The sequence below is a fragment of the Adiantum capillus-veneris genome, chromosome 8 (genome assembly GCF_014529385.1).
Source record: "Adiantum capillus-veneris isolate H3 chromosome 8, ASM1452938v2, whole genome shotgun sequence".
Lineage (NCBI taxonomy): Eukaryota > Viridiplantae > Streptophyta > Polypodiopsida > Polypodiales > Pteridaceae > Adiantum > Adiantum capillus-veneris.
In genome coordinates, this window is record NC_140938.1 from 129,690,803 (window position 1) to 129,762,891 (window position 72,089).

Here is a 72,089-nt window from a genome sequence, read left to right on the forward strand (position 1 = left end):
CATTGCCAAAATGGCTTCATTGATGCATTTTAGTGTTGTTGATTGTTTATGGTTGAGATTTTTTCAGATTTTACTCAATTTTCACGAAAAACTCTATTAAATTTCTCCCAAATTCTGGCCATACTTTATGCGAAGCATAGTTTTACTCTCTGATGGTTTAGTGGTCAAGTTTGACTCCCACTTTGACAAATTTTGTCATCTTGGACACAGTTTAATGTTCTTGTATCCACTCTCGTAGTAGTGAAGATTGTATATGCTCGTGTAGTTACAGCTTAGAGGAAGTCACCAGTTTCACATATTTTTTGCCTATCTTTGTAGGCACTCTTCTTGTGGGATACGTTTTGTGCTTGTTTGGTCACTACCTGTGTATATGGTTATGCACTTTACACTGAGTTGAGTTGTTTATCCCAATTGTGTGACTGCAGATAACAATTTTTGGACTTGGTTTTATGCATATATGAGCATCAGTTTTAATGCGTTTGATAATGGTTTTCATGATTGTGTAGTGGTCGAGTGATCTCCCACTTTGTTGCCAGTTTGATAGATTTTATGGTTGAGATTTTTTATTGAGGTTTTGCTCACGTACAGGGAGATTCTGCCAATTTTCTCCCAAGATTTCTTGCCATAGCTTTGGTTTCTTGGCATCCATATAGCAGACATGTGTGACATTTTAGAGTTGACAAATATGACTCGTAAGAAATGGCGGTCTTGTAGTTGCCGATACATGCGATGTTGGCATTGTGTTCACACAGGGCACATTAGGTGCCATTATTTCAGACGTATGAGATAGCAGCGGAGATGTATGCAAGATGCAGATGAGGTTTTGACACATGCAAAAGCGGTGGCTTCATATGCTAGTGATGGTGATGTCACCTTTATCTTTAGCATTCCTCTTACTTACATGTCTTTGAAAGGTGACACTTCTTCTCGTTGGTTGCTAGACGAGGATGCAGTTTTCCACATCACACCACATCGTGAGTGGTTCAACACATTCTCTAGCCAAAGACTTGGTTGTGTGCACTTGACCAATGATGGTTCGGTGTTTGACATTGCAGGTGCAAGAGATATTTTCTTGTCATCGCCTAGTGGTGCATCCTATATGCTACGACATGTGTGCTATGTTCTTCAACTGAAATAGAGCTTGATCTCAGTGAGACAATTAGCAGATTGTGGGTGTCAAAGATTTCTTAGAGAGTCGTCTTTCCAGATGCATTGTGGATCATTATTGATTTCTAGGGGAGCCCAGATTGGCTTGGTATATCCTATGCATGTATCTGAGGTACAAGATGGCATGGTCTCAATTTTGTTGCTAGCATGCATTGAGCGAGAGGTACGACGTGTCTCCTTGTCTAGTGATCTCTAGTATGCTCATAGGAGATAGAGCATCTAGATGTGCAAGACATGCCATTAGACTTTGTAGAGATAGAGGTAGAGTGACAGTGCTCTAGTGACACAACATGTGTTGTTAGAATCTGTGCACACAGAGGTAGAGCATCTATGCTCCCTAGAGACACACGCAGAGATGACGATTATGAAGTTCTTGGATATTCTTATGCTAGATGCTGACATGGTTATGCCAGGATGTAGAGCATGGTACGATGGATGCAGAGATAGTCGCAGTGTTGAGAACCCTTGATTCGTCACATCCATTTGTCTCTAGTCCTAATGGTACAAGGATTGCACATAGCGTAGAGAGGAGGCTAGGACAGCCTGGTTTGCACAGATTTTGTCAGCGTTCAGGCGTCTCATGTACAACCTACTAGTGTCAAGGCCCAACCTAGCAGCTATAGTGGGAGCATTTACAACAGAGATAGTCATTCGTATGATGATGACTGACACTAGCATGACACGTTATTGGAGCTTTGCATACCATACAGAGTTGTTTGCGGGATTCACATGCAAACTCTAGCATGGATATGCATGCTCACCTATCATTAGAGCCAATACGGCTCCATGTAGATCGAGAGAGCGGCATAAGTTGAGAGAGTCTCACCTAGTTTCTTGTACATACTAGTAGTTAGCTAGTAGCACCCACTTTTGGCACATTCACCTTTACATGAAAGGTTGTCAAGATAAAGGTGATGTACCTTTCTCCGAGGTCGGACATCCGGTGTCCAATTGCTCACTAACTCTACTAACTTACTCACTTATTCTTTATACATAAAAGAATAAGGAGTGAATGTTTCTTCTTGCCACTCTGCTCCACCCCACATCGTGCGCTCTCTCTCTCTCTCTCTCTCTCTCTCTCTCTCTCTCTCTCTCTCTCTCTCTCTCTCTCCGCGCACATGCACACGCACAACATGTGCGCACTTCAGTAAGCCACCCTACAAAAGAAAATTAAAGCTTTCAACTATTGTACCATTACTATTGTGTATCCCTGTGATTGGAAAAGGGTTACGTTTATTGTAATCCCCCACCTAGAAACTCTCAAATTTACCTCTAAATTCTAAATTTGAAGGAGAGATTATCTCCAAAGTTTAGAGAACCTAGAAAGTTTAGAGAATTTACAAAGTTCAAAGACGTTCAAAGCAAAAACTTCAAACATAGTATATTTGCCTCTCTAAACTTTTCATGTGCAGGTTTTCAAGTTTTTGAGAAAGTATGGCTCAATGCTCTATAAACAAAAATCTAGGCTTAGTGGAATCCTATAACAAAGTTGCCTTCAAATGTTCTCATATGTAGGTTTTCCAAGTTTTTGGAAGAAAGCATTACATCTCGAAGTATCTCTAAAAACCCAGATTTAGTGTAACGTCACCTATAATTTTTAGATTTGTCTCAAAAGCTGTAATTTGCCTTTAAACTTTGTTTATAACCTAGGTTGTATATTCTCACCAACAAATTTTAAGATTCACCTCTAAATTCCAATGCAAAAGCAAGAACACCTGCAAAAGGTATTTAGGGGTGTAAAAACCTTCAAAACCCACATTTTGGGAAACATTATTTGTATCGAAGTGCTAAAAAAAACGGTTTGGTGTAATCCCACATATCAAATTCTTAGATTTACCTCTAGAAATTTTAATTTTCAAGGTGAACACCTACAAAGATGAAGCAATTCCTAAGCTACATGTGCCTTGAGGGGGCCAAGATTTCAAAAAGGTTCATAGACATAGGTTGATGTTGTAAAGAGAAAGCTTTACAAAGATTTTATTTTGTAAGATGATGCTCGTTGGATTCTATCCATGGATCTATTTTTTAAAAGCAGAGTCAAAAAATGTCAATCATGATAGACCCAACCACAGCATTGACTGTAGGTGAGACCACTTCAATCACCACCAAATTGAAGGCCTTTGCTTCTCTTTTTGGTCCCAAGAGAAACTACACCCAACCAAAAGTCCATCACACACCACCAATGCTCGAAAAAGCCTAAGTTTAGCGTAATCCCACTTACAAACTTTGAGATTTACCTCTAAAATTTTACCTCGAGGTGATAGTACCCACAAAATTCAAAGCACCCACATTTTGAGAAAAAACATCCTAAGTTTAGTGCAATACTACCTATGAATTTTGAGATTTATCTCTAAATTTCACCTCAAGGTGATAACACTTAGGAAACTCAAAGGAATTTAATGCAAAATTCTTCAAATACGGCAATGGGCAAAGGTCTTCGTCGTGCCCTTTTTCGCCTGCATTCTGGAAAGCATTATCTATGAGAGCATTCTAAAAACCCGGTTTAGTGTAATCCCACCTAATAAATTTTGATTTTTTTCTCTAAAAATTCTAATTTTGAAATCCTCCTTTTGAAGGTAAAAATACCTCAAGGTTATTTAAGAATTGACCGAACGGGCGTCCACCTGGCAAGAACGTAGTCGGACACCACATTTGTAGTCTATTATTTTGCCAAGCTAGTATAGTGATACTCTATGTAAATCCTGATTTTAGAGTAGCAAGTCAATTCCCTGAGTTGTAATCATGTCATGACAATTGTAAAGGTCCATGTGAATCGGCCACTGACCATTTAGAATGCCTTAGGTATAAATGTCAATAACCTTAATATGAAAGGAGACTATACGTGCGCTCAAGCTATGAAGCTGCTCCAATTTTTTATCATTGCAACTAATGATTTGGTAATCCATTTTCAATTTTGAAACTTGCATTGTGTTCCTCTTTCCATGCTATTTCATTCAAGTGTAAGCATTGTCAGTTTTGGTGTGGTTTGTGACTACATGTCTGTGAGCCTTAATTACATATTTGAGTGCTTAAATCACTATTTTTTAGTCGTTTTGACCATAGGAGAGTGTCCCTAGACCTTAGAGCGACCTAGGATAGTTATGTTGCAGTTTTCAGGACCTTTTTCATGATGGATCATGATTTTGGTGCCTTGTCGGATTGCGACCAGACTTGATAGGATAGTGCCCCTAGGATCTGAGACCTCCTCCTAAAGTTTCATTGCATTTTCAATCCGTTCGAGTGCCAAAATGGTGTGATGACCTAGAGTTGTGAGAAAAGACATAAGCAGATTTTCCTGATCATTGAGTGTTGGTTTTCTTGTTGAGTTAATATGTTTGCTTGTTAAGGTTCACTTCTTGATATTGACGATCTCAAAGAGTCTCCGTGCCCCATCCGAGTCACTTCCTTGAGTATTAACATTATGTTAGTGCCAAATCGCTATGTTGCAGACGTCCGTGGCGGCGGCCACCCACTAACATTGGCGCCATTGTTCCCGGGGATATGATCCTTAGATGGTGAGTGACCTAGTGCGTATTTAGAGCGTTCTTTTTTTAATATTTGTCTCTCCATTTCATTTACACTTTAGCAGTGAAGCAGCTAGACACGGGGTATGGTGCTTGGTAGACTCTAGAAGTCGAGGACTTGCTAGATCTATGCTCGAGAGGTAAAGAGGGTTGTTAGTGAGATAGCCAAAATCATTTCATTCTTCGATTTTCTCTATGCTTTTAGAGTGCTGTCCAGTTTTTTGTTTTGAATTTATTTTGTACCTTTTTTTTCATGTTTCATTTCAGTACTTAGGACTAGGATAAGTAGAAACTACCACTATCAAATTTGGGCTAAAAGATTGAGGAAAAAAAAGGTAAAACCCATATTTTGGTCGAAATGACCATAACTCTAAAACTCTAAAAATTTGATGGTAGAGACCTCAAAAGTAATATAAATTCAAAAATTTGTGGATCAAGAGCATTAGCAGACTCTTTAGAAGCAATCTAGAAAGTTTGGTCTGAATTTATGGAGGAACATGGATCACGATCCATGTACCCCAAATACCATTTTGACAGAAAAGTGACTAGTGACACTATGCATCAATGGGACATTGCTCTCATCAAGTGTTCTTGAAAGAGAAACTCAAAATCACATCAAAATTGGTTGTTATGGCAAAAACAGCAAAACATGCATTTCAGACACAAAATTTGGGGTTTTCAACTTTTTGGGATCCAAATTCAAAAAGGGGTGAGATTTGGCTTCTACAAGGAACAGAGAACTTGCATAACAAAATTCATGAAAAAATGATGTTAAACATGGATCGCGATCCATGTACCTTTTGACATTTGGAGCTGATATTTGACAAGTACATCCCTGATAACTAGTGGAACAACTTTGCCAAAAGGGAGCATAGAAAAAAATTGAACAAAGTTGATCAAAACACCAAAATTTTTCCAGATAGCCAAAAACTGCAAGGCAGATAGAAAAAAGTGCTTTTGACTAAGAAAAAATTGTCGAAATTCAAAAAGATGTGGTGGAGTAGACTACTGACACTGCACGTAATCGTCAGACCTAATTTGGTGTTCAGATGTGATGGAACATGGATTGCAATCTATGTACCTCATAAAAAAAAATTGGCTGAGATTTGAGCAATAGGTGGCTAGTATCATTTGGAACAACTTTCCCAAAAGAACTATATTAAAAAAAGTTGCAAAAATTGGTCAAAAGAGCCAAAAACAGAACATTGTCAAAATTGTCACAGCAAAATTGTAAAAGTCAGTTTTGGTAGGGCAAAACTGATCCAAATCCAGAAATTATTTGTGGAGCAGGCTATAAGCATCACAAGTTATCAGCACACCAAAGCTCAAATCCAAAATTGATGGAACATGGATCACGATCCATGTACCCCCTAAGAAATTTTTGGATAGAAACTTTTATAGCCCTGTAGCAAAGACCATTGTGAACAAAAGTCCCCAAAGAAGCATTGTCAAAAAGGTCTAAGAAACTCGTGAAGTGCCAAAAACAGTTCAAGGTAAAAACCCTGAAATAGATCTGTTAATTAACTTTTGCTTGACCTAAAGTGATCCAAATCACATAAAAACCATATAGCTAGCATCAAGAGGCCAAGGGCAAGCTGCGAGTCAAGTTTCATTACCATCTAACACAGAGGTACATGTATCACGATCCATGTTTCTCTATCACCAGACTGATACCAAACTTGCATCATAGCTAGAGGACATCACAAGGAGTCTAGTGGTCTTTTCAAAAGTGAATTTGGATATCAAAACTAGATCAAAAGCCCAAAAGTGACAAGTACTTTGACAAAGTGCCAGAACTTATCTAACTTTTAATCCAGAGGTCCATTTTCAAAAAGAATGATAGCATAGGACCTCCTAATCATGTTGGTTCTTATGGTACCAAAAAAAGTTAATATGGGATATGGATCGCGATCCATGTACCCATTGTAACAGCTTGACCTAGAAATTTCCATATCAATAGTGCATACACAAGGAAACATATCCCCAATCCTAGTTGTGAGAAAATTTTAGCAAATTTGGGTCAAAAGGGAGCAAAACAAGTGACATACTAAAAACCGCACTGCAAACCTAGTGTTGGCTATTTGATCTATCAAACCAAGTTCAAATCCAAAAAGATTTGAGATTTAACTTGTGGACATAGTCAGGAACAAACTCCTAAGAGATCAAGTTCAGATGTGATTGAACATGGATCGTGATTCATGTACCTCAACCTCAAAATTTGATGAAAATTAGTACAGAGCATACATATGACCTTGTCTACATACAATCAAAATCTGGAAAAATTTGGAGAAAAAATTTTGACACGGGAACATGGATCGCGATCCATGTACCTCAGCATAGTGGGGGTATTGGACTTGATGATCTTGTAGACATACTTGAGTAATCTCAAAGCTTAAGTTTGAGCTAAAAATACCTTTTGGAGACCAATATACAAGCCAAAGTTCCTATATGTTGGTCCTAAGACTGTCTTGAGTGTTGTTTCAAGTGCAGTTCACTAAAATTTCTCTTTTTGATTGACAACTCCAAATTGAGTCAGGTATAGCCAGGAAGAGAGCTTGCAGGCAATAGGACACACCTAGACCTAATTTATGGTTTTAAAGCTGAATTTTTTTCAGGTTTCCCAAATCCAAAATTTTAGGGTATCCCAAGGCCAGTTTCCAGAGACCAAAAAGCCACAAAGACCTAAATTTTGAGAGACCTCACCCAGCGGCAAAAAGGGATAAGTTGCACTAAGGCAAAGTGGGCTTGTGAAGGACTGTCTTGAGAGTTTTGAGTGAGCCTTGACCGTGATAAAAGAAGCACCACCAGGGTTCTCTACTCCGCTCAGAGACATGAAAAGCAATGCCTAAATAGGGGGATTGGAAGAATACCTAGAGGAGAGGCATCCTCTAATCAACAAACCGAACGTGAGATTCATTACCAGAACCAACGAAGCCATGAGAGTGCTTACAGATTACACCCATGAGGGCATATATAGATTCACAAATGGGGATTCATAAATCTTCTACAAGTGTGTACAACTCTATGCTAGAGAGTTGACCACCCATAAGAACCTCTGTGCATTCACATATACAGGATTTGATGGTAGATAAGTATGGAAGAGAGTACAAACTTGTCGATCCAATTGACTTAGCACGATATAGATACAAGGGTACTCCGATCTTTACTTACTTTCATCCAATAACGATGCCAGAGCACACATCTGAGAGGATTCCACCAAGATTTTCTCCAAGACTAGAGGGGAAGATGAGAGACGTCTTTCTACGAGACCACAAATTAGTTAGATTGGTGACTGAACCACAACGGTTAAGACCATATCAAGTGGCTCAATGTGTCAAGACAAAGTACAGTGGTTCAGGGGATCCATATGCTAATGTCTCACTCTTCAAACAAGTGTTGAGAGCTGAACAGATTTCAAATTTTCATACTCGGTATGAGAGATTTGGGTTGACATTAGAAGGAATGGCTTTGAGTTGGTTCCAGCCTCTAAACAAAGATGATTTCCCCAAACATAGCACAACTCTTACAAGAATTCACATAGGAGTTCTCAAAAAGGGGAATCAAACACAACATAACATAGTATTCCAGATCTACTCTTTTAAATTAAAAAAGGATGAAAAAGTGAAGCAAGCTCTGCTTCGCTTCAAACAGTACATAGACAGATGTCTTGTGAGAAAGCTACCACACACAATGAGAGATTATGTATTCTCTTCGTAGAGGGCTTGAGTAATGAAACTCTCAAAAAGGACCTACATTTAAAAGGATGCACGATGTTCAAGCAAATCACTAGAGAAGATCTTTATCTAGTTGACAATTGCAAGGCCTACGGAGAGGTGACTGAAGATACAGACAACACGACTAGTAGTGCCTCCTCTCTGAAGAGCAAATCGACAACAAAGAGAGATATTCAAACTTCTTGGGAACCAATCATTCAATTGGTCGAGGGGTGATTAAAAGAATAAACCAAGGCTACAAATAGAACCTAAATGTGCAACAGCCTCAATTGAGGAGATGTAATACTTGTGGAGCGGATCATCCTACTCCATGAAAAACCAATACTCCATGGATATGAATACGCTCATGTTCTTAGCCAATCAAGAGTATGGTTCAAAGAACATTCTTACCAGGCAAGAACAACCATTGGTTGGATCACCAGCTATGAAACAAGAAGGTCCATGCTATGAATGTGGAGGTGACCATTGGGCATGAGGTTGTCCAAACAAGGGTCCACAAATAGAATTATTTATCTTCTGTGAACGTTGTGGAAAAGACCATCTACTCCAACATTGTGGTAAGAATTCAGACTACAAAGGGAAAGCAACAATGAATGTTGTAGGCGTGATGCCTTCTTCAAGCGGATCTGAGGTAGAACCCACCATTCCTTTAAATGTAATGAGTCGAGCTCAAGCTCAAGAAGCTGCCAAAAATGCAATCGTTGAAGAGGAACTCACATTGCCACCCCAAACAGAAATTGAAAAGTTATCGATGAGAACTGCAAGAAAATCATGGGAAGCCAAAAGGGATAAAATGAAATCAAAGAGGCTGGGATAAAATGAAATCAAAGAGGCTGAAGGAGAAAATAGCTTTAGAAATCTGAACTGAACCAAACCAAAGAGCAGTTTAAACGCGAGCAAGAAAGCAAGAAAAACGCAAAGGGACCTAAAGAGTCAAAGACTGACTCAGGTGGTTCAGTCTTGGTCGACAAAGTCTTTGAACCCTTAGATGCAATTCTGAAGGCCTATGAAGTTAAACTAAAACCCAATGAAACTCAAGAGCATAGATGGCTAACGTATCCTCATCTGGGGTATAAAAAAGAGAGGTTGCAAATGTGCAAGGAGCTCATCCAGGTGGCCCAAGCTCTTATGGAACCACATGTTCCAGATGCTCCAAAAACGAAGATGCTAATTGGCAAAAAGATCCAGAAAATGGAGAGCCATGGTATTGTAAACACAGACCAGGAAGAGCCGGGAGTTGAGGCACCTTTAGATACAAGGGAAGTAGCCAATACCACAGATGAGGTGAGCTCATAAGCAGTGATGCCTATTCCAGAGGTAGAAGAACCATGGCCACAATCCTTATGGGAATCGATTAGAAACCAAAAAGATGGTAGTGCCACCTTACAGTCATCACCTATCCCTGAAATAAACATGGATCACAAATTTTTTCCAAGGGATATAAGTTCTTTATATGGAAATGCCAAGTCTATCACATCTGAAGAGAGCAAACCACACTCTCTATAGACTTTTCCCTCTTTCATGGGAGAACTCGAAACAAAATCAGAGTTTAAAATGATACCCTCTCAGTGGAAAACCACAACAAAAATGATGGATACCAAGAGCTTGCATGAATTGATATCTTCTCCTATACAATGCACACTTTCTCTTTGAGATTTGCTAAAAATTAGAGCGCATGTAACGGGCCAAATGGAAAAACACCTGGAAAAGATGGGGTTGAAAATTCCTTCACATGACCAACTTGCATATGAAAACATGAATGACACCTCGCCTAAGAAACCACAAGCGAAACCACTACCAATAAATAAGGTGGGTGATTACTGCAAAGGTGATGAAGGAAACACCACCTTACCACTTGAGTACAGAGGAATAAAGACGATTGCAATATTAGATAGTGGGACATGAATTGCCATTGCAACCAAAGGAACGTGGGAAAATTTGGGAAAGCCTGCTCTTAGGAAAACTCAAATGAAACTGCAATTAGCAAATGAATATTGGAGAGACCGATAGGAATGTTAGAAAAAATCATTGTATCTTCGTGTAGCATTGAGTATGAGCACACCTTTGTCATAATGAATTTTGACAAGATCAGCAACTTTGATATTATATTGGGCAGACCATTCATGTGTCAGTTCAAAATGGTACAAGACTGAGGCTATAACTATATCTACTTGAGACACAAAGAGGTCACAACAAAAATCAATGTCAAGGATCATACTTATAGGGATGTAGAGAGAACCCCATGGGGAAGAATTACACTCCAGATGTGTGGAGCATCTGAATGCAAAAGTCTTAGAAAGGGAGATTGCATCCTAGAGCATTCAGTAGAAGATAAAGCTTATATTAAGGAACCATTTCCAGAGGATTTGTTTGAACCCTTTGGATGGGATCAAATACTAGTGACTCTTGATGTTTGCGTAAATGAAGTGACCAACACCAAATTTTTTGATGAATATGGCTATGATATAACTCCCTTATTTACAATAAAGTTGTTGAAAGAAGCTAACGAGGTTTGTGAGTGTGAAAGCAAAAAATGTCAGACAGATGGATATGTCATTGAGCATGAATCCAAAGTGCAAACAAAGGAAGCAAAGCCACGACGAGAATATGTCATCAATGACATACCTGAAGAATCAACAAAAGCTGTTTCAAAGAAGCCGATTCCAAAAAGAGCACAATTGTCAAATGTTCAAACACAAGATCAAGACAAGAACAAAGGTAAGGAAGAAGATCAACTGTCTCCTACAACGATCAAATTCATCATATGCGGAGAAACAAGACTCAAAATCACATGTTCAGCTGTGATAGATTCAGAAGCGGCAAAGAATCTAATGTTTTATGGAACATGGATAATGATAAGGAAGCCTCTAATCATCGAGCTAGAGGAGATAGTGTATACAAGTTCTAAAACGGTGATTCCTAGCTTTGGCATGGCAAAAGCCGTACTCAAGTTGAGTACTGGGGAGTACAAGGATACTTTCCACATAATTGAATCCCATCACATCAAGGAGAGTCTAGTCCTAACATAAAGTTGAACATCTTCTTTCGACAACAATCAAAAGCTTCAACAATGATAATTGTAAGACTCCATGAATCTTCTCAAATCCATGCGAGAAGAAATCACTGCCAACCCCACGGAAAAAGGTAAAGCAAAGGTAAACATTGAAGTATATCAGCCTCGCAAGAAAACTTTACCTCAACGAGCTTCCATCAAACTTCTCGTGGAACCTCTACATCAAGAGCCAAACCATCGACAATGTAAAGGAAACCGAAACAAAAAGTCTATCAACCAAAGTTTCCATCACAAAAAAGCATCCAAGAGAAGCCAAAGAGAATCAATCAAGTGCTAGTATCCAAAGATCACATCCAAATCAAAGACCCAGGTTGGATACATGAAGCACAAGTTCAACCACAACAACAAAATGTGATAGGGTGAGTAGCATCCAATGAGTCAATCATTGCTCAAGGCTACTTCCAAGGAAGCACCAGTGTTTGGGCCAAAAAGCCTAAAGTAATAGCCTAGACCTACCCACCTCAGCCAACAAGTTCTACAAAGATATTGACGATCTATCAACACAAGACAAACAACTCAAGCAGGAGAAAGAGCAACCACAATAGGCAAAAGAAAAGATCAAAGAAACAAGCAATGCAAAAAGTTTGGGTACCAAAGTCAGATGCTACTCAAGTTACCCAAGAAAAATGGGTAAAGAAGTGGATGATTCCAGTCAAGCTACTTGAAGCACAAGGATTTTATGCAGGTAATACTCAAATATGGTTACCAAAAGTTGTAGCTCAATCTGGAACAACCAAGAGAGATCATGCAGCACAAGCTTCTATCCAAAGGCGAGCAATAACAACCAAGAGACGACAAAATCCAATTGCAACCAAGGCTGCAACAACCTCCACATGGATACCTTGTCTTTAACTACAAAAGCAAGGCAAAATACCACACATGTGAATCTGCAACAACTGACATGCATGCATCATGGATAGCAGGATTATAGGTACACTCTGCACTAAAAGCCCATTCTGTATCAACATCATCATCACAGTCTCCTTTCACAGAAGACTCAACAATAGCTGCATTTGTAGTGGAACCAGCATTTGTAGTGGAACCACTCTCTTTCTTCTTTGCCTCTTTGACCTTCAACCTTAGGACACTGTTTGATCAAGTGATCATTAGCTTTACAATAATGGCAACGCATCTTCTTTTTTCTCTTATCACCAAAATTTCCAGAGGAATTGTTGCCAGCAAAAGCATTAGGAACAGTTGATTTTTCACTCACAGAAGAACCATAGGAAGTGGCTGCATTGTTGTTACCACTCTTTCTTTGAGAAGCAATAAAAGCTTGTTCAACTGCATGCTATCTAGCCCTTTTTTTTTTTTAAGTGACTCTTGCAATAGCAATGTGCACAATGCATCAAACTTGACAACTTCAGGATTTCCTTGGGTCATAAGTCTCCAAGTACTAGCAAAAGTCTGGTAAGAGTCTGGCAAGGCATCAAGAATAGTCTGCACAAGGGAACTGTCTGAAATGACTTCACCTGCAGAAATAATTTTCTCAGTAATATCCTTGACAAAAACAAGGAAAGTGTCCATATCATCTTTCTTATATATAATTTTCGACTCCAGCTCTTTAAGCAGCAATGCAATTTTGCCTCATTGCGGCTTGTATAAAGACCAACCAGAATATCCCAAGCCTGTTTTGTTGATTTCGTTGAACGAATGTGAGTAGTAATGGTGCACTTCACAGACAACGCAATCAATGCATAAGCGTGCGCATCCTTTACATCCCAACGAGCTTGTTCTGCCGTAGGCAAAACAACTCTAACAGCAGCAATCCTTGCAGCAAGACCTACAACATCGCCTACATCCTCAGAACCAGGACGTACATCAATGCCCTGCACAATATTCCAGACATCCTTTGACACAAGAACATGTTGCATCATGTAAGCCCACATAGGGTAATTGTCCCCATCCAATCTATCCTCAACAGCAAACATCTCGAACACATATGTATTGTTGTCAACCATGGTAAATGTTGCACCTTATGTGAAAACTGTCCAAAAAGAGGAGAAAGGAAGCGAGAACAACACTGTTATATAGCACAAACCGTAGAAGATTGTAAGGGACCTGCTCTGAAGAAAACGACATTGACAAAAAAATTAGAAAAAAAAAGACGAAATAGCATGTGTAGTACTAGTAGCCTGTAGTGGAGACGGAGGCCGAAACGAACCCGAATAAAAAATCTGAGCAGACTAAGCTCTACGAGTTCACCCGAAATTTTTGTGGACCTGCGAACGCTCGCCAAAGCTCACTAAAGTCAAAGAAAGTGAGCAGGCGTGTGTTGGAGCTGCTGGTGACTAAGCCCAAGAGGATGCAACCTGCTCTGATACCAATTGTTGGAATTAGGATTGCAGGAAAACACACACAGCTTAGAGAAGACAAAGGAAGCTCAAGGCACACAATAGAGAGTAGTTAGTGTGAAATGGAAAGAGATAGCCCTAGAGTGATGGACATATATATCAATGCACGGGAGAAAAAACCTCTTAAAGAGGGAAAAAATGCCCCGACATTCCCAAAAGTGTTCACACACATCACTACCACATGTATATGGTAACAAGAATGCATGAACGAAAAGGATGCATTGATCAAAGCACTTAAAGGAGGCCTTGCAGCTTGCAAAAATACCCCCGCAAATGAGGCAGAAAATCAACCCTCAATGATCAAGGAGCTCGAAAGCATTAAGGAGTAGGTGAAAACTTTACATGAAGAGGAAGAGCTAAAGGTTCGAACAACCTCTTCATGGACGGAGTACCTATTCAAAACACAAGATAAAGGTCGATAAAGCTGAAAAGTGGATCGAGGATGCAAAGAAAGGAAAAAATAAGATGCATGAAGCCACACCAACATCAACTATCAACAATATGACAATTGAGGAGGAGCAAAAGAGAAAGACTAGAGCCCTTCATGTGCGTGTTACAGATCTCAAAGACACTGGAAAAGTAGAAGAAGAACATGGGTATTTCTAATCCCACACACACAGGTGCTTGGAGAGTTGGCAAGAAGGGAAGTGATGTGAAAGGAAGGCCCAAGGAAAGAGCGCTCATTATATGTTCTTGAAGAAGAGACCAACACTCAAGCAAACTGAGATATTTTTGGGTGATGACCTCACTCTAACATAGGTAGCACACATGCAAGAGTTGATGCTAGAGATCAAGGCGGCAAGGGAGAAAGGGAAAGCTGCTTTCTGCAAGGGAGGGAGAGTAGTGGTGTTGGAAAAACGCACCACATGACAATGCAAGATCTATGGGACCAACCTTGAATTGGCAGCATATGGAATTGTAACGGATCAATGAAGCTAGATGTAGGCTCATTTGAGGTTAGCTTTAAGAGAAGAGACATTATTTTTTACTCGGTAACGCATCAGACTCCTGGCAAAAAATTACCTAAAGTGACAGGATACCACTGGGAAACTATATGTAGGTAGGAAGTGAGATCAACGCATAGAGGACGGGGGTTAGGAGGTGTGGCAGTCCTATTCGGGGAGGAGCTGCAACCCCTCATTCGTATTGTTGAGAGGGATGAGCAGGCCAGCTGTATGTGGGTCATAGTGAAAGCAGAGATAGGGAGGCCACTCTACATTGCAATATACTATTTTGCCCCCATCACATCTCATTATGCATTGCCCAAAGGGGAGTCACCCTACATGATCTTGGATGAGGACATATGGGAGTTCTCTAGGGATGGAGATGTCATTCTTTTGGGAGACTTTAATGCCAGGACGGGCCAGTCTCAGAAATCTTTCTACGATACCTCAGAGGAGATGTTGAGAGAATTGGATCAATGATATGGGATTGGCCAGGTGTTCGCAGGACGAAGAGCACACTAGATATGGTAGATATTTGACAGATTTGGCCACTACACATGGACTGGCCATCTTGAATCGCCTCCAAAGATTTCCATTGTTGATTTCCATTGTTGATTGGGTTCACTTGTTTTCCTCATAGACATGGGGCCAGCACTGTGGATTATGTTTTGGCTCAGCCTTGTTTTATACCCTCTATTCAGAACTTCACAATCGGGCCCATGCATATTGGGGTAGCAGTAGATCATGCTCTCCTCACATTTACCGTCTCATTTCAGTTCCGCACAACTCGACTGGCATAGACACCTACACATACCCAATACACTTTTACTTCAGAGACTGACTTTGTCTACATAGATGGTATTTAGAGACTCTTATGCACAGAGGATCCGAGGAGACCTTTAGGGGGGGTCACTTATATATTGACAGAGACACGACAGGATGTAGCAGCAGAAGCATACCCACACACTAAGTCTGGGCAGTGACGACGTTCTGGGAGCACACCCCAAAATAGCTGGTATGATGAGAAGTGCAGAGAGACTAGAGCTCAACTTGAGAGGGAGGTACTTCTAGTAGTCATTACTCACTGGTAGTCACAGATTGCTTCTCAACGTTTGGTACGATGGAAAAAGAGGGCATTTCTAGCTCGGCTAGATCAGGATTTATATCAGTTTTTTTTTAGACAGGGTTGGCGAGGCATCGCGACTCTTCCATGAGCACTCCCCCCCCACCGTTCATCACTTCTACGGAGGTATGGGGTCAGTATGCATCATCTCTCTACACAATCTCGGGGTAGCCACCTCTTCCAGATCCGCCAGAGCCATGCCCACACACATGTGCTTTCTTTACCCCTAAGATGGTAAAGAAATCCATTCACAGGATGAAGACTAGGAGAGCATATGATTTACGATGGCCTGGTAGCAGAGCATTTCATACATGCTAGAGATTTTCTTGCAGATTTTCTAACAGTGATGTTCAACCATGCCATGTGTGAGGGCCTACCTGATACTTGGAGTTTGTCCACGATCGTTCCTATCTTCAAGTCAGGGGACCCTATGGAGCCTGGGAACTTCCGCACTATCATGATTGGACACACATTGGCATGTCTGTACGCATCAATCCTTGAGCATCAGTTTGAGTAGATGGCAAGAGAGAGAGAGAGAGAGAGAGAGAGAGAGAGAGAGAGAGAGAGGGTGTATGGGCAACAGGACAGACGGGTTTCAGGAGAGGTTTCTCTACTCTTGATCATTTTCTGACACTCATAACCATTTTTGAGAAGGGGAGATCACGTGGGAGACGGCTTTATTGTTTCTCTATGGACTTTCGCAAAGCCTTCGATACAGTGCCTAAAGCTAGATTGATGCGCAGACTGTACGAGATGGGGGTACCCGAAGAGTTGATCTAGGGGACCATGGCTCTATACAAGTCAGTAATGGGGCATGTACACACTCCAGAGGGGATTTCTGATTTGGTTCACTCCACTATTGGGGTGAAATAGGGTTGCCTGCTATCCCCTACACTATTTGGCATGTATGTGGATGAGGTTACTGACTACATTGAGGGGGATGGTGATAGAGGAGCACAGTTGGCACGAGAGCTTATGCAGCCTTGAGAGGATTGGAGAAGATGTATTCGCAGGTTCACTTTCAGAAACCTCGAACAAAGCTGTGGCTTTTTGACACTCTAGTGGCTTCAGCTATGCTCTATGGGGTAGATATTTGGGGGCCCTCGGTGGACCACCAGGGCAGATCTAGTAGCCCTGGTGGATGGTATGGAGAGGCCTCTAGTCTCTATGATCTCTCGGATGATTCGGGGTAAGACCTCAGTGTCACATGAGATTATTCGAGCTGAGCTAGTTGTCCCCCCTCTCGTAGTTGAAGCCCTTACTAGATCAGCTTCCTTCATGCATAATTTATGGGACCTCCCAGAGATAAATATGCCCAGCTAGCCCTTGAGTCATCCTGACAACTAGCACTACAAGGGGATGTTGGTATGGGTCGATGACATCATGGTTTCAGCCACGTGGCTTCAACATGGATAAATTGCCTCCAGTCCAGTACTCCTTGGATGCACCTTCCCTTTCTTTCACATGGACAAAGATCACTAGAAGTATACGTCAGGATTTGAATCAACTAGATACCATAAGCACATGGATACAGTCGGTACAAGAGTTGGGCACAAAGGTGGCTTTCGGTAGAAAGCATCTCTTCCAACTAACAGAAGATGGATATGTGATCAAACCGGCCTATATGGACACTCATTTATCATATGGGATACGATGTGCTATTAGTCAGATGCGCACATCATTGCATCAGCTAGAGATTGAGACTGGAAGATTTAGGAGAGTACCATCAGAAGCAAGGATATGCCAATTGTGTCATATAGAGCCAGAGACAGAGTTACATCACATTTGTCATTGTCCAATATACTATGAGATACGAGGCCGCTTTCACTATCTATTCAAAGAGGGCTTTGGACCATTGGCTAGAGTCATGAGATATCAGGATCAGAGATGCCTCGGATTGTTTTTGCTAGAGCTGCGCACACATGGAGAGTCTCTTGAAGAGACCAGGCAATGGGAGACATTCACAGAGGGAGATCACTGACTTCTTTAGAGCAAGGACTCAGCAGCCAGATGAGCATGCTTCACAACAGACTTCAGAGCCCACTTCTACCAGAGGCATATTAGTGGACAGAGCCGCTAAGCTCGAGAGAGCTAGGCCCACATCTACGAGGGTGACCACCATATCGACAAAGGCTCCATCAGAGAATCGAGACTATCCTAGCACATGGGAGATGCCCAATACAACTATTTGCAAAGGCAGATATTGACGAAGCTCTTCAACGACCGATGCAATACTTTCTCGAACAATGCCCAATGCCGAGCATCCTCAGGCATGGTTGATGATGATGATGATGATGATTTCAGTTTGACGATTTGTCTTTTAGTTTAGTCTTTCACTCTACTTCATCTTATTTTATTTTATTTTTGTGACAAGACATTAAATTAGATCCACAAGGATTGTATCAGTTTGGTCTCATAGGTCATTTTGCCTTTTTGAAGACGTTTAATATAACATTTCATTTCTCTCTCTCTCTCTCTCTCTCTCTCTCTCTCTCTCTCTCTCTCTCTCTGTGAGTATAGGGTCATGACCTCTCTAGGGATAACGCTTAAAATTTTCTTCTTCTTCTTCTTCTTCTTCTTCTTCTTCTTTCTCTCTCTCTCTCTCTCTCTCTCTCTCTCTCTCTCTCTCACACACACACACACACACACACAAAGTATCGTAGTAAAAAGAACTTGACATGTAGTATCAGGGCAGGTTAAAGAAAAATTGGTAGTCCAGAAATGTTTCAAAGTATTGAATAAGCCATGGAAGCCCTACAGCAGCAGGGGAAGGGAGTGGATTGCTTTACAAGGGTGCCCATAGGTGAGGCACCGCCATTAGAAGACCGGAGACCTAGGGCCGCAAACAACTGCACACTCAAAACTCTACATCGCCAAGATTACAAAACCTTACTCCAGAGGTTAGAATGTTTCGAGATACAAAACCCAAAACAAGATGAGCATTACATTAGAGCTTCTTGTGCACAAAAAAATCGGAGGATTGGGAGGATCATTCATGTAAACAATAAAATCTCTCCATGGCCAAGACTACACACAAAATAAGCATACATGGCCAAGAATACATATCTCTGAATCAAGAGGTTGAAATGTCTTGAGATACAATCCCCCTAACCAAATAAGCATTACATTAGAGTTTTTTGTGTACAAAAATTAGAGAATTGGGAGGATCGTTTATGTAATGAATGTGGTGAAGCTAAAATATCAGTAATAGCTAAGTGGGCATTCCTAGAGTTGAGCTGCCAGTTGCTCCCTTTCGAACAATTGGCAAAAAGAGTAATCCATTGGTTAACTTGTACATCAGTGTTACACGAGGAATTTCTGAACTTTATCTACCAGATCCTCAAGCTCCTTTTCCTCACAACCTGCTGCACACACACAGACCAAACACCCTGGAGTAACTCTTCTTTCCCCTGCTGTTTACAATCCGTCGTATTGACTGGATCAAACCTCTCTAGGTAAGTAGCTGTCTCTTAACACTTACCTATATCACGGAGACATCGATGGAGCTTGAATAAATACTCCGCATTCGGCCCTGATGGACCCACAGCCCTTGCTATTTGCCTGAACCACCATTACCAGATGTGTCATTGAATAAGAAACAGAGTCCAACGGACGCTTTTATCCACAGAGCTCCTACCATGCCATATCTTTCAAGGGGGCTTCACCCAAGTAGTACTTATTTCTGTTTCTGTCTGTTGATGCAAGATACCTGTTGTTCCCGTATCATGTATAATTAGATAAGTATTGAAAGACAAAACTCCAAAACAAATATTAAAACTTACACTAGAACTCCGCAGATGGCTGGCTCACTTGAATGAAGGTCCTGTAAAATCTCAAAACCTTATAAACCTGTACAAATGCACTAGTCTAGCACTACGACAATCTTCTAGGAGTCCACCGTTAGGCTTGTAAATGCTTTTCATAAAGATTACAGGAATGATCAGATTGCCAAAAGCTTTTATGTGTGGAGGTGCCATTGCGTCAAATGCATGCATAAAAGACTTCCACTAACCGTATATAGGTCTAGATGAACTCGAAGATCATATTCCTTCTCTCTAAGCTCCAAGTACTACAATTTAACATCAGCAAACATATCAGAAGTCTTACAGTGAACACCCGTTCAGACAAGACATACCCTATCTTTTATGTACATTCTAGGTATGATAAGAAAGCACAATTCGTGCATCTCCCCACATATGCAAAATTATGTTAAAGTTCACCAGCATCACATACAGAGAAGAGAACTGTGGATACTGCTGTTGCCCTTGGACAACACTCACTCTTTTCACATCCCTTGGTAAAGGCATCAAAACAGAAAATTCCCCCCTCAAGCAAGGAACATCTGTGACTTTTCAAGAATGAACCATGTATACAGTTAGATGAATTGAATACTGTGTATTTTTTATGCTCGTGGTAATCATCTACAAGTTGGCTATTTCCGACTACCCATCCGTCTGTACTGTGAATGAAACGAGGCAGAAGCCATGTGCCTATATTCTCCCACATTGCTCTCCAAAACAAGCTCGCAAATTTGGGGTCTCTGTCTGACACTAACGATTTAGGCATGCCATATAATCTGAAGATATGCAAAACGAACAATTAAGCCAATGGTCGACCTTCACTGTCTTCTTTACTGGTACATAGTGAGCCTACTTGCTAAATCTATCAATTGTGGTCCACATACCATCATGCCCACTCTGAGTCCTCAAACGATCAAAAGATAAATCCATTGGTACACTTTCTCCGGAATAGCTAGAACGCTGCAATCTATGAAGGTCCCCAAGTGAATAGAACACCCTTCTGAGTCAAGGTATGCAAAGGCAAAGCAATCTCCACAAATTGCCGAATGAACCATCGGTAATATGAGCACAAACCCAAAAAGCTTCGCACACCATGAACGATCTTTAATTCTGGCCAATCCTAAATAGTAGCTATTTTCCATCTTCATTCCTTCGGCTGAGATGATGTGCCCCAAAAAGTGTATCTCTAGACTCTGGTAGAAAGAACTCACTCTTCTTCTCGTTGATGACCAAACTGTTTCCGCAAGCCTCCAAAACCTGTAAGAGATGTTTTATGTGTTCTTCATTCTTGGAGAATATGATGATGTCATAAAGAAGGTGCTCACAAACTCCCTATGCTCTCGAAAAATCCGGTACATCATTCTATTGAGCCTGTAGGAGCATTTGAATGGCATCACCAAATACTCCTAAATCCGAAAGATGTCCTTAACACAGTATTGTATACATCTCCATAAGCGAGCTTGATCTAATGATAACCACTTTTCATATTGATTCTGCTGAAACATGAAGAACCATGTATCTGTCAGTATATTATCGACCCTGGGTATTTGTCACAAACGGGGCGCATAGCAATATAAAATATACTTGGATAAATAGAATTTATCACTTAATACAGAAGCCAAAGTATATAGAGAGAAATAGAGATAGCGAGATAGCGATAGAGAGAGAGAGAGAGAGAGAGAGAGAGAGAGAGAGAGAGAGAGAGAGAGAGAGAGAGAATAAAAAGATTGACAAAGTATTGGGGACCAATAGATGGGCTGGTCCCCCCCCCCCGTAACAGTATCTTCATTACTAAGGAGAAATCTATACAAGCACTTGAACCGAACGTATCACCACTTTCGTTCTAGAACATGACTCGATGGTTCCTAGAAGCCTCAGCTTCCTATTCCTAGGGCAACACCCTATTCCAAGGAGCTTCCGTTCCTTATTCTGAATCCTCAAGAATCTAAGTTCGCCTCTATATCTCACCTTCCAGACTCGGGGCATGGAATCCCTGCAACTCTGTTCTAATTCTACTCCCAGAGTCCTCTTCCTGCAGAACAACTCTGCTTTCTCAGACACGAAGTCCTTCCTTGGGAATCTCAACTTCCGGATCCCAACTCGAGAGTCTACCTCTCTCCGATCCGTGGATATCTATACTACTATAATAGGGGGAGGGATTCCGGGTCCCCCTCCCTGCCACATGTCATGCTCTCTTGCATCCAACCACAATCAGAACGCAGGGAGGTCAGTGTGGATGCTGCAACACGCACAGTAGGAACGTCTCAGAGAGTGAGAGCCAGTGCGCCTACTTATACCAGAGGCATCGTCCGGCATGCTATCCGAGGCATTAATGAATAGTGGCCTGGCGCAAGCGTCAAGTAATTAATGGCCAATATAATTCAATACGGAGCATTTCTTCTTCAGTGTGCAACGGTCGAAGCCCCTCGATTGGAGCGAGTCTATCTCTTCAGCCCTCCAACGGCTCCAGGCTCCTATCAAGCGCTTGCTGGTTCTGCTCTGCTCTCGACTAGCTGCATTGCCCTTCGTCTTCACGTCCACCTGCGCTTCCTTGCACACAAACGAGGAGGTTATATGTTGCCGCCCATTATTCCTACCCCCACATCCGGTATTGTCTTCTCCCTAGACACCTTTCTCATCATCTCCACCTTGTCTTTCCCACACAACACCCCCACCGACTTCCCCGCTAGAAACGTGCAGAACCCTCGGCCCCTGCACTCACCTGCAGTTCAATGCTAAATACTTCATTCACACCCACATGCTCCTTAATTCAAGAAGTATTCCACCATCAGTACCCTTCGCTAGGAGGTCACCAATAGCAGTTTGTGTAATTCACCAATACCAGATAGCATTGGCTATCCATATCCTCCAAAAAGAGCTTCGGCAGAATTAGAGCCTTGCTCACACTACTCACATCGGGCAGTCGAAGCCTCACCACCTCGCCAATTGCGCCAGTGTCTCATTTGGACAGCCGAAGACATGCTCGACGCTCCAAAAGATAGGAGTCGTAACAAACAATGAAATGGCCCTGATCACGGGACTGCGAGCCTGCCTCCAGAGCAAGCAGCAAGAAGTAGGAGAAATACATTGCTTGCTATTTGCGCTTCGTATGACAATTACATCGGCTCTTCTGTTGTTTGACTAGGCTGCATGCACACATGTCTTTTCAACTCTCTCTCTCTCTCTCTCTCTCTCTCTCTCTCTCTCTCTCTCTCTCTCGTTAAACGACAAGCAGTAGTAAAACGCTGAGCCGCTGAAGCCTCTTTCATGCGGAGTGTCCATTGCTTGATAAAGCCTTCACCTCAAGGCCAGTTGCATCTGACTATCATTTTGGAGTTTTAGCAAGCTCGCGTAGTCCGCGCTCTCAGAAGACAAGGTACTCTCTGTAAGGTGCAGCGGAATGAATGTTGTATTTTCTCAAGATTAGTGATCTTTATTGCTCAAGGTTCCTTTTAGTTCTTAGGGAAAGAGAGAGCTTTTCGTCTTGTAGAGTGCTGTGGTCACGAACAAAGTGAGTGGATATTGTGTGTGCAAGAGAATGAGACTGAGAGAAGGAGAGAGAAGAGATACGACACCGAGAGGTTGTAAAACCCTCCCCCGAAAGCCCCACTCTCGTCGGGGAGAGTGGTCTACTTTGATTGCACGAAGGTGTACAATGCGTATGCAATGGACTGATGCAATGGGGCTATGTCGATGACGATGACTTCGTGGCTGGAAATTTGGATCTTCTATCTGCTGATTTTCATGGACTGTTTGGGGGCTGAAATGGGCTGTTTCTACTGCTGTCTTAAGGCTGAAAATGACTGTTTTGTCGAGTTGAATTGGTGACGACAAAACGCTGCTGTATCTGCTGATAAACTCCAGCAAATGGGCTGCCTTTTCCTTGCTAAAATCCCTGCTGTAAAACGCTGATAACCTGCTGTAAAACGCTGAATAGTGGAGGCCAAAAATGCTGCAGATCTCCAAGCAATTGCTAGCGTTAGTAACTTCTGGGGACTGATCAGCGGGAAGTGAAAACGCCAAGCCTGAGAGGTTGAGGGATGGCGATGGTTGGCTCTGGAAACGCAAAGGAAGGGGAAGTCTAAGGCGATGGCTGGAAACGCTGTGGAAGGGAGTGGCCTCGCCAAGGGGTTGGAGAGGGTCTTGCTGAGAGAGGGTTGGACACCTGTTGCTTGGGGAAGCCTGCTGTGCCTTTGCTCATTTGCCAATTTGTGCTAACTTGGGTTTGCTTAAATATTAACTTACTCAATTTTCCCTACTGAGTACCCAACAAAAGTCACTTAATAAATAAGTAAAAAATGTTAAAAATAGGGGAAAATGGGATAAAGTCATCTAAAAAACCCCCAAATTGACTCTGATGGAATCTGATGGAAATGCTTATGCTTATGCAGTGTGCAACCAGAGGATATGCATCTACACTGAGTGACTAGGCATGCACGGTCTACGAATAGACTCACAAAAGTGCCAGATCACTTCTAATCTAACTTGACTAGACTTGACGAAAACCCTGCTATGGTGTAGCTTGTCCACGGACACACAGAGTTGGGATGTGTCACGTGACATCCCCTCCTTATTAAAGTGAGGTACCGGTACCGAGCTGCATGGCTTCCTTGTAGTCTACCAACAACTCTAGATAATCCTTGAAGAACTCTTCGTCTACCCACACCGCTTCATGGGTTCCTCGATCTTTGAACTTCAAAAAATACTATCATACTTGTTTCTTTGAACCATGGCGAAACCAATGCAACAAGACTTGCTCCAGCTCCATGACTTCTGCTTCATCTATGATCTCCGGTTCTTCTTTTTCCGAAACGTCCTTTGGAGGTGTTCCCTGAAACACTTTCAACCAAGAAACATGGAAAACGTTGTGCATAGACCATGAGTTAGGCAATTGCAATTTCATTGAAACCTCATTAATCTTTTTGATGATTGGAAATGGACCATACATACGAAAAGATAACTTAGGACATTTCTTTCCAACTTGCTTAAGATGCTGTTTCATAATTCGTAGATACACCCAATCTCCTTCCTTGATCCAGACCTCCTGACGATGTTTGTTAGCCTGTCGAGAATAAGATTCCTGAGCCTTGCTTAGCCGAAGCTTCACACTCTCAGAAATCTCATCCAATGATTGACTCTCAGCATTGGCATCCGGCATTTGACTGACCAATCGAGTCAACAGTGACTGGAATCGGCGGCCAAAAGCTGCCTCATACGGAGTTCGACCAATAGCAGAAGAGAAGGAATCATTGAGAATAGCCTGTACCAATGGGAGATAGAGCTCCCATTGAGACTGTTGATCATGAACATAAGATTTCAACACATCAAAAGCCAACTGATTACAAATTTCCGTTTGACCATCTGACTGTGGATGAAAAGCAGATAAAAAATTCAACTTTGTGCCAAAATTTTCAAAGAGTGCACGCCAAAAGTTGGACGTAAACTTAACATCCCTATCTGAAACAATGGACTTTGGCAAACCACATAGGGGGTACCAAACTTTATGAACAATCGTGCATCATCTTGTGCAGTAATTGTGGCCTTACAAGGAATCAACATGCAAAATTTGCTGAAACGATCAACAATAGTTAAACATTGAGTGTTCCTTGAATGCTGACTTGGTGGTAAGTTAGTCACAAAATCCATAGAAATATCCTGAAAAGATTCCTCGAGAATAGGCAGCGGAAGCAAGAGGCCTTGCTGCTTACCCCGAGAAGCTTTTACTTTTTGACATATAGTGCAATGTGTGACATAACTAAACACATCTTTTCGCATTTTAGGCCAATAGAAAAATCGTTCAATCTTTTCCAATGTGGTGTTCATACCCCTGTGCCCACCCGTGAGAGAGTTATGTGCATCATGCAATATGGCTGGCCTGAGAGAGAGCAACACACATAGACGCTGACGAAAAAATAACAATCCATCACGAATGAGATAGTTGCTGAGCCCTTGGGAAGCAAGAGCCTGCAACCAATACTTACCAAACTCCAAATCTGCATACTGATTCTTCATGCTGTCAAAAGACTCACCCTGTATAGAAAATGTGGTTCTTGACTGAAGAGCCAAAATCTGTCCTTTGCGACACAACGCATCTGCAACAGGGTTAGCTTTTCCAGGCACATACACAATCAAACCGCCAAATTGCTCAAAAAATTGTGACCACCGCGCTTGGCGATCACTCCAATGTGCACTAGACATTTACTGTAGCCACTTGAGGGCTTCATGATCTGTGCGCACTGTAAACTCTCTACCATACAAAAAATGCTTCCAATGCTTAAGAGAGTGAATGACAAACAAAAGTTCTTTATCATAAACTCAATAATTCTTTTCCACACTATTGAGCTTCCTGCTAAGGAAAGCTACTGGGTGACCATGCTGCTGGAGCACAGCGCCTATGGCGACATTGCTCGCATCCGTCCATACCTCAAAGGGGTCATCCCAAGAGGCTAGGATAAGACACGGTGCTTCTGTCACCGCAACCTTGAGAGCTGCGAAAGCCTCAATGGCTGCCTAGGACAAGTCTACGCGCTGACGGCGAGTCTTTACCCCTTTCAAAACATCAGTCATAGGTGCACCAATGCGTGCAAAATTCTCTATGTGCGAACTATATGCTTGACATAAACCAAGAAAAGAACGCACATCATATGCAGTTTTGGGCAAATCCCAATTACGAACCTGTTCCACCTTCGCGGGGTCTAGCTTGACGCCTTCTGCAGAAATGATATAACCCAGATAAGTGACTTCAATAAGAAAAAATTCAGACTTCTTAGCTGCAATGTACAACTGACACTCATTCAAACGAGTTAGTACCCTTTCAACATCTAATTCATGTTGCTCCCACAATGCAGAAAAAATAAGAATATCATCTAAGAAGATGAACACACATACGCCTACCATATCGCCGAAACGACCTACCATGAGACGATTGAACATACCCACGGCTCTTGTCAATCCAAAAGGCAGAACAATATACTCCCATTGCCCTCGCTCGGTGTGAAAGGCGGTCTTGAAAATGTTGCCTTTGAATACCCATACCTGATGGTATCCACTTTTGAGATCGACCTTGCTGAAAACCTTTGCCCCATTGAGCCTATCCAAGATATACTCAATGCGAGGCATTGGAAAGTTGTTCTTGACGGTCATCTTATTTAATGCCCTATAATCAACACACAAACGAGACGAACCATCCTTCTTGCGAACGAACAAAATAGGAGTAGCAAAAGGACTTATACTAGGACGTATGAATCCTCTAGCCACCAACTCCGTGAGTTGTCGCTCTAACTCTTCCTCTTGTGACTTGTTTAAACGGTAGGGAGCCTTACTAACCGGCTGCGCTCCCTCCATAAGCTCCGGTGGGAGACGAGGTGGAAGATCATCCTGCAAAAAGAGATGTTTAAATTTCGTAAACAACTCCAAATACTTACCTGGAGTCTGAATGCTCTGGGAAACTGAGGCAGCATATATGAATGCCGCTTGTGCTCCTCGTCGTAATTCACGCTTTACCTGCACATGCGAGATGAGAGGCAAAGAATGCAAGCCCTCCTCAGCACGAATGATGAGGGGGGAATCTGTTTTGGTATGCAAAGTGAGAGTTAGAGCCTCCCAATCAACGAGAGGGTTCAATTCACGAAACCATTTCACGACTAATATCATATCACATCCTGAGAGAGGAGACACAAGAAATTTCCTACGAAAAGAAGCTTGCTGAACGGTAAATATCACATCAAGGCATTCCTTCGTGATGCGAGAGTCCATCCCAGGAGCGAAGCCAGAAACCTCGATAGGAGATTTCTGACTAACCTCTAGGCGGGCTCTCTCAACAAGAGGGGGACTAATCACATCATGCATACTGTCTGGATCAAACAATATGATAAAACGCTGTCTTTTTACATGACCATAACACTTCATAAGAGATTCATCAATGTGTGTGTTAGAGTCATGAGAAGATGCAGGTTGTGTTGTGACAGAGTTTGTGGTAGTTGTGGGTACCTTTGGTTCTTTAGGTGGGACTGTTTTAGGACAGGCCTTCTTAATGTGACCCTTGACATGACATTGAAAACATCTACCTTCTTTAGCATAAATCACTTGTTCTTCGGCCGTGATGTATCCTCCTATAATTCCTTGTGAAGCTTTTTCATCAGGGGTGAGCTTAGGTTTTGCAGGTGTTTTAGCTTTACCCTTAGATTCATTATTAGTGTTCTTTTCCGAGGAATTAGAGGAAGAAGGGCTAGAAGAATTATCATTCTTACCATTCTTTCCATTCTTACCATTCTGTGTGTTCTAAGAATTCTGCGAGGTTCCTTGAGAAGTCTTGTTTTCCTTAGGCTTTCCTTTGTTGTGCTTCATCTCGTGGGTGAGAGCAATTGCTACCGCTTTGTTGAGATCGATTGGATCGAGTACCTCGACATCATACTTGATATATTCGTCCAATCCGTAAAGAAATGCCTCCTTGCGCTTCTTATCCGATTTGCGTAATTGAGTGCCAAGCTGCAAAACACGATTAGAGAAAGATATAACCGGCATACCGTTTTGCTTGAGAGCTCGCCAATCGTCCTTCAATCGTGCAAGGTACTGAGGTGGCATAAACCGCGCCTTAAGCTTGTCTTGGAAATCATCCCAACTAAAAGAGAGGGGCGTGAAATCGTCGACTGCCTCTAGGTGCGCGGCTAGCTGTGCCTCTTGCCATGCCTGGTACCAATTTATGGCATCACCGGCAAGGTACATAGCTGCCGTCAAAACTTTGCTATTGCCTGTTTTCTTAGTTGTCGCAAAATAAGCATTAAATTGATGCAACCAAGAATGAATAATAGTAGCATCCATCTTACCGTCGTACTTACTGAAAGTCAACTTCTCTGTGACTGGATTGTGTGAATCTGCATCGTGGCTTGCGCCACTTGACGAACTCCCACGATCTTTGGGTGGTTCGGTCTTCGAGACTAGGATTTGGGCAATAAATTCTTGATTGCAAAGCTCCCTTTGAGCTTCACGCTCGGCCTCCTTTTCTGCTTTTCGTTCATTTCGTTCAGCGCGCTCGCGTTCGAGAGCAAGTCGATTTTCTTCTTGTTGGGCGGCAAATCTTGTGTTTCTTTCGTCGTGCTCGCGGTCCTTGGCTGCTTGATCTGCGGCCATTCTTGCAATTCTGTAGTCGCGCTCACGGTCCTGAGCAAGGCGATTTCCTTCTTGTTTTGCGGCAAGAGCAACGCGCTCGCGTTCTAAAGCAAGGCGCTTGTCTTCCTGTCTATCCATCATGGCCATCATCTGCTTGACCATTGCCTCCATAGGGTCTAACGTAGATGGCGAAGGGGGAGGGTTGGAAAAATCTCATGGTGGGGAGAATCCTTCGTCGCCTCTCTCATGCTCATCACATGAATGCGAAGTATCCATGCCACTTCGGGTGACGACCATGCACTATGATCTTGGGGTCTTAAGCTCGCGAGGAACTTGGGTTCTTGAGGGTCTTGGTTCTTGGGTTCTTGGGTTCTTGAGGATCTTGAGATTCTTGAGGATCTTGAGATTCTTGAGGATCTTGAGATTCTTGAGGTTTTCTTTCGCTTGCAAATCGCGTTGGGGAAGGATCTTCTCTTCACCCGAGTTCTACCCTTTTCTGTGGGCGCACCCCTTGGCGGCCTTGCGCTCACACCAAGGTTGCTTTTTCCCACCTCACGTCGATTGGCCGGCCGCTAAGTGCACGGTCCGCTCTTAATGAGTGAAAAGAGACACAAGGGGAGGCTAGACAAGCCCTTCTTTCTTGGGATTCCTGTCACTCTTCAACAAAACACGATTAGGAATCGACACGCCCAAGCGAACTTGGGTTCGTGCGACCGCAACAAGCAAAAAAAATTCTTGTGGTTCTTCCCTTGAGTAATGCAGAACACTTCCAAAGCTATGATACCAATGTAAAGTGCAGCGGAATGAATGTTGTATTTTCTCAAGATTAGTGATCTTTATTGCTCAAGGTTCCTTTTAGTTCTTAGGGAAAGAGAGAGCTTTCCGTCTTGTAGAGTGTTGTGGTCACGAACAAAGTGAGTGGATATTGTGCGTGCAAGAGAATGAGACTGAGAGAAGGAGAGAGAAGAGATACGACACCGAGAGGTTGTAAAACCCTCCTCCGAAAGCCCCACTCTCGTCGGGGAGAGTGGTCTACTTTGATTGCACGAAGGTGTACAATGCGTATGCAATGGACTGATGCAATGGGGCTATGTCGATGACGACGATGACGACGACTTCGTGGCTGAAAATTTGGATCTTCTATCTGCTGATTTTCATGGACTGTTTGGGGGCTGAAATGGGATGTTTCTACTGCTGTCTTAAGGCTGAAAATGACTGTTTTGTCGGGCTGAATTGGTGAGGACAAAACGCTGCTGTATCTGCTGATAAACTCCAGCAAATGGGCTGTGTTTTCCTTGCTAAAATCCCTGCTGTAAAACGCTGATAACCTGCTGTAAAACGCTGAATAGTGGAGGCCAAAAACGCTGCAGATCTCCAAGCAATTGCTAGCGTTAGTAACTTCTGGGGACTGCTGCCAGTGGGAAGTGAAAACGCCAGGCCTGAGAGGCTGAGGGATGGCGATGGTTGGCTTTGGAAACGCCAAGGAAGGGGAAGTCTAAGGCGATTGCTGAAAACGTTGTGGAAGGGAGTGGCCTCGCCAAGGGGTTGGAGAGGGTCTTGCTGAGAGAGGGTTGGACACCTGTTGCTTGAGGAAGCCTGTTGTGCCTTTGCTCATCTGCCAATTTGTGCTAACTTGGGTTTGCTTATATATTAACTTACCCAATTTTCCCTACTGAGTACCCAACAAAAGTCACTTAATAGTGAAAAATGTTAAAAATAGGGAAAAATGGGATAAAGTCATCTGAAAAATCCCCAAACTGAATCTGATGGAAATGCTTATGCCTATGCAGTGTGCAACCAGAGGATATGCATCTACACTGAGTGACTGGGCATGCACGGTCTACGAATAGACTCACAAAAGTGCCAGATCACTTCTAATCTAACTTGACTGGGCTTGACGGAAACCCTGCTATGGTGTAGCTTGTCCACGGACACATAGGGTTGGGATGTGTCACGTGACACTCTCTCTCTCTCTCTCTCTGCTCCTTCATTTTGTTTGTTTTTCACTGCGCAAGTTCACTGGATTCCCTCTCATCTTTCTCCCTCATTACATGCATGCACACAGTGACATGTCATACTCAGGCACAACCATTGCAGAATGCAAGGGAAGAGAGTTTTGAAGTGTTATGAATGGAAGTAGAGTTGGTGGAGGAGAGCTGCCAGAGAGTTCAATGCCAGGAATCTTAAACCGTGGGACCGATCCTGATGCACTCTCTACTCTCATAGTCAGTGTTTCTCCAAAATATGCAATATGTGTTATTTCTCCAGCTCCTTGCCTGCACCCATCCATCCACCACAAGTCTTTGGAAGGTTATTGGGCTAGGGAAAAGAAGCTTATTTCTGGTTGTAGCAGTACCACACCTATGGCAAGCAAACCCTTCACAACTTGCAACTTGGACAATCTCTTGCTTTCATCTTTTTTTTCTTAACAGTGTTTGTTTGTGTGTGTGTGTGTGTGTGTGTGTGTGTGTGTGTGTGTGTGTGTGTGTGTGAGAGAGAGAGAGAGAGAAGCAAAAGAGGAAGATTAGGAAAACCACATGACATGAGACTTCCGATAACATTTATGAGCTGTCTACTGAGAGCTGTAACTTTCGAAGGGGAGAGAGAGAGAGAGAGAGGTGCTGGGATCTCCTTGCTAAACCACATAATGAGGCAAAGCCGCTGTGCAGGTGGGCTTAAAGCCCAACGTGTTTTTTTGATATGTTGTAGTGTTTCCGCTCACAAGTTGCCCCATGCATGGCAAGCCTTGCATTGATAAGTCCATCGATGTTGCGTCGCTTCTTGCTTCTCACTCACAAGCTACCCATGCATGCTATAGATGATGATCAACCAGCTGGAGTGGGCCTGCTCCCTCCCTCCCCCTCTCTCTCTCTCTCTCTCTCTCTCTCTCTCTCTCTCTCTCTCTCTCTCTGTGTGGCCGAAGCAACTACCTCCTCCATGTGCAGGTGTGTGTGCGCGTGCACATGCCCACCGTGCTCATGGGTGTCTATGCCTACGCCCTGTGTATGGCGTTGCTCAGCACAGTTGTCCGGTAAATGTTGTTGTGCGATCGCTCTGAGCACCTCGCCACATGCCAGTTGGTCGCTCAACAAGAGCAGGGACGTGCCACCGGCTTGCAGCAGCTAGGGGGGAGGGGCTACAATAACTGTCAAGCACTCAAGCAACGGAGGGAGAGAGAAAGAGAGATTTTTTGTCATTTGTGGGTGGCGGCGACTCGGCAACGGACCTTGCAAGTGAATTTATTTATTTTTGCATTTAGAGTATTTTTTTAAAAAAAAATTATTTTCAATCATTTTATGATAGAGAACAACAAATTTTATTCATTTTCAATAAGTTTTTTAAAGAAAAGAAAGAGATAAAACATCTTCGAGAGAGAGACATAGCTCAGTGCCGGGGGATAAGAGCATATCAACAGACATGTGATCATCTACATAACAAAATCCGTCGATATAGCTTTCATCCCTTTGTCATCGTACTGCCAGACCTTAGATATAGAAAACTCACCCTCTTCAGCCATCACCAATAACTCTCTCATTTCTAAACCTTTTTCCAGATCCATGCAATCAATCTTAATGTCGCCATCTTCAGATGGAGCATGCACTCCTATCTCTGTTTTACCAGAAACAATTCTCTGGGGTGGAATTCCGCCACTCCGTGTCGCCTGTCGTCTCTCTTTCTCTCAGTTCAATTGTTATTGAAGTGCTAAAAGTCTGTTCAGTTTGTTCTTTTCTATTGGCACGTGGTGCCCGTCTTGTGACATATAGTGGTATCAATGCTTAGAAGATTCTCCTCCTATGGAGGATTCGATCTAACTTTTTACAGCACACATGCGTTTTTGCAGTGAGTCCGACAGATAGGAACACATCTGTCCCACTTCTGCTGGATTACAGTGGTATCAACGCTTAGAAGATTCTCCTCCTATAGAGGATTCGGTCTAACTTTTTACAGCGCACATGGGTTTTTGCAATGAATCCGACAGACAGGAACGCATCCGCCCTACTTCTGTCTTGCGAGAGGAAGAAGAGCATTCCAATCCTAGTGGGGACACGAGAGAATCAAGAGAGATTTTAATGAGGGCATTGGACAAGCTTTCTTCTGACGATTTAGGAGAAGACCAGGGAAGCCTACAGTGGAAGCCCTTGACAAATTGGAATACGAGCGGAAACTTCAAGAGACACTTGCGCTAGGTGGCTTGTCAAATATTCCAAGTATTTGAATATTTGAAGTATGCGTAGAATCATCCGATTCAGAGGTTTATGATAGCTAGCAAAAGCCGTCAAAACACTAATCAAGTCAGCAATGAAGACCAAGGCCAAGTGAAGTGCAGAAAGTCAGAAGCTTTATTCCAAGGAAGACTTTGATGAAGCTCTTGAGATTAAAGTCAATGAGTCGATGAAGTCTCACAAACATTTTGGGAAGGGTGACAAGTCAAAGGAACATGTCGGCTGCTTGGGTTGGAAATCTACCTTAGAGGATCTTACAGCAAGGGGATCAAAGAAATGCAGCAGACATGTTCACTTTGAGGATGATCATACTTGTTCCTCGTCTACTAGTTCTAGTTCCAGTTTCAGTGAGGTTGAGAAAAGATGGTCAAAGAGAACTTAAGAAGAAAGAATAAGAAAGCAAATCAAAGAAAAGCAAGTCTAGAAAGCACAAAAAGCATTTTGTCAATTTGGGAAACCTCTTCCACCTTTGACAATTCAGATAGTGACACCCACACTTTTGGTACGTTTTTTGGCAAGAAGAAGAATCGCCTACTATGAGCTACCCAATACAAAAACTTAGAAAAGAAGAAGGGGAGAATGGAGCTCAAGGATGGTGGCCAAGTGGTGAAGTTCGATACTTTTTCCGGTTGCATAGACACTTCCCGAGCTCTTTCCTTCATACAGCATTTTGACATCGCTTTCTCTAGAGGCAACTTTTCAGAAGCCCCTAAAGTACGAAAGGTAGCATCTTTTTTGAAGGGGACCACTCTCACGCGGTGGTCTACTCTTCTGCTTTACAACAAAGAAGTGGATTAAATTCTAGAAAATTGTTTTCTTCAGTGGTGGACTCAAAACAGTACGAGGCCAATGTGATTACAACTTGGAACTATCTAAGGAAGCGGGAAGATGATACTTTGGCGACCTATAGTCAATGTTTTTGGGATACCTTTTTGCCAGTTGTTTCTTTTGGAAGGTGTCTTGTATGGAGCAGATGGAGCCCTATTGTTGTGGATTACCTGAAGAGATCCGACGACATTGCTTAAAACATAAATCCAAGATTATCAACAGCTTATGGAGCATGCGATGGGTAGATTCGATGCATTCAGGCTCTTTGACTTATGCTACAGATAATGAGTGTCCAAGGCATTTGAGAAAGACTCTTCTAAGGAGAAGACAAGAAAAAGAAGAAAGCGACAAGGCCTAAATTGACAAAAGAGCAACGCGGAGAGTACTACAAGGAGGGAAACTGCTATGGATGTAGAGAAGTCGGGAAATATTTTGTCACAAAGTGATGACGCGGCATGACCACCCGGACACCTAGCAAATAAAAAATTGACCTTATAAGTTGTTCCGGAACAGCTTATTGGCCCGATGGGGCCCTTGGTGACACTTATAGAAATAAAAGAGAGATCGCAAACCTGCTAACGTGGATAACTATACGGAACCCCCGCAAATTGTGTTGACACGTCAATCAGCAATACGAATTTTTGCGTTTGCGCTGACATGTGCTGATGTGGCAAGCTATACGGATTTCCGCATTTTTCTCTCGCAGCTTTTGGGCCAATAGCTTTTGAGTTTAAAGCTTTTCATGTAGTGCTTTTGAGAGCCCTTGGGGCCTTTAAATTTGTAACTTGAGGGCCTCCTGGACTCAGTTTGCTGACGAGCATCTGAGCAGAGAGGACCTCGGAGTTGTACTTTGCTCAAGCATTAATTTAAAAATAAATACCAAAAGGGGCACCAGACTTTGGGGCCAATACCTTTGGGCACGGAACTACGCCGAGTTGTGTCGACTCTATTTGTTTTTAAGTGTGAAGTGTTTTATGTGATTCTCTCATGTGTCGTGCCAGATTTCCGACTTGGGGTGCCCAAGTCTATTACAATATTCTAGCAAAATGTTTAACGAAAGAAACAAAGGAGAAGCTAGAGGATAAACCAGAGAGTTCTAAAGCGGTAGAGAAGAAAGGGAGAAAAGGAAAGACAAAGGCATGATTTGTTTGAAATTTCGTGGGGGCAACCTTAGACCAAGGGGATGAGAGTAAAGATCTATAGAGCCCGGGGCTTAATGCGAGGAGGCCCTGATATTTTTTGATGGAGGAGTTAAGGCCAACTTCATTTCAATGGAATTGATTGGCAGCTTGACTTGGAATTACACCTGAAGAAATGGGACCATAGTTGATGTAGTTCTAGCAACGCTATGGCATGACATCGCCATTGCACCTGTCATTGGCAAACTTAGGCTGCATTGTCAGGGATATTTAGGGCATGTAGACTTCCATATCATGCCTCTCTAGGGGTGTGATGTACTTTTGGGGATACCTCGGTACCACGAGAACATTGCCGTGGTTGATTATTAGGCAAGAAAAGTTACATTGATCATCCTTGATGCAAAGCTATTAGGCAAGCCCGTCCCATTGTATTGACTCTCGCCACTTCAAAATTAATGAAACGTAGCCTGTTTGTTTACTTGATTTTTTTTGAGAGATTGGGAAGAACATAAAGGTTCAAGTTTGTCAGATTTAGAATTAGAACACCAGAATTCCTTGCAAGCTCAAGCCGATTGTTTCTCTAAGGGTTGACTTGAGAGCTACTTCCTAATAGACCTGAGGATTACACAGTTGATCTGATTCCTTGTAGTACGCCATCTAACCGGCCACCTTACAAAGTGAGCAAAGCCCATAATGAAGATATAATGAACCAGTAAAAGAACTTTTGGAAAAGGTCTAAGTCAGCCAAGTACCTCACCTTTTTGTTCGCTTGTGCTTTTTGTTTTAAAGAAAGATTGATCTTGGAGAATGTACATTGACACATAGGGCTCTTAACAATATCATCGTTAAGAATAGATTTCCAATACTGTTGCTAAATTGGCTTTATCTGATAGAAAAATAAATGAATTATTGGATTTACAAGTGAGAGGGTTTTCTCACTTGGGACACCAAGAAAAAAAAAAATTCCAAATGAATTATTGGAATTTTAAGTGAGACGGTTTTTTCTCACTGGAGACATCAGAGTACAGATATTTCTAGTGCGTCATTCAGAGTATAGCACTGTGAACGGGAATATCTGTAAGGCCACAAGGAACGGGTACTTTTGATGCGTCACATCGGATGGGTGACAGGGAGCACCGGGAAGAAGTATTCGACCATCCGGGAATGGATGCGTTATAGGATGGGTGACATAGATCATCGCGAAGGAGATTGTACCGTAAGTTCAGTAGGAAAGGACTAGGTGAGGGTATTCTTGATGCGTCACAAGGTGGGTGATGGGGCATCAGAAAGGGAATATTCCATAGTCAGGAGGAAATTCTGCACTGTGTTAGATTTGTGCACAAGGATGAGCAAGCACTTGAATGAAGATGAGTTCAAAGGACACTTTGAGCAAATACAGTTTCTTTTTGAGAAAGAAGGTTACTTTTCGCGAAATCAGATACTTTCCCGCGAGGAAGTCTATGACTGCATTGCATCTGTGCATGTGGTTGCATCCAGGGACGCCTGGGAAGTGCTGTGTATGCATTATTTTCAGCTTTTTAGGTTTGATTGAGTTTCTGGGAAAGTTCAGACATTTTTAAAAAAAAGGCCGGCCACCCACTTATTAAGTGGGCAGAGCGCTCTTGGGCCTGCACATTGGGAAGTTGCTTCTAGCACCCTTGCCTACACATACACACACACACACACACCTCAATTAAAATAAGCCAAAAACAAATCCAACGCCGGCTGCACCTCCTCCAAGAAGCATGCCAGAGAATGAGCCCTAACCTCATATTTAAAGGCCCTTGGCTCGAAAAGTAGTTACAGTGAAAAGCCTTCAAAACTCCAAAGCTTCTGGTCCCAAAAGCAATGCCAAAAGCTGCCAGCGTAATTTACGGAAATCCGTACAGCCTGCCACGTTATCAGCTAGCGCAAAAAGCGGAAATCCGTACAGCCTACCACATCATCATGCCAACACAGTTTTTGGAAATCTGTCGTACAGTTGCCACGTCATCAGCTTTGCGTGAGTGTGTGACATGTGTGAGTCTTGCTTTATTTTAATCCCTTTATGTCACTGGAGCCCCATTGGACGGGGTCCCCATAAGTTGGTAGGGCTTCTTCTTCTATTACTTGATCTTCTTAGGGTTTAGGCCCCTCGGCCAACATCTGTAAGTTGGCTCCATTCTTTAGGCTTTGACACGTCGGTAGTTTGTGACATCTCCCCTTCTTGAAAGAGAGTAATCGTCCGTGATTCCAGCATATTTGCAAAACAACTCAAGTTAGCTCAAAAAAAAATTCAAGGGACATTTCAAGGGACAATCAATTTGCTCTTTTTGTTAAGGAGTTAGCTTCTCCTTTCTGCTCTTTTGATCAAGGAGTTAGCTTCTCCTTTCGGTTGTTTTGATCAAGAAGTTAGCTTCTCCTTTCGTCCATATCGGAACTCTTGATATTCCGGCGTAGTAAAATTAGCCATCACACGCAGACCGTACTGATCTTCCACGGGTGTCTTGATGCACTAAAAAATTACATACCCAAGCAATCTCATCCAATTACGAATATTCAGTAGCTGGCACATCATAATGCAACACAAATGCTTACATATGCATGTTACAAGACATAGAAACATAAAGCTGCCGATGAACACTCCTCCCACATAACCTAACAAGGTCCGGGCCGGGAGATATTCAACGACTTCCTCATCACTCCTCCCGCAAATAACCTAAAAAGGTCCGGGCCATGAGATACAAACAACCAAACGCCCCCCAGACCACAGCCTGCGTCGTTTGGAGGTGCTGAGAGTAACCACTGCTCAGACTTCTTAATACTCCCCCCGTAAATAACCATGCAGGAGCAACAACAATACTCCCCCCGTAAATAATCACAAGGGTCCAGGCCATGAGTTTAAAAAAACACTTTTCAATCATTCAATACTCCCCCCTCAAATAACCATAAGGGTCCGGGCAATGAGTATGAACAAGCATTTTCAAACACGATTTCTCACTACTCCACCCGGGAGTAAAATCACCAATCATTGAAACCAGTATTAAAACCAGAGTCAAACGATTCAAATTGGTACCAAGACAGGTTCAAAACATATACCATCCATTTCAAACAAATTCCAAACAGGATCACCAAACAAGTTCTCAAACAGATTTCAAACTTAAAAAGCAATCTCGACATTTGCCAAGCTCAAAAAGTCGACTGACTTTCCATCCTAGAACCTGCACCAAAAATTAGGGTTAGGTTCATTCCGTAAGGTCGTCGTCGAGCACAACATGGTCCATCAGCTCTTGGACAGACAGTGTTTGTTTCGCGGCGATGGTAGTCCCAAGATAGCAATTGCATCAAACCTCCAAGGTTATCAACTCGAGAAGAGACATCTACTAAGAGATGTCGAGAAATTTCAAGATATAATCTGTTAGGGTTTCTATGGCAAGCATTTCAGGATACCCCACTCTGCCAGAAGTTGCACTCCGAAGAAAGATGTTAGAAACCATATAACTTCGGGCAAAAAATTTTCTTGAAAGCTTACCAAGTCCTTGGAGGTGTGCGGCTTGGTAGCTATAGACATCTGCATGATACTGTCTCTGAGAAAAACAGCAACCTGAAACAAATCTTGGATCCTTCTCTTGCAAGTGATCTTAATGGCTTATGCATGAGGGATGAAGACGGGAGCGCGCCCAATGCGTGATGAAGTAAGGGTGGGAGTGGCTAATAAGTCCGGGGTCGGAGCCGGAGATACCTCAAATAAATTTCCAGAGGGGTCGGAGCCAAAGATACCTCAAATAAAATTCCAGAAGTCTCTCTGGTTTGCTCTGTCTGCTCTTTCGTGGGACCGGTATGCTTTCAGAAAAGCACATGCTTGATGCTCTGATATCACTGTCATAAGACGGGCACCACGTGCCAATAGAAAAGAACAGACGAACAAACTTTTAGCACTTCAATAACAATTGAACTGAGAGAAAGAGAGACGACACGCAACACAGAGTGGCGAAATTCCACCCCAAAGAGTATTGGGCCCCAAACCTTGGCGCCCCTTTTGGTATTTCTTTATATTGCATCAACACAGTACAAGCCGGTACTCCAGACTCTGCACCTCCTCCAGGAAGCATGCCAGAGGATGAGACCTAACCTCATATTTGAAGGCCCTTCGCCTGAAAAGCAGTTACAGTGGAAAGCCTTCAAAACTCAAAAGCTTCTGGTCCCAAAAGTAATGCCAAAAGCTGCCAGCGTAATTTACGGAAATCCGTACAGCCTGCCACGTCATCAACCAACGCAAAACGCGGAAATCCGTACAGCCTGCCACGTCATCATGCTAGCGCAATTTTTGGAAATCTGTCGTACATCTGCCACGTCATCAGCTTTGCGTGAGTGTGTGACATGTGTGAGTCCTGCTTTATTTTAATCCCTTTATGTCACTGGGGCCCCATCGGACGGGGTCCCCATAAGTTGGTAGGGCTTCTTCTTCTGTTACTTGTTCTTCTTAGGGTTTAGGCCCCTCGGCCGGCATCTGTAAGTTGGCTCCATTCTTTAGGCTTTGACACGTCAGCAGTTTGTGACACTATAATCCAGCTTGAGCCTTGGACACCCAAGCGAGAATCGACAACAACACACGGACAAGAATTGGAACAAACCTAACACTAGAACTGAAAAGAAAGAAGAGTCGAGTCGACATGGAGAGGCGAAGTTCCGCTTACAAGGAGCTAAACGAGCAACTGGAAGTGGAACTGTGGAAGAGACGAGTCACGAAAGAGATTCTCAACTATTCCGAAAGTGATCGATGAATCAGTAAGTTGAATCTGGTGTGGAGCCTTTGAAGACTAGAGCCTTTCACCATGTATGCTTTTAGGCCAAGGGCCTTTAAATAGATTGCCAACACCACTCTCTTCAGCAAATTAGCTTGGAAGCACTCCAAAGAAGGACCCTTAGACATTGTACCATGTGAAGCATTGATAAAGAAATACCAAAAGGGGCACGGGCCAGTGCATCTGGGGATGGAACTTTGCCATCCCATGTCAACTCTCTCTTCTCTCTCTTTATTTCAAGCTTTCTGTTGCAATTTCTCATTGTGTTGCTGTAGATTTCTTGCTTGGAGTGTCCAAGCCTATTACAACGTAAGTTTTTGGCAATGCTTTTGTCCAACCTCTTCTGTTGTCCAATGTCCACTTATAAGTTATGCCACAGCATCACATTTGTGGCATACCCCCCCTCTTGAAAGAAGAGTAATTGCCCTCAATTACGCCTGCAAAACCAAACGCTAGCTAATTTGATGCTAACTCTATGCACCCATGCACCAGACTGCACATATCTAGCACTTGCAAAAAGACACGAGTCACTGAACCCACACATCATTATCCCCGTCGAGATCTCAAATATGAATCACGATCATTGTAGCTTATCTAGCAATCACATCTAGACCGCGCTGATCTTTTCACAGATGTCTTGATTTACTAAATCTCGTTGCTATCAATTTCACATCACTCGTCGGGTGAAACTAATAAAATGTTGCAGTTGTTGCATCTTTTCGACACATACTCATACACACATGAGAGGACACATGTAACAAGTTCTTTTCAAGAATTCTCATTTTAACGTACATCTTTTCATAAAGTCATTCCGCTGAATATTGTCAACCTCTCCATACCTCTAAAATCTCATAGAGAAATTAGTGACTTCATTCCATCTAGGTGATCTGTGACAAAGGAGTGTGTGGCTTCTCTCTTGTGTAGCACACACCGCACCAGATTCAGCCCACTGATTTGAAGTGCACGTAAGGAATAGATGGTGCTAAACCTCAAGGTACAGCTCTGGTAATTAATGAGAATTTGCAAGTCCTTCTCCATCCACTTTGCATCAAGAGCTGGATAGTTCCTGAACTTGACCAATATCAGCAGATTAGCTTACCCTTGAATTTCCTTGTCACAAAGTGATGACGTAGCATGACCACCTGGGACAGAGGATGCTGTTTCCGCAGATTGCGCTGACATGCTGACATGATAGCAGAACAGATTTTCGCAAATTGCGCTGACATGCTGACGTGGCAGCATGTATGGACCTCCAAGTTTTGCATTGGTATGCCATGTGGCAGGCTGTACGGATTTCCGCTGGCTACTTTTTGGGCCAGTAGCTTTCAGCTTTTCATGTGATTGCTTTTGATTTTGAGGTGTCACGTGCGCACTTTACTTGCACTACACGAGTCATAGTCTAGCATGAGTCTAGCTTAGGACAAAGCCTGGCACTTTGTGAGCCTCTAGCAGGACGTGCATGTCTAGCCCGGTCATAGTTGCATACCCTCTCTTGCACAGAACAGTTATTCCAGCAAATAGCTTTTGTGCCATGTGAACCACCTCTTAGTTGACTTGATTTATTAAGTCATTTTCAGCATGTTTTTAACATGGTCGTGGGATTTCCTTGTAAGCCTGCTTGACCCATCTCTAGGCACCTATAAACGGCAGCCATGGCCAGCGCTAGATGGCAGAAGAGGCAGCATTTGCAGAGGAACCTGCAGACCAGGAAAAGGCAGGCCAGCATCAGCGTTTTCAGCCCTGCAGGATCAGCGTTTTCAGCCAGGGAAAACCAGCATTTTCAGCTTTGGACAGCCAGTGTTTCCAGCTATAGTAGATTCCAGCCCTAGCCTCGTCATGGTTGCAAACCCCTTACCACAAGCCTCGCTAGCAATTCGGCATTCAGTCGTCGACCAGTCGTCGTCGTCGTCGTCGTCGTCGTCACCGTCGTCGACACAATACCCCAGCACCTAGTACCCCTTGTGCCTTGTCTCGGCATAAGGATCCACAGACCTCATTGTCGTCGTCAACATAGATCCACCGAACAGTCAAGAGGTGCTGTCCCACCCAAAAACGCAGCTGCGAGGTGATGAAAATGCTGCTGTCCAGCAATTTTCAGCGTGCTCCTACGCCCCCGGCAAGGGCTGGAGCGGTGCAGAGGGTCTGGGAAGGATGGGGAATCAAAATCACAACCTCTGATAGGCTGATGACAAAGAAAACAGCAGTGCGGAATGGCTATAATCTGATGTATATGGAGAGGATTAGGGGCCGGTAAGGCAGCGGATGCCAAACCAGGGATGTAAAGGCAAGACCAATAGGGTGGGAAACCCAGTGCTCCCTCCATGCTGCTGAAAATGTAGGTATGTGCTCCAAACAACGCACCAGCACCGCAAAACGGTGGGAACGCCTAAAACGCAGATGGAGCAGAGGAGGGTTTTCGCGACGAAAGTGCCTGAAAAGGCTGGCGCTGGCTGCCAGGAGGTTGATCACCATGTGGAGCTGCAGAAATGCAGGTGGAAAATCAGCATGTCCCATCGCTTGCCTCGCTGATGCAAAACGCTGGCTGATCTTCTCGGGAAGGAGAACCTGATGCAGAAGGTGATGCGCCCAGTCCCAGACCATGAAGAGCTGAAGCTCTGATACCATGTGAGAGTGCATGTATGCGGAAAAGAGAGAGAGAGAGAGAGAGAGAGAGAGAGAGAGAGAGAGAGCACAACACCTGTGTGGGAAAGGGGGCGATCAGCCCCCCACTGACCTACAGCAAAAAAAACGCTACTCTATCAGAGAGAGCCAGCGTAGGATACAAAATGTCAGATGATATAGGATGGGTGCCTCCCTGGCCCCATATATATATGTGTGCCCAAGGTAGGCGGAAACCCCAAACCTGGCCGGCCGGACAAAAGGTGCAACCTATGCACGGGTGGCCAACCCAGAGACATACTAGCCGTACAAGTATGCCGTAGACCTATGTGAAGCAGCAAAGTGGTGTAAATCTAACATATGGGTCACCTTGCCCTCAAGTAGCTCTGCCTCTGCAGTAGTAGGCATGTTGGTAGTGGGAGGCGCTAGTGGGCAACTAGAATCTATGGTTGGGTGAGTAAGATAGTAACAACGAATGGGGTGAAGGTAGAGGTGGCCATCGAAGTGGGCCTTGTGTTAATTGGAGGCGCAGCAATGAAATTGGCCTGTAGGGCGGTAGACTTTGGCTTCCACCAGAAACTTTACTTTAGACTTTAGGACAGAAAAAAATTGAAAATAAAACCTATAACTGGAATTAACACTTCGAACACACACGGCTTGGAAGCTAGAGCGCTACCAAGCAGACGCCGACAACCTATTGGCCCCAAAGACTGGCGCCCCTTTCGGTATTTCTTTATTCTTTTCAAAGAGGGAATAAAACCTACGATTTCCTACAAGCTGTCCTGCATAATCCAGGCTGAAAAAGACCAATTTTGGCCCAATTTCAATAGCATAACCGTACTAGGAAACTTCACAGACAAAATCTCCACGCACTGAGTGACTTTCCTAGTGCATACAGACACTTTACAAAACCTAGCGAGAATCTGCAGCACGCTGAATTCTCTGTTTTCTGCCCCAAAAATGCGCCAGATGAGCTGTTTAATGATCCCCTCGCACCTCTGGACCTCCTTGGGGTATTAGGATCCGTTAGGGTCAAAACCCTAAACCTGCAAATTTACACAGCAGGCTGTAATTTCCTGTTTTGGGCTCCGTTTTGCAAGCGGAACGCATCCGTAGCGAGCCCTCGTACCTCCGCCCCTGTTGGGCTACTTGCCCTCTGAATCGGACAAGATTTCTCGCGAGAAATCTCTCCAAATTCACCTGCACCTGCGGGGGATTAGCAGTTAGCTAATCCAGTACCTGGACAAGAGGCTCTTGCCTCAGCATACCTACATAAACCCACATAATTGTACATACAAATGAGTAGCCCTCGAGCGGGGCATCACGATTCTGTATTCAAAAGGGGAGAGAGATGCGCGAGAGCGGAATCATTGCCCTACATAGTGCAAGGGAGAAGGCAAGCTTTCCATTAAAGCTTCAACACATGCACCAACTACTCACACACTCAATGTAAGTCACAATGAGAGAGAGAGAGAGAGAGAGAGAGAGGCAGCCCCAAGTTGATTTTTGTGCCAATTTTTGGCTGAGGTGGCAGTGGAAAGTCTCTTGCAGCTTCTGGTGTTGCCATGTGTCCACTATGCCTCTGAGTTAATTTTTCTAGTACCCATCGACTTATAAGTGTAGCGAGGGGGCCTAAATGACTTTGAACTGAGCCTACACACCCTTTTACTGCTCGGATTCCACTGCCGGTCAGCCCGACCAACTCGTGGCGACAAGGCCTTCCCGTCTGCGGGTGAAACTCTCGGCCATCGGCCGCTTCACACTGGCCACACAATGTCCGGCCATTTGTGACTTCAAAAAGAGGGTCCCAAAAATTAAATAAAAAGCATCGGAAAGAAACCAACAACAAAGGTTAGCAGTTGCCACGTTCTCGTGACAGTAACTAGTAGTTGCCACGTCCTCGTAACAAGCAAAGAGGATCAAGACCCGAACCTTTGAAATTCTGACCCGAGACTCGAGAATGGCAATGTCAATAGGTCCTCAAGTGAGCCTATGAGGACGTAAGCTCTTTTTGTGCGGGTTACCTTTCCCTTGTGGCCTCTTCAATGTACCCAATCCAGCATTGTCTTCATCTATGTGTGCCTGAGTAGAAGTACCTGACGCATACTGTGAACCACCCAATGTAAACTTCTTTGCCTTCCCTTTTCTGCGTGTCTTGAAACACTCTGCCCTGTCTTGCAATGCCTTGAATAGCAAGTGGTGAGAGGGGTTTGGTAGACAATGGCAAAGACAAAAAAAGGTCTGAATAGGCAGCGGAAGATGCAGTGAACACAAGAACTGGCCTACAATCTGGTGGACACCTCAACTTTGATCTAGAACACTTGCAATGCCACATACATGAAGAGAGAGAGAGAGAGAGAGAGAGAGAGAGAGAGAGAGAGAGAGAGAGAGAGAGAAATGAAATGAAATGAAATGAAATGTTATATTAACGTCTTCAAAAGGCCAAAGTGACCTATGAGACCAGAAATTACAATCTGCAACTGCTACTGTCATCTGCTCCAACACACAAGACCACTTGCTCGGTCTCCACATGGGCTGCCCTAGCCTCCTGAGAAAGCAAGGCTTTGGCGGGATCTCTCCTAGCAAGAAGGCTGGTCTGGAGGGAGATGAGGAACCGGACCAGGGCTGCCCATGGCATGGCTGCCCCCTGGAGAACATGGACCTCCCCCCCTTGCCTGCACCAAGATGAAGGTGCTCTACATCAGCAAGATCATGGAGCCTCCTAGCATTTGCCCTAAGAAAAAAACTCCTTTTCCTTGCAGTGCATGGAGTGCTTCCGTGAAGTTGCCTCCAGCATAAGCTGCATCGAACTGTTGTATGAAGGTCAAAGCCTTTAATTGGTCCTCAATTCCTCTGAAAGTTTCAAACTTCACTCCCTGCCCACCTTCCTTGTAATCCTTAGGGTGACTCAAAGGAGCCACATTATCATAAACAGGTGCCTGTAACAGTGGTGCTCCATGAGTGTTCATTCCAGCACTCGCATCAACTGTTTTCCCTGTCATATCTGCATTTTGTGGCACGCTTGACAAGGTCGATAGTACCAGTGTTCACTTAGCTGCCTCGGTATCCACGAGGTCCAACCACAGTTATTCTAATTGTGAAGCCAAAGGCAAAAGCAAGAAGTCACAAATAGACAAAGACAAAGGCAAGCTGAACACAGATTACGGTAATAAAGATTTGACAGAGGAGATCGGCATGGCACACATGGCGGCGGCCAAGGTGGCCTCGACGTCAGATTTCTAATCAAAAGGCAGGTGCCGCCACCAGCTCCAGCCAGAGAGAGGCAAGAAGTGCTCCATATAATTATGTGTTGGAGTTCAAGTTATAGGTGTTTGTACCTGTAGACCGGAGTTCAAGGCACATGCATCTGGCAAGGAACCAATCAGACGTATCTAAAACACTATGGATGAGTGCAACCAATCCATTGTTGTTGGTCGGATTATGAACACGATGTGTTTCAAAGTTCATTGTCTGGAAAGTAATTCGAACATGATGTGTTCACAGTTCATGAATGGGGATTCTTGGACGTAGTGTGGTCTACAGTTCAATTTTCTACAAGGCAACCCATGCTCAAGATGACATTCTTCTAAGGTACAAAGTTGATGGTAGAAAATCCGAGGTGTATCCAATGGAGACGAACCTCTGCTGGGGTGTCCATGATAGCTTCTTCATCCACTTGGTCTCTGTAAGGTGCAGCGGAATGAATGTTTGAACTTTGCTCAAGATGAGTGCTCCGAACTGTGCTCAAGGTTCCTTTTGTTCTTTTGAAAGGGAGAGCCTTCCGTTCTTAATGAGAGAGTGCAATAGACACAAACAAAGTGAATGGACACTGTGCGTGAAAGTGTATGAGACTGAGAGATAGAGAAGAGAATACGACACTAGAGACGTTGTAAAACTCTCCTCCGAAGGCCCCACTCTCTATGGCGAGAGTGGTCTACTTATGATTGCACAATCTCTACAATGCTTGGACTTGCCGATGACGAGACGGGCTGAAATCTGAGAATGCTAATGGCTGAAATCTGTGAATCTTTATCTGCTGAATTTTGGCTCTATGTCGATGACGATGTCGATGGCAACGATGCGACGACGACCACGTTGAAAAACGCAGATGCTGCTGCATTTTCCGGGCTGAAACTGTAAACCTTGCGGAAACTGACCGTGCGGCGAGAAACTACTGCGGGAAGGTGAGATCTGCAAGGTTCGGGACTTGATCTGTGGTGTATAAGGGCTGAAAACTGAAAACGCTAAGGTTTCTTGATGTTCCGTCGCGGTGAATCTGCAAAACGTTGGGTTATGATGCAGATGCAAAAACGCTAGGGCTGAAAATCTACAAATCTGTCGCTGGTTGTCTTGCAAATGCAAAACGCTAGGCTAATCTGATGTTCTGCTGTCGCCGGAATCTGCAAGTGCAAATAGCTAGCTGATCTGGTCCAAAAACGCTAGGTGGTTGCTGTGGAGCAACAACGCTAGGGCTTGGGATTCTGCTGAGAAGTTGCCTATTGAGCAAGGTGCTCTTGCTGCCTCTTCTGCCAATTAGTGCTAGTCTAGGTTTGCTTATATACAAACTTACTCAATTTACCATACCTACTTTCCAACAAAAGTCACTTAAAATAATAAGTGAAAAATGTCAAAAATAGGGAAAATAGGTTAAATGCACTGGAAAATTCACTGTAAAATTCCCCTGAAGGATTCTGATGGATTCTAATGGGAATGCTTATGATCATGCTGTGTGCAACCAGAGGATATGCCTCTACACTAAGTGTCTGGACATGCACGGTCTACGAACAGACTCACAAAAGTGCCAGATCACTTCTAAATCTAGACTGACTGGACTGGCTGAACCCTTGTCGTGCTGTAGCTTGTCCACGGACACATAGGGTTGGATGTGTCACATGGCATCCCCTCCTTTTCAAAGTGAGGTACTGGTACCGAACTGTATGGTGTCAATGGAGATCGCCAATAGCATCCGGAATCCTGGAAGGGACTCTTCGCCGGCCCACTTGATGCTTCAACTTCGTCTAGAGTCATGCTTCTTCCTTCTTCAAAAATCTCCATGGCTGAAAATTCCTAAACCATTTCCAACACAAAACCATGAACATACCTATTCCATGTAACGTGAGTGGAAAAAATTGTGTCTTCCTCAAAGACTGTGCATGCAACGTAGATGAACAAAGAGACGGAGTGCCAAACCGTTCACCACACACGCGCAAACAATGAGATCGAATCTTTCTCGTTTGATCTAAAGCAATCAATTGTGGCAATTCACAACGGAAATGCCCATGCTTGGCGCTCATACTTTCATGTGCTCTTTCTACAACTATGTCATGCCAAGGAAGAGACATGGAATGTGACTTCCTTACATAAATACTTTTCAGCTTTTCATGAACAATCTGCATACATTCGTGCTCATTCATGAGTGAAACGTGCTCAACGTACAATATGTCATGCCTAGGAAAAGGGATCACATAAAGACGCTAACTAAAATACAGGAAACGATCACGAATGAAACACTCGAACAATGCGTGCGTATCAATCATGCAAACACATAATACTTCCTGTGAGGGTTCTGTGGACCTAGGCTTGAGAGCCAAGATCGATTCTTCTTGAAGGGGTTCTTTGGACCTAGGCTCGAGAGCCAAGATCGATCCTTCGTGATTGATCGAATCTGCAACGAAATTAGCTTTGCTAGAAAAAACATCAACTGACTCATCATCCTTGTGAACTGATTAATCACGTCATCTTCATGCAAATCATCATGTTTGTGAGAAACAATCACATCTTGATCATGCAAATCATCATGCTTGTCATTGACATCCAAATCATCATGCTTATCATTGTCATTCAAATCATCATCATGCAAATCATGTGTGTCTTGCTTTGGAGAAGAAGAGACTGAGAGAGTCTCCTTTTCCCGAATCTCTTGCATCTATGCCTGAACTTGAGAAAAGAGTCGCAAGAACTCTTTCATGTGTTGGTCGCTCTTCTCTTGTCTTGCTTTGTTCTCACGGTCATATTCTGCTTGTCATTCCTTGTTCTCGCGATTCAATTTGGCTTGACTTTCTTTTTCTTCCAAGTCGTGCTGACGCTCTATGGCTGCCATTTCTTCTTCGTAGTCACGATCTATGGCTGCCATTTCTTCTTCGTATGTTCTCTTTCTTCGCGTTCTAACTTTCTTTCCAGAAACAATTGCTTCAAAGCCTCCATAGGAGTTAGTGCAATCCTTGGCGTAGATGGGGAAGATGGAGGATCGGAAAAACCTCCTGGTGGGGAAAATTCTTCTTCGCCTCTCTCATGCTCATCACCTCCAAGCGAAGTATCCATTCCGCTTCGAGTGATGACCATCCACTTAAGTCTTGGGTTCTTGTGGGTTCTTGTGGTCTTGAGGTTCTTAACATAGTTACATGGGACGGCAGGTCGGGGTCAGGAACGGGGACAGGACGGCAAAAGTCACGAAACGGGGACGGGGGTCGAAACGGCAAAAAAAAAAGTTTTTTGACCTACACACATGCCACACACATAGAGCATCACTTTGACCATAAATTTACACTAAATAGACCAAAGAACACGAGTCATATAGGCGGAAATGTGCTAATAAAACATCGATGATCGATGGATACAAAATGAGAAGTGCATGCTACAAGGGCTCAAGAGTCAAAAAGCCTAAAGGACTTAGGACAAGCCTAAGGCCTCAAGGATAACAAAAAGTACAAAGAGCTATGTAGTAGGTAGAGTCATAGACTCAAGAGTCTAGACTCGAGAGTCGAGTGATCAATGATCATCAAACTCAAGAAGTGCTCGCCTGCTGAATCTCCATATCGTCGTCGTAGTCGAGGTCGTCAGCGACGTATGAGGGCTCGGGAGGCTCGAAGTCCTCCTCTAGCTCCTCCAAAAGAGTATCGGCCATAGATGGATTCTCTAGTGCCATCTCCCACTCAGTGAAAGGATTTGCCTTGTGTGTGACGCTCTTGGCAAGCATGCGCAAGTTAGCGCTCACAAACACCAAATCATTGGCCCTCTGAACCCCAAGGCGATTCCTCTTCTTAGAGGCAATGTGGCTGTACACACTCCATAGTTGCTCCAAGCAACTAGTGGTACATGCTTGGCTAAGGAAACGAACAGCCAAGCGTTGCAAATGTGGGCCATCTCCTCCATAGTCCTCCCACCACAAAACCGAGCCAATCTTGTTGCGATCAAGTTGTGCATCTACACATCCATAGGAACCCTTCTTTTACCGTAGTTGAGTAGCTCGTCTCTAATCTTGCGCCTAATGTCACTGCTAGACTCAAGGCGCTCCAATGCAAGCCGCCATCCTTTGCTCACCTCCTTGTCGGTCTCTTGACGCATTCCCTGAAACTCAGGGTCAAGCACATAAGCTGCCGCATGAAGTGGAGAGTAGTATCCATTCCACCTCGACTCACACAAGCCATGAATCTCCGCATACTAAACAGGGTCAGGCACAAGCTTCTCGAGTGCCTCTATCATCCGATCCATGGCTTCGTAGACTTTGCCAATGCATGGCTGCAAGCCATCCACCACTCGAAGTAGGTGTAGAATAGGCTTGACCATGGCGTCAAGAGTCTTCACCTCCTCCCACCAAGCGGCATTGTCGGCCCATTCTCGGCATTTCAATCCTACTGCTGATGTAGACTCCAGCATGGCCTGGAACTCATCACTGAGAAAGAGGCCCCTTAAGGCTCCGCCACATGTAGACAAGCGGCCTAGCATAAGCCAATTGAATACAAATCTTGTCTCTGAATATTTGAGCAAGGACAAGTGGCTCCTCTTTGAGAATTCATGGCGCACTTTTTGATGGTTGAGCACAAAGGAGACAATTCGAGAGGCGTCACCAATGGTGGGTGAAATCCATGACAAGTTCCCTATGTCCTTAAGGAGGTTATTGAGGCAATGCGCCATGCAAAATGTGACATGGATGCTGGGATACATGCCCTCAATGATAGCTCCGGCTGCCCTATTTGACGCCTCTCCATCTGCAACCATACAAAGGACATTCTCCGGGCCGGTGATCTCTATGGTGCTTGTCCACTCCGCAGCAAGCATCTCGACGGCCTTGCCACTATTGGATGCATCATGTGACTCCACAAAGTACATCTCCCCCCGAAAGTAGGCCACCACCCCGTGGATGCACCGCTTGCTGGTGTCGCTCCATCCATCTACAAGGAGAGAGACGCCATTGGTCTCCCACAAATCCTTTGTTGCTTGGGCCGCTTACTCCACGGCAAGCTTCTCTTTGTCAAGGAGGGTGGTGCGAAGCCTCTCCGATGAAGGTGGCACATAAGAGAAGCCATATTCCCCTATTTTCGTAACCATGGTTCGAAAGTATGGAGGCCTATCCACACAAAATAGAGCATGTTGTGTTAGTATGGAGAGTCGAGAGTCGAGAAGTTATAACCCATTATGAATACAAAATGGAAGATTGCAATGTGCATATGCCAAGGGAAACTCACCGCGAAGCATGGAAGGCAATGTGGTCGTGGAAGAAGAATCGGGCAACCGACCTATCCACCTCTTCCTTCAATTTAGGATTCCAATTTTCGTTGAGAGTGCTTTGGCGATGCGGAACGGAAGAGGACGGTGTAGATGCATGGCTCTTGAAGCTTCAAGAGATGTCGTCAAGGTTGGCTTCCCCTTGCTCTCGCGGTGTCGCCGTGGCGGAGGGATCAACGGCAACAAAACGGCCCCTCTTGGCCACTTCCGCAACCTCATACACCGTGAGCTTCTCAAGAAGATCCAGGGTTCATGAAGAAGATGGTCTCGCACTTTGTTTGAACCACCCGTTCTCTTGTATGGGCATAGCTTGCATGTCCATGGTCTTGCACCGCCACCTTTGCCACGCGTGCTAAAGTCGACTTCATCCCACCACGACCACGTTTGCACGGCGGGCCTCCTTCGAGAAGAACCGGCTTGAGAAGTGGAGTTGGCTTGAGATGACATGATGGTAGAGAGACTCGAGAGAGTAGAGCTTAGAAGTTAGAGGAGTTAGAGGAGAGAGAGTAGAGGAGAGCTTCAAAGTGGGTAGAAGAGGGAGAGGAGAGCTTCAAAGTGGGTAGAAGAGGGAGAGACTTGAGAGTGGAGACTCAACTTTCAAGGGTAGAGTGTAGAGTAGTCAATGCTCATGCTTGAGCCTTGAGCAATGAGGCTATGAGGCTTGAGCATTGAGTAGAGAGGAGAGCTTGAGCTTGAGGGAAATTGGAATAAGTATTAAGAGGCCCAAGGGGGCTTTTATAGCCTCCCAAGGGCCAAGGCCAGAGTTACCGGGGAACGGACTTTTAGGGCCTTGGAACGCCGGAACGGCGTTCCGGCCGGCTGGAGTTTTCTGGAACACGTCGGAACAGAACGGCGTTCCGGCTAGCAACTGTCACCGGAACGGGACCATCGGAACGGGCTGGAAGGGCCGGAATGGCCCCAACGGCAGTTTTTGAAATTTAAAAAAATGACTGTTGGGCAGCCAACAGCCATTTTCAACAGTGAAAAAAGTATATAATGCCCCCCTCCTCCCCCATTCTTCACACACTCATCAAGCCTCAAGGCCCATTCTCCCTTGCTTGAGCCTTGCTCTCAACTCTCAAGCCAAGCTCATTCTCCCTAGCTTGCTCTCAACTCTCAAGCCATAGTGTGGCGCCGCGGCATGCCTCAAGGCTCAAGCTCTCAACCTCTCTCTCTCTTGGGCTAACTTCTAAGTTCTAACCCTCAAGGCTCAAGGCTCAAGCTCTCTTTCAAGCTCTCACGGAATCAAGCGGCAAGCCTCTCTCTCTCAAGCCCTCTCTCTCTCTCAAAGTTCAAGATCAAGCTCTCTCTTTCACGGGTAATCCATCATCCATGGCCTCTTCTTCTCGTTCAACCCCCTCCGTTCATGCGGGCAACACTCAAAAGGCGAAGGAATGGTCGTGGTGGGATGAAGTGACCTCGGAGGGCACCTTGTCGGCGGCGGGAGGTTCTCATGCATGGGGATGCAAGCTATGCTCTTACACGCGGAAAGGGAGGCATGACAAAGTGAGGGCACACTTTCTTCGAGTGCCGGGACATGAGGTGAAATTTTGTGCCAACGTAACCATCGAGAAGAGGAAGGAGCTCGAGGAAAAGGATCGGCAATTCAACCATAAAGCCAAGCCAGCACGCAAAGGTATTGATCCAAAGACCCTCATTTTCCCTTCTTCCTCTCTACCCGGTGTAGGTGTTGGTGCATCTTCACAAGGTCCAATTCGTCGCCAAAAGACCCTTGCTACCTCTTGGGACACAAAGAAGAAGGAAGAGGTGGATACAGCAGTGGCCCAATTCTTCTATCACGACCATATCCCATTTGTCGCAGCGAGGTATGTTCATTGTTTTATGATTTATCAATCTTCTCTCTCATTTCTTCCGTTATCGTCGTTTCCACTTTTTTGATACTAACCTCTTCTATGTTTGATCGAAATAGGTCGGAGTATTGGAAAGTCATGGTGCAACGGATAGGAGAGTATGGCACCGGCTATGTGCCGCCATCTTCAGAGGCTCTCCGAACCACCTTGCTCGATCGAGAGAAGGCTATCGTGGAGCAAGCAACCCTCAACATTCAGCGTCTTTGGGCAAAACATGGCGTTTCCCTCATTGCCGACGGGTGGAGCGATACAAGGAAGAGATCTATCCATGGTCTCGTCGCATACTCCAGTGGAGAGATGTATTTTGTGCACTCTCATGATGCCACTGAGAGTGGCAAGTCCGCCGATGTCCTCTCTGCAGAGTGGACAGCGGCCATAGAAACTATCGGTGAGCAACACGTGGTGGCCTTTGTCACAGATTGGGAGGCATCAAGCAGGGCAGCAGCAGCTATCATAGAGGGCCACTATCCACATGTGACAGTGTGCTTTTGCATGGCACACTGCTTGAACAACCTTCTAAAAGACATCGGCAAGCTAGATTGGATTGCTCCAGTCATTGCTGATTCAGTGAAGATGGTTACTTTCATCAACAATCACAACTTGGTTCGGAGTGAGTACCTCAAGAGGTCGGGCGGCAAAGTGCTTCTAAAGTATTCAGATACCCGCTTCGCATTCAACTTTCTTCTTGTGCGCAGGCTGTTTGAATGTCAAAATGCAGTCCGACAAGTCTTCATCAATGATGAGTTCACCACCTCCCCCTATGCAAAGACAGTTGCAGGGATTTTGTGCAAGGATAAGGCAGAGGATCTTGAGTTCTGGAAGGAGCTCAAGAGTCTAGATGCACAGGTAAAACCGGTGGTTCATTTGCTTCGAGTTCTGGATGGCATGGATCCTTGCATTGGCAAGATTTATGAGGCAATGGACCGCATGATTGAGCAGCTTGCACAGCTTGAGCCAAACGCAGAGCGATATGAGGAGATCCATGCGCTTTGCAACTCGAGGTGGAATTCATATGCCTCTCCTTTACATGGGGCAGCTTACATGGTGGATCCAGAGTTCCAAGGTGCAGGGCAAGAGACAGATAGGGAAGTCATGAACCAATTTACAGAGATCTTAAACAAGATGGTTCTAGACAGAGATGGGCGACGCATTGTCAGAGATCAGCTGAGACAGTACAGAGAGATGGCGGGGTCATTTGGCAGTCCAGATGCTCAGATTGATCGCAGGAAAATAGGTTCAGTGCTTTGGTGGGAGGACTATGGCTATGATGGCCCTGAGCTTCAGAGATTGGCGATCCGTATTCTGAGCCAGTCAATTAGTACCTCATGCTTGGAGCAATTGTGGAGTACCTTTAGCCACATTGCTTCCAAGAAGAGGAATCGGCTTGGAGTGGAGAAGGCTAATGATCTTGTCTTCGTCAACGCAAATTTGAAAATGCTTTGCAAGAGTACGGACAAACAGACAGATCCTTTTACACAGTGGGAGATGGAGCAAGAGGCTTCTCAGGCGGGTGGAGATGCACATCCACCAACACCGGGTACTTCATCTGTGGCTGAGATCGAGCCGGACCTAGACCTCGATGATGAGGAATGGGAGGATGTGCATGATTTACAGCCGGCTACTACGGATTGGGAGGCCTCTCAGGCTAGTGGCTCTTGAGTCTTGAGTCTTTGCCATTTATCCTTACCTTTTTGTATGGCTGCTTGAGCCTTGCCCTCTTTGCCATTTGTAGCTACTAGCATCTTTATGGTATTTGTCACCTTCAATCTTTTGGTATTGTGGTCACTGAAGTCTGGTTTGAACTTTGCCCCCCTTTGGTTTTTTTGTAGCACCTTGGCCGCTGGCGGCCCTTGAGGCTTGTTACTATGTTAGCCATAATTAATTCCAAAGTGTTATCTCTGACTACTACTCTTGCAATTATTTGAGAGCATTGTGTATGTACTATGGACATTGTGTTTGCTCATTGTTGTTCATCTAGCTATGTACTCTGGGCGCCTCGCATCCCAATCAAGTCATAATAAGGTTAAATGGTCTTCGAATCGTGTTTTTTGTGGGTATTAGAGTCAAAGGACTCTAATACTACTTGTATTCAAACACATAACGCTAAAAAAAAAAATATTTGGGTGTTTTTTTAGCCTGCCGTTCTGCACCATTCCCGTTCCGGGCCCATTCTTGTTCCCCCGTTCCGCAGGGAGGCCCGTAGCCGTTCCCGTTCCGCGTTCCGGGTAACTCTGGCCAAGGCCCCCCAAAATGTGGCAGTTGGGCTGCAAACAGCCATTTAAAACGGTCATAAACGGCTACTTTAACCCCGCCTAAAGCTGCCATTCCCGACCGTTCCCGGTCCGTCCCCATGCGACCCGCCCGTCCGGCCAGAGATCTGACCATCCCAAGACGTCCCCTTCCATCCCCCGGCCCTAGGGCCCATCCCCCCCGTCCCCTGTAACTATGGTTCTTAAGTTCACGACGAACTTGGGTTCTTGGGGTTCTTGAGTTCAAGAGGAACTTGGGTTCTTGGGGTTCTTGAGGTTCTTCTTTCGCTTGCAATCTGTGTTAGAGAAGGATCTTCTCTTCACCCGAGTTCTGCTCTTTTCCGCAAGCGCACCCCTTGGCGGCCTTGCGCTCACACCAAGGTTGCTTTTTCCCACCTTACGTCGATTGGCCGGCCGCTAAGTGCACGGTCCGCTCTCAATGAGTGAAAAGAGGCACAAGGGGAGGCTGGACAAGCCCTTCTTTCTTGGGTTTCCTGTCACTCTTCAAAAACACGATTAGGAATCAACACGCCCAAGCGAACTTGGGTTCGTGCGACCGCAACAAGCAAAAAAAAATTCTTGTGATTCTTGTGGTTCTTTCCTTGAGTGATACAGAACACTGTCAAAGCTCTGATACCAATGTTAGGTGCAGCAGAATGAATGTTTGAACTTTGCTCAAGATGAGTGCTCCGAACTGTGCTCAAGGTTTCTTTTGTTCTTATGGAAGGGAGAGCCTTCCGTTCTTAATGAGAGAGTGCAATAGACACAAACAAAGTGAATGGACAGTGTGTGTGAAAGTGTATGAGACTGAGAGATAGAGAAGAGAATACGACACCAAAGACGACGTAAAACCCTCCTCCGAAGGCCCCACTCTCTATGGCGAGAGTGGTCTACTTATGATTGCACAATCTCTACAATGCTTGGACTTGCCGACGATGTCGACGACGATGAAGACGACGACGAGACAGGCTGAAATCTGAAAATGCTAATGGCTGAAATCTGCAAATCTTTATCTGTTGAATTCTGACTCTATGTCGATGGCGACGATGCGACGACGACACGCTGAAAAACGCAGATGCTGAAATCTGCGTTTTCCGGGCTGAAACTGTAAACCTTGCGGAAACTGACCATGCGGCGAGGAACTGCTGTGGGAAGGTGAGATCTACAAGGTTCGGGACTTGATCTGCGGTGTCTAAGGGCTGAAAACTGAAAACACTAAGGTTTCTTGATGTTCCGTCGCGGTGAATTTGCAAAACGCTGGGTTATGATGCAGATGCAGAAACGCTAGGGCTGAAAATCTGCAGATCTGTCACCGGTTGTCTTGCAAATGCAAAACGCTAGGCTGATCTGATGTTCTGCTATCGTCGGAATCTGCAAGTGCAAATCGTTGGCTGATCTGGTCCAAAAACGCTAGGTGGTTGATGTGGAGCAAAAACGCTAGGGCTTGGGGTTTTGCTGAGAAGTTGCCTGTTGAGCAAGGTGCTCCTACTGCCTCTTCTGCCAATTAGTGCTAGTCTAGGTTTGCTTATATACAAACTTACTCAATTTGCCCTACCTACTTTCCAACACAACTCACTTAAAAATAATAAGTGAAAAATGTCAAAAATAGGAAAAATAGGTTAAATGCACTCGAAAATTTCCCTGAAGGATTCTGATGGATTCTGATGGGAATGCTTATGATCATGCTGTGTGCAACCAGAGGATATGCATCTACACTAAGTGTCTGGACATGCACGGTCTGCGAACAGACTCACAAAAGTGCCAGATCACTTCTAAATCTAGACTGACTGGACTGACTGAACCCTTGTCGTGCTGTAGCTTGTCCACGGACACATAGGGTTGGATGTGTCATGTGATAGTCTCACTATTGATGTCCACTATGAGCTGCAAAGAGGGTGTTAGTGTTTTGGCATCTCAAGTGAACTGTCCAATGTGATCCCATTATTTAGTTTGGCTTTTAGATATTTATTTAACTTATTTGTCAAAGTTGGGTAGGGAAATTTACTGAGGTTGATATATAAGCAACCTTCAGCCTCCATTGTACTACATCAATTCATTGCCAAGGTTGGTTGGTTCACGAGACTCTCTCTCTCTCTCTCTCTCTCTCTCTCTCTCTCTCTCTCTCTCTCTCTCTCTCTCTCTCTCTCTCCGTGGTCTTTACGCTTCCGCATCGTCGACTTTGACAAACCTCGCCCGGACATGGAGTTCACAATGCAGAGTCCACCCGAAACTTTCCCATCTTAGTCAAGCCTATTCTTCAGCAAGCTAGTCCATGTGTTCCTCCTCCTCTTTGTGTCCCTTCAATATTCTCTCCCAATGGATCTCTGATTACCGAGTTATTCTTTCAGTAAACACATGATTGAACTTAAAAACTAATAACACTTCAACTTAAAAGAGCGCCCGAGATGAGAGATAGAGTAGCAAAGTTCCACTCCTAGATGCACTCGCCCCTAAGTTAGGGACCCTACAAAGCACATTTTACATTGATAACTCATAGAGTACAAATGTCGAGGAGTCACTATTCAGATGTGTAATCATACACTGACCTGCCCAAAAGCAAAAGCTACGGAAAACTAGAGCCCCCCAAAGTAAAGTGCTTTCAAATGCCAGCAAAAGAGCATGTCACATAAACACCCACAATTAATGGCATGATTGCGGCGGTTTTTGAGGCAAGAATTCCACGCCATACAGATTCTCTCTCTTACTTGGAAGATGTAACTAGCTGTCCTATACGAGAAGTTAGCCTCTAAAGGACATTAATATAATCTCTCTCTCTCTCTTTGAGAAAAAAGGGGGGGGGGGGGGGGGGGGGGGGGGGGGGGGGGGAGGGGGGGGGTTTAGGATGCTTACAGATAAAGCAATACTTTCTTTTTCTTGGTCAGAAACTCGATAGGCAATTCCCCACTGCAAAGACGCATTTGATTAGAGGAGTCTATTCAAATTTACGTGCGCATGTCCACACGGACACACAGAAGATTCTATCTACTTTTCAGTGTGCATGAGAGAGAGAGAGAGAGAGAGAGAGAGAGAGATTACGCAAGTGGAGTGTGGGTCGAGCTCAAGAGTGACGGTTCTTCCAGGTTGTTCGGGGGTGCCTCGATGATCAGTGTTACCTGCACAAGAGCAGGTGTTCTTCTTCATTCTGTGTGTGAGGGTGTGTCAGAGAGAGAGAGAGAGAGAGAGAGAGAGAGAGAGTTTGCCTTGATGGAAGACTCGTTTGTAGCCCTTCACGAAGCCCACGAGCTTGTGGTCATACTCAAAGCCCGCCCTCCATAATAGAGATCCGTACCCAAACACCCAGAGCACCATCCTCTTGCTGATCTCGCTATATCACAGGGAGCATCAGGCGTTTCTCTGCGAGAAGGTCCACTTCATTTTTACGTAACTTTCAGCTACCTGGTCGGGACTGCCAGCTATATTTATTTTTTTCTTTCTTTCTTTCGTGGGTATCCGGTCTAATAATAGTTTGCCTTGATTGCAGATGGTGTCAACTTAAAAAGCGATTAGGTCTAATAATAGTTTGCCTTGATTGCAGATGGTGTCAACTTATTTGGGGTGACGGGGTGAAGATTCAGGAGAGAGGGATTGGGTTAGACCGATGCTTGGGTGTAGGTTGGCTAGTGAAGATCTGGCCCACCTATTCATGGACTGCCCAACTATCAAAGGCCTCGCAGGGAAAATATGCAAGTGGGTCCAAAGAACATGGAAAATTAGTTTTTTCAAAACTGACCTATTCCTTGGAGGTAAGAATTCAGGTATTATTGCACTCCTCGTCAGCACTCAGATAGTCAGATACTTCTTCTTACATAATGTATGGCAGACAAGGAACCGCCGTGTTTTTTAAGGAGGTTTTAAGGTGGCAAGCTTCGCAGAAATTATACAAAAAAGCAAAGTGCTAATATGGACACTCGGGCCCAAGCAACACTCGGAGGATTGATCTAGGACTACTTGTGCCTTGTTGTCAACAGATGGAATGCCCAGGATGGGGGCAAGTCTTGGCCATCGGTAAATAACAGATCTCAGAATGACAAGATTATGGACCTTGTGTATCAAGGATGAGAGGGTGGGTTGGTAGGGGTGGCTGCTCTAATAGCCGATGTAATTATGGTCCCTGGATGTTGTCATGGCTTAACATAAGCATGACAAGACCTTGTAATTTTTTGAGCTCTTCAATATAATTCACTCACAATTGCGAGTTTTGCTATTAAAAAAAAAGGCGATTAGGTCTCCCCAATCTCATAAAATTAAAAATTATTTCAAAACATATTAAGTGCATAAGTGAAGTGTGAGTAGATGAAGGTGGAAAGTCAAAAGATGGAAAGTCAAAAGACCTTTTGTTTCCATATAAAGAGGTGTTTCTCTTCTCTTTTATTTTCCTTTAGCGTTTTCTTCTCTCTCTCTCTCTCTCTCTCTCTCACTCATTTTTATGCAATGTTATATTCGTCCTTCCCAGCTAGTACTATTGCAAATCTATGTGCTTCGTCATTGCCCGTTGCTACGTGCTATAGACAAGCGTATCGTTTTTTTTGTTGTTGAGAGAATCTTTGAATTAGGGAAAAAAAAGGAATACCTTTTAATTTTTTTGAAGCCATTAGTAAGTGTCACCCATTTTCAAAAAAAAAATGGGTCTTGCTATACAACATCTATAGAATATAACAAGACATATACAAATTGACATTTAGCATCTAGCACTGAAAAGAACAAGAGCATGACTAATTTGGCAAGGACGGCACTGCATGAAAGGCATATACATTTAAAAAATGCTATAATGTTTATAGGAGGAGACAAAGTTGAGTGCATCAATTATTAAAGATTATAGGGATGGTTATAGTTGAGATTATATCCAAGCGAAGTTGTATTGTTATGTCTATTTGATGAATGTTTTTTCTACTATACGTGCTATATGTAAATTCTTGCTAACAAAAAGTATTTCAAATTTTTCATCGAATGGTTGGTAGCACAGAATGTTGGCTCACATTTCTAAAGGTGGATGTCGAGTGTGTTTTGCCTTTCGTCTTTTGTAGTTGTTTGTGTTTTGTCTTTCTTCTTTTGTAGTTATTCCCGGTACAATGAATGAGGATATTTATACATGTAACTTCACCTTCTGTGTGTTGTGTTATGGCATCAACAATGGATGTTGCACCGTTTGCCGCATCGGTTGTCAAGTCGATGTTTTCAGTGATCATGCGGTGCACACCAATTGCAATCGAATCCAACTCGTTGAACTTAGGGTTTAGGAGCCACTACTCAAGGACATTTATGTTACCCACGTTTGCCTTCATTTCAACTTTTGTAATGTCAGTTTGATTGTACAACTTATTCAAGGCAAGGTTGTTATAGGGTTGGACGCCTGATATGTGAGTATAAATTATCGTAGTAGAGTTGTTGATGTAGTCATGCACATGTGCTTTATCTATAATACATGCACCCAAGGTACAATTGATCTCATCTACGAATGGTTTTATTTCATGAATAATGGTCAAGAATCGAAGCAGTTCAAAGTTCGTTGCATGTCTTATAGAGCATGACATCTTGTAGATAGTTGTGTGTAACCAATGGACCGAGCTTGTGATATGACATGTGTTACAAAGCTCCCGTGCATGACTATAAACTATTGGGGTAGTTGGGCAAGATCATCGAGCAAGAGAATACACTTGTTGTTGAAGGGATCTGCCAATGTACTATGCATTACGCTATATTTTGTCTTACGATAAGGCCAAAAGTCGTTTGGGTTAACATGGATAGCTCGTCTATAATTCTAAAATCGGCCTCTTTTATGTCCAAATATCGCATCGGTCTCATGAATAGAGAGGGGATACTGTTGATTTGTGCTTGGTATCTTGAACTAGTAATGGAATATAGATGCAATGCTACTAAGTCTTGTTGTCGCTGCTCCAATGACAAAGCGCCCAACAATAATGTAGAAGCGAGGGCAGCAAGAGTGTCTATTTCATTTTTCTGTTGACCTCGTTTAGCGCTATATGTATGAGGTATGCTGCCATGCAAGAGGGACACATAATTTCTAGATTGTGAGAGCAAAGATGTCACATTGCGTGCTCCAATCTTTATACAATGCAATAATTTCAAACCATGACCTAGCATGAGGATGGTAAGCTAGTTTCAAGTTAGCTACAGTTTGCTCCCTAGCTTATTGGCACTTGGACTGTAATCTTCTAGGTCTTGAGAACTTCATACTGACACCTAGTACGGGAGAAACAAGGACATATATAGTATGGCATCAATTATTTAGACACCTAGTATGGTATCAATTATTTAGAGCTAAAGTAAAGATGCACTGGGTGAATTCACTACTGTGATACACCACATGTATTCACTACTATAATACATCACATGCATTGTCTAGCAACCATATGCAAAGATTTGTGTGTGTAACTAACATGTATAGATGTTGATCAACATCGAGTGTATAGTTCTGAAAACGAGATCTAAATAAACCAAAGGAAAGGAAGTAATGTGGAAAATTCTAAAACAAGTAAATAGATAAAGCATGAATAAACTAAACAATCAATGAGGTTTACTGACCTGCAATGTTATACTGCTGCTTCTCAATTTTCCAATCTACAAGCCGATATTTGAGTCAAGCTACAAAAAAGCACTGTGAATAATTAAACATATCATCTTGCAATGAAACGTCACGGACTGAAAGTGCAAAGTATATAGTGCACGTCATACAGAGGTTCCATACAAAAGTATGGTGGAGAGCTGGCACTATGGTCTCTGCAAAAAGTTATAAGAAACGAAAGCCGTGCGCTGCCCTATAGCGTTTATGTGTTGCGCCAAGCAAAGGCCTGTGCATGGGGAATTGGATGCAAATAACGGACCTTGCAGTGTTGTCGAGCTGAAGTCGCGCTTGTGCAATTAGAACAGGCAGTGTTGTGAATATATATGTCCTCCCTGCCATGCACAAACACAAATGTAACTTTATGTTTTATGTCCTCTGATCAGTATTACCTTCTCCCTGTGTGTGTGTGTGTGTGTGTGTGTGTGTGTGTGTGTGTGTGTGTGTGTGTGTGTGTGTGTGGTGTAAGCTGCTTAGATCATCAATAATGTCTTCTTGCCTCCTTGCTGACTAACTCACGTTATGTATCGTGCTTCCTAGCTGCACATGATAATGGCTATCTTGAGGTTGGCGTCCCTATAGTGAAAGGCACCATATTCAGTCCGCTCATCAATAATCCAAACGTGCATTGAAGGAGTACGAGCGGAAGTGCGACGCGAGAGAGAGTGCGAGAAGAAGAGCACGACGATATGGTGAACTCGCTCTACTGTAATGTGTAGAGCATAGTGAGTTCTTATTAGGTTTTTACAAAAGAATATGTGTACATACCTGGCGGCCCGCCCACTTACCTGGGCGACCACATTGGGCTTTATACCCCAACAACCTCCCACTTAAAGTCCAATGTGGTACTTTAAGTGTGAGAGAAGCTACTATACAAGCTAATATACAAGAGATGTAGAGAAGTGATGTACTACCCTACACCTAACTGCTTGCAAAAATGCGCAAAGCTCTCTGAGGGAAGTCCTTTTGTAAGTAGATCAACAGGATTTTCTGTGGTGTGAACTTTGACAAGCTGAAGTTGCTTATCCTCGAGCATTTCCCTGATGAAATGATACTTCACATCCACATGCTTTGTCTTTGAGTGATAAACTGGATTGCGAGCCAATTGTATAGCACTTTGACTATCACAATATAACACAGGCATCTCTTCTTTGATTCCCAAATCTGTTACTAGTCGATTAAGCCAAATTGATTCTTTGCATGCCTCTGATGCTGCAACATATTCAGCCTCTGTAGTAGACTGAGTAACACAATCTTGTAATCTAGAACGCCATGATACTGCTCCACCAGCCAATGTAAAGACATACCCTGACGTAGACCTTCGGTTGTCTAAGTCACCTGCATAATCTGAGTCTGTAAAACCCTTTACACTTAGCTCCTGACTCCCATAGCATATACGCATACTCTTTGTAGCTTTCAAGTATCTCAATATTCCTTTCACTGCCTCCCAATGTTTCTTGCCTGGGTTTGACATGTATCGACTTACTACTCCCACTGCAAATGCAATGTCTGGGCGAGTAGCAATCATTGCATACATCAAACTACCCACTGCAGACGCATATGGAATCTTATCCATTTCAGCCTGTTCTTCCTCAGACACAAGACAATCTTGTTTGATAAGTTTCACATATGGTGGCAATGGAACACTCAGTGCCTTTCCCTTCTCCATATTGAAACGTTGCAAAACCTTGTCAATATACTCTGTTTGAGATAACCAAATCAAATTCTTTGATCTGTCTCTCTCAATGCGCATACCAAGTATATGACTTGCCTCACCCATGTCTTTCATGTCAAACGATTTTGCCATCTTTGACTTCAAAGCTGAAATTTCTTCCAAGTGTTTGCCAGCAATCAACATGTCATCCACATACAAAATAAGGATCAGCCAACTACCATCCCTAGCCTTCTTTGTATATAGACAGTGATCGAACTACACTACGTTTGTAGCCTTGAGAAAGCATAAACTTGTGTAATGTATGGTACCATGCCCTCGGTGATTGTTTTAAGCCATAAAGACTCTTTAACAACTGGCATACCCAATCTTCCTTGCCTTTCTCAACAAACCCTTCTGCCTCCTGCATGTTAATTTCCACATCTAAATCACCATGCAAGAACGCTGTCTTGACATCCATTTGGTGCAACACCAAATCTAATATGGCAACCAATGCAAGAAAGCATCTCAATGTAGTCATCTTGACCACCGGAGAGAATACTTCATCAAAGTCAATGCCTTGTTCTTGCTTAAAGCCCTTGGCAACAAGCCTTGCTTTGTACTTTGGCTGACTATCATGAGCGGTGATCTTATACCTGTAAACCCATTTACAGGGTAGAGACTTTTTGCCCTGTGGTAATTTAACTAGCTTCCATGTCTTGTTTTTATGCAGAGCTGTCATCTCTGACTGCATGGCCAATTGCCAATTCCCGGAGTCCTTCATTTGCACTGCTTCCTTGTAACATGAAGGCTCATTGCAATCAGTCAACATGACATAGTTCATAGATGGAACAAACCTATCAGGAGGTCGCGTGACACGTCCAGATCTACGCACAATAGGTGGCTCAGGCTTAGCCACAACCTGTGGTTCCACTCTATCCTGTCCTTGCTCCTCTTGAGCCCTGACATTTTGTCTTGCACGTGCAGGTCCATCTTCTTGGAAGACAACTCTTCTAATCTCCTCAACCCTCTCTGGTTTAGAATAATATTTGGATTCATAAAAGTGAACATCATTGCTGCGGACAACCTTTCTGGATTCGGGATCCCAAAGTCTGTACCCCATCTCACCAGAATTACCATAGCCTAGAAAGATGCACTTTCTACTTTTTGGCTCAAGTTTGTTCCTAAATTCCTTTGGAACATGAGTATATGCCTCACAGCCAAAGACTCTGAGATGCTTGTATGAGGGCATTTTGCCTGACCATACCATCTCTGGCACTAAATCCTTCTGCAAAACCTTGCTAGGAGATCTATTTACAAGATGAACAGCTGTTGATACAGCTTCAGCCCAAAACCCATTTGGCAGCTGTGCATTAGACAACATACTTCTGACCTTCTCTTGTATGGTCCTATTCATCCTCTCAGCAACACCATTTTGAGGAGGATTGTAAGGAGCAGTAAGTTCACGTTTTATACCTTTTGACTCACAAAAGTCCTGAAAGGCCTTTGAAACATACTCTCCACCATTGTCAGTGCGTAAGCATTTAAGCTTCTTGCCACTCTGATTCTCCACAAGTGTCACAAACGTTTTGAAAACACTAAACGTTTCATCCTTGTGCTTGAGAAAGTAAACCCATACTTTCCTCGAGTAATCATCTATAAATGTCATAAAGTAAGAAGCTCCCCCTAGAGATAGGTTAGGCATAGGTCCACACAAATCACTATGAACAAGTGCCAACTGTGTATCTCTTCTACTGCTTCTATGCTTATGTGGCTGCTGTGTTTGCTTACCATACAGACAATGCTCACAGAATTCAAAATCATTAAATGAAAAGCCAGGCAAATAACCAGAACGAGACAAGATTTCCATCCCCTTCTTGGACATATGTCCTAACCGGCTATGCCACAAAGAAACGTTCGGCTGCTCGGTTACATTGATTACATTTTTAGAGACATTTGATACATAAATCATGTAAAGTCCTCCAGACTTTACTCCATGTGCTACTGTCATAGAACCCTTGGATATCTTCCACATGTTCTGTCCAAAAGTGGTGACGTAGCTAGCATCATCAAGTAAACCTGTGCTGATCAAGCTCTTTGTAATTGCGGGAACATGTCTCACATTCTTCAGCGTGAAAGAAGAGCCATTCTGAAACTTCAATTGAACATCTCCAACACCTAAGATCTCACATGTCTGCCCATTGCCTAGCCGAACATGATCTTTAGTGGTCACATAAGAGGTAAACCACTCCTTGTTTGGAGACACATGAAGTGATGCCCCTGAGTCTATAATCCAGTCACTCAGTGCATTTCCATCAGATGCTGTAAGAAGAGCTGAGTCCATTGTATTTTTCAAGAAGTAGATGTCTCCTGACACTAGACTGTCATCCTCTGCAACAGTGTTTGTCACATTTATTTCTTGAATCTTCACTGAGGACTTGTTCTTCTCACCATGGTCTTCAGCTTTCTCTTTGCCTTTTTCTGCTTTCCATTCTCTGCAGTCTCTTTTCATGTGACCCTTCTTGCCTGTAGCGCGGATAATGTGTCGTGTTCTCTACAGTGTGGGTGCCCCTCAGTGCAATGTGCGAGACAATCTCACTCAAACAAATGGAAACTCTCTCAAACAGAATGAAACACAGAAACAATGGATAACAACAGTGGACCAGAACATGTGGACTCGACTAGCTCAAAGAACCGTGTACAGACTCTGGCGTGGCAGCACTCACAGCTCCAGCCCAGGACTCACAGGTACAATGGGGTTGTCTAGCCTCAGATGTGCAGGGATGGTGCTAATGTGCTCTGTGTAAGACCCGCTCTAGAGGACTACGTACAAGATAAGCGAACTGCCCCAAACGACTACTCATATGTACCACCGTAAAGAGCCACCAACGGCTCATAAATGTCAGCCATGTGGTGACCTGGCCACGAGGTCCACTAGGCCACTGTCGGTCGTCGGTAGGTACCCTGCCACGTGTCACTCCCAGACTAGACGTCCGTCCAGAGGGTCCGTCTAGTGTGAACTAGTCCCAATGTAACCCACTGTCCAACTGTATGTCCTATAAAGTGACACTATAGCCCTGCTATAGGTTGCCCGCCACAAGACCGCTCACCGTCTCGGTGAGAGGAATACTGAAAAAACTGTGAAAGAAAGCCACTAGGTGCTGCATCCGTACATTTCTTGAAGCAGGTGCTAGGCCCAACCATGACCTTACATGCCTCAAAAGTGGAGTAAAACACTGTCCTGCTTGCAATGCCTTAAGCCTTTGAATAGGCAAGAACCCAATATGATTGCATAGTCCAAGAATCCCAATCCGCAAAACAGACTGAGGCTCCTCAACAAAGAGATATGCTCGGTTTGGATCCAATGCATCTTTATCCTCCATAACTATAGTGAGAAGAAAATGACCTGGTCCGCACTTGCTGATGAAATTGTCGAAAAGAGGGATGATCAGAAGCTCGAGTAATAATGCGATGCGGTTAAGCTCCATCTTAATGGCAAAACGAAAAGCATTAACGGCATTGTGATGGCAACCAGGTGAATGCTTGAAAGCCCCAAGGAAACAGCCAAAAAGGTTCATAAACTTGCTACTGTGATAGGATTACACAAAATTTCTCTGCCCCTTTGTGCAGCATGCCATGTATTTACCATGCCTAGTATCACATTTTTCCATCATTGACGATGGCTCAAATGTGTTGGTTATCTCTGCAATGGACAACTGCTCATGATAGGCCTTAGCTACCGAAATCATTGGGGCATATGATGAAAGCATGAAGTGAATTCTGGGGTAAGTAACCAGGTTGGTTCATCAATCACAGTGGGCTCTAAATCAACAAACATAGCTCGAGGAACATGCTTTCCCTCTCCCATCTCGTCTCACTGAAGAAGGTGTTAAAGGCATCATCACCGCCACCAACAGTCTTGTTACTGGGCATCTCTCCATCTGGATAGAGCTCCCAGCAAGCATTTTGACCTGGATGCCAGTCTGACCAGGGGCGAGGGGGGCTTGTTAGGGCTGAGGCAAGGGAGGGGGTGGGTAGGGGCGAGGGGGGGTAGGTAGGGGCGAGGGTGGGGAGGGAGGGCTAGATAGGGGCGAGGGGGAAGGGGGGGTGGGTAGGGACGAGGGGAGGTGAGGGGGAGGGTAGGGGCGAGGGCAAGGGAGGGGAGGGTAGGGGCGAGGGGTGAGGGAAGGATAGGGGCGAGGGCTTAAGGGGGTGGGAGCCAATTGGATTGGGTAGGGGCCAACGGGAGAGGGTAGGGACCAACTCGAGAGGGTAGGGACCGATTGGATTGGGTAGGGGCCGATTGGAGAGGGTAAGGGCGAGGGGATTGGAATTGGGTATGGACCAATTGGAGAGGGTAGGGACCAATTGGATTGGGTAGGGGCCGATTGGAGAGGGTAGGGGCGAGGGGATTGGAATTGGGTATGGACCAATTGGAGAGGGTAGGGGGGATAGGGACCAACTCAAGGGAGTAGGGACCGATTGGATTGGGTAGGGGCCGATTGGAGAGGGTAGGGACCAATTCGAGAGGGTAGGGACCGATTGGATTGGGTAGGGGCCGATTGGATAGGGTAGGGGCGAGGGGATTGGGATTGGGTATGGACCAATTGGAGAGGGTAGGGGTGATAGGGACCAACGCGAGGCGGTAGGGACCGATTGGATTGGGTAGGGACCAATTCGAGAGGGTAGGGACCGATTGGATTGGGTAGGGGCCGATTGGAGAGGGTAGGGACCGATTGGATTGGGTAGGGACCAATTCGAGAGGGTAGGGACCGATTGGAGAGGGTAGGGGCGAGGGGATTGTGATTGGGTATAGACCAATGGGAGAGGGTAGGGACCAATTGGATTGGGTAGGGGCCGATTGGAGAGGGTAGGGACCAATTCAAAAGGGTAGGGACCGATTGGATTTGGTAAGGGCCGGGGATTGGGATTGGGTATGACCAATTGGAGAGGGTAGGGGCGAGGGGATTGGGATTGGGTATGGACCAATTGGAGAGGGTAGGGGCGAGGGGATTGGGTAGGGGCCAATTGGAGGTGGATTGGGAAGGGACGAGAGAGGAAGGGTAGGGTGAATAAAGGTTGGGTAGGGGCGAGTGGGCAAGGGGGAGGGACTTAGGGCGAGGGCGAGGGTAGTGATGGGGACTAGGCGAGGGGGAGAGTAGGGCGAGGGTGAGGGGGAGAGTGGGAGGGGTGGGGAGGGCTAGATAGGGGCGAGGGGGAGGGGGAGTGGGTAGGGGAGAGGGTGGGAAGGGCTAGATAGGGGCGAGGGGGGGGGGGGAGAGGGTGGGTAGGGGCGAGAGGGAAGGGCTAGATAGGGGCGAGAGGGGGTGAGGGGGTGGGTAGGGGCGAGAGGGGGAGGGTAGGGGCGAGGGGGGGGTGAGGGGGTGGGTAGGGGCGAGGGGAAGGGAGAGGGTGGGTAGGGGCGAGAGGGGAGGGTAGGGGCGAGGGTGTGTGAGGGGGTGGGTAGGGGCGAGTAGGGATAGGGTAGGGGCGAGGGGGGTGAGGGGGTGGGTAGGGGCGAGAGGGGGAGGGTAGGGGCGAGGGGGAGGGAGAGGGTGGGTAGGGGCGAGGGGAAGGGGGAGGGTGGGTAGGGGCGAGTAGGGTTAGGGTAGGGGCGAGGGTATGTGAGGGGGTGGTTAGGGACGAGGGTGTGTTGGTAAGGGCGAGGAAGGTCAGAGCATTATGAAAGTGCAGGTTGAGGACAGAACCAACTATTCTGAGCAAGACAACGAGCAGGAGTAGGGAATTCATCCAGCACATCAAGCAGGACCTGCTCTGTGAAGGGAGTTGGCTAGACATAGAGGTTAGCTTCGTTCTGGTTGGAGAAGCAGACACCAATGGGGCTGATGTTTGAAGGGGGTTGAACTCCTGTAGGGGAGATTTCTTTTTGCTTATATACTTTTTCCTTGGCTTTCCAAATTCAACGGCTTTTATCAAGAGGGCTTTCACCGAGAGCGCATCAGGAGTATCTTCTGTGACCTTCAACTCTTGAGCTGGCTCATGTGGCTCATAAGGTTTAGTTACCTTGGAAACATTGGAAGAGGGTGTACCTTCAAGCAAAGAGTGAATTGAAACTCCAAAACAGGGCATAGATTTGGTAGCATCCAACCATTCCAACAGATCCTCATCTGACCCGTCAGGTGGAGTAGGTTGTTCCAATTCGAGGCTGGTTGCTAAGGACAAAGAACTATGTTGCACCACGGGATCCATACCACCTTCTAAGAGAATGGGTTGCATCGAGGAGCCAGAATTATGTATCCACATTGCATATTTCCCCAATCGTGGAGTGCTTTAGTGTGTCGCAGCCATGGTCTTCCAATAAGCAAGGGAAATCCGCCCTCAACCTGGGGAAGACGAACCACCACAAAATCCAAGTTAAAAGTAAAGTCTTGTACCTGCAGAGGCACATTATCCACTATGCCCACTGGGTAGACCGTTCGCTGGTCGGCCAATGTAACTGTGAAGGGAGCAGGGCGAGTAGGCTGTAGACCTAGAGCTAGCATAGTGAACTCGGGCATCAGGTTGATGCCAGATCCACCATCCACTATCACTCCTGAGAATTGCCGACCTAAAACGGACACTGTCAGGCGAGGGCTTCTATAATCAGTGAGTGGAGCAACAGGATTGGATATCATATAGGACTCTGACTGTCGCACTGGGAGGTGCCCGCCACTAGGACCTGCTCCAGGGTAAAGTGACTGAATAACTGCAAGGGTGTCACTTCTAAAACTCGCATCTAGTCGAAGCATGTCATAGAGGGACACTTGTTGGAAAGTGTTCTTCAAGACTGTCTTTGCTGTATGCTTCTCTTTTTCTACCTGTTGTTGTTCCTCTGGTACTTTGATCTTTTGTAAGTCAGCAACTGCTTCTAAGAAAGCCCCATCAATATCGGAGAGCATAGTAAAAGATCCTTTCTTAGCACTAGGGGATGGCATGTCAGCTGTTGGAGGAGGTGTAGGCATTGGGGAGGAAAGGGCTGTACCTGCTGGAAGATTGAGGCCGAGGGCTGCCCTCTGAGCTCGTGTGAGGACACCAGCTGGCTCCTCTACCAGCTGCAACTTGTCTTGAGAGGCAATCATATGGCAGAAAGGGGTGGCTTGGGGTTGGTACTAACTGCTATCAAATTGATCTTGGGAAAGTGAATTCAGGTTGGCTCTGACTTGGGCTCGCAGAGGTAGAGGCGCGTTGTTTTGGACAATCCTTATTGTAGTGATCCTGAGCCTCAGGGCAAAGTTGGCACGGAGAAGAGCCTTCTGGCAGAGGGCATTTGCTCTGATAATGCCCATACTCTCCGCATCTGTAGCAGAGTATGGGCCGATTGGAAGGGCGAAACGGGGGACGAGGTGGTTGCTGCATGGAGTTGGAGGCTGAAGTGTAGAAGCTCTGAGGGGTTGAGGTGGCATTAGCATTATAAAAACTTTGAGTCGGGAAAGTTTTTGACATACCTTGGACAACAGGGGTATTGAGCAAAGGTGGCATGTAGTTGGGATGGCTGTAGTGGGAAACCATGTTGGATGATGGTGCTAACCCTTGTTGGAGAGAAGGACCAAGACTTTGCTGTATTTTGTGCAATCCCTTTAGGTAGTAACAATCCTTGTCCTCATGTCCAGATTTTTCACCGAAGTGGCAGTAAACCCGAAGGGGGCATTCCTGCGGAGGGTGCCCTGGAGACCGGCATGAGCTACACCAAACCGTAGCCTTAGTCTCTTGCTGACACTTGAGATCTTCTAGCTCGCACTTAATCTGTTCCAATGCCTCATGATTTGGAGGCTTCTCTTGTCTAAGAGAGAAGGACCTCTCCTCTTGAAGAGCTCGCTGTAACTTTAGGGCTTCCAGTTCCCTGCGTAAAGAAGTTAAAGGATCAGCAGGACTACCTTCCAAGAACGCAGAGGGAGTTTCTATGTGAGGAGAGTTGTTGAACAGCTTCCTAGCCCCCTCTATCCTAGTAGCAGCTGCGATGAACTCCTCAAGAGTGGCGTCGGGTCAGAGACTCTCTCGGAGTTTTTGTTGAGAAGTTTTGGGAAGCGCCTTCTCCACCCACTTTTTAACCATGAATTCACCGGGTTGTTGGGGGAGCTTGGCCACCAGCGACTTAGTTTTAGTCATAAGCTCTGCAAAAGTCTCCTCAGGTTTGAGCACCATGTTGGCCAACTCATCCAACACCTTCTCCTGGTAGTCACCTGGCCTGAAAGCTGCACAGAACTGCTGTCTTAAGGCTGCCCAAGTTGCAAAATGGTTCTCTGCAAATTGACTGTACCATTTATCTGCTAGGCCATCCAGGGTGGATGGAAATAGTACCAAATAAGCATCTTCTCTGTTCAGACCACGTCCCCTACAGAGAGATACAAATCTTCTTGCATGGTCGTCAGCATCTTCTGAAGACAGCCCTTTGAATGTAGGGAACTTGATGTTCACCTTGGCCAAAACACTAGCTAGTGGCTCCATGATTCCTTGCTGAGTCTGTTGCACAATAGCTTGTTGTAGAAGAATAGGAGAGAGTTTTTCTGGAGAAGGTGATCGCGAAGATGGGGAACCTGATGAAGGAATGGGTGATGTGATATGTGGAGGTATAGGTGATGAGGTTGAAGGATTTCTACAAGGTGTCAAAGGTCGTCTTCTGTGATAGTACTTCAGAGGGCTCAGTAGTGGGCTTTGACGCTCAACTGACCTCCTTGTATGTGTCATACAGTGACCTCCACACCAACCAAGCTTTGGGCAAGAAAACCTTGAACTGGCTGAAGACTGGTCCAGACTCTACTAGACCATACTAGACCAGACGAGTGTCTAGACCAGCTGGACCAGGGACGAGGAGG

General features: G+C 44.5%; 1 protein-coding gene across 2 annotated transcripts; it reads right to left on the reverse strand.

Annotated features, from left to right (window-relative positions):
* Positions 1-18,889: 18,889 nt before the first annotated feature.
* On the reverse strand, positions 18,890-58,468 carry LOC147452959 (gamma-glutamylcyclotransferase 2-3-like). 2 transcript variants are annotated; one of them, XM_086518508.1, is made up of 8 exons: positions 58,246-58,468; positions 58,082-58,158; positions 57,896-57,949; positions 19,932-19,988; positions 19,702-19,742; positions 19,557-19,628; positions 19,401-19,480; positions 18,890-19,284 (listed from the first exon to the last, which is right to left on the reverse strand). In XM_086518508.1, the coding sequence occupies exons 1-8, from the start codon at positions 58,352-58,354 to the stop codon at positions 19,223-19,225; spliced, it is 552 nt and encodes a 183-aa protein (XP_086374634.1). In that variant the 5' UTR covers positions 58,355-58,468; the 3' UTR covers positions 18,890-19,222. The 2 variants fall into 2 exon arrangements, with proteins under 2 accessions (XP_086374634.1, XP_086374635.1); XM_086518509.1 differs by having other exon boundaries at positions 18,890-19,281; positions 58,246-58,464.
* Positions 58,469-72,089: the final 13,621 nt, after the last annotated feature.

Coding starts and splice junctions, on each gene's coding strand:
- LOC147452959 (XM_086518508.1), bottom strand. CDS start 58,354: ATGGTGCTCTGGGTGTTTGGGTACGGATCTCTATTATGGAGGGCGGGC. Junction 57,950..58,081: donor TCGACCCACACTCCACTTGC/GTAATCTCTCTC, acceptor GCGTCTTTGCAG/TGGGGAATTGCCTATCGAGT. Junction 19,743..19,931: donor TTCATCTAGACCTATATACG/GTTAGTGGAAGT, acceptor GAGATTTTACAG/GACCTTCATTCAAGTGAGCC.